Source organism: Onychomys torridus, chromosome 3 (assembly GCF_903995425.1).
Source record: "Onychomys torridus chromosome 3, mOncTor1.1, whole genome shotgun sequence".
In the NCBI taxonomy this organism is placed as follows: Eukaryota; Metazoa; Chordata; class Mammalia; order Rodentia; family Cricetidae; genus Onychomys; species Onychomys torridus.
The window spans coordinates 27,191,559-27,263,647 of NC_050445.1; positions in this window are offsets into that span (position 1 = coordinate 27,191,559).

Genomic DNA, 72,089 nt, shown 5'->3' on the forward strand with positions numbered 1-72,089 from the left:
GGGGTCGAATGCCCACGGCTTCAAAGTACTTTTCAGGACGAGGCCTGGGAAGCCTGGTGGGAACCTTCTGCAGTTTGGGTTTAAAACTATAAAATAAGGGCTGGAGAGATGGCTCAGAGGTTAAGAGCACTGACTGCTCTTCCAGAGGTCCTGAGTTCAATTCCCAGCAACCACATGGTGGCTCACAACCATCTGTAATGATGTCTGGTGCCCTCTTCTGGTCAAACATGCTGTATATATAATAAATAAATAAATCTTTAAAACAAAAAACTATAAAATAATTTAATTCTTTAGTTTCTGCTGTCTTGATCCATAATTACTGTTGTCCTAGGAACAGTTGGTTTCTTAAAGTTCTCCTTTGCCTGTTGTCAACTCATCTGAATTCATGTTATGGGTTTCAGTAGATGAGTTAAAGAAAGCCTACAATAATTCCTGTTGATTAAAAAAATACAAGTGAAGAGAATCTGTGTGCCGACTGGCTCAAACTAATGACATTCATAGAAGCCACTGCTCACTCTGAAGTGTGCTCTGGACTGTGACATTAGATAGCTGTGAAAGGATCATGCATATGGCAGCATGGATACTTGAAACCCATCATCAGTATAACCTTTCTATTACTGTTAGGACATAAGTTGCCGTTTCCACTTGCCAGGTAGGAACAGTGCTTGAGATAAAGTCTGACAGTACACTTCTGTCCTTCTGTTGTATTTTGAAGTGTTAATGACTTGCGTTTAGTCAATCCTGTTGTGATATTGAATCATTTTTACAGTGTCTATGAGTTAGAGCTGCTGCTGTAGATGTTAACAGGCACAGAAGTACCACTCAGAGACACAAGAACACTTCAGAGATGGCTGCGTTCTGTGAGGAGTTTTCAGCCCCCAGCACTGCAGATTGAGTTGTATTTGAGCGGTGCAAACTGATGCTAATTTCAATGTATTTATGTTTGCTAACAAAGATGATCCTTGGTCCTTACTCTGCATTCAGGCTTTTTGAGGCTGTGGTAGTTTGGATGTGAAATGGCCTTCATAGGCTCATGTATTTGAACACTTGATCCCTGGTTGGTGGTGCTGTCTGGGAAGGTTATGGAACCTTTAGGAGGTGGAGCCTTGCTGTAGGAAATATGATACTGGGGTAGACTTTGAAAGCTTATAACCTACTTCCGCATTCTAATTTCTCTTCATTGTGTTCTGTGGAAACGTGGTCAGTTTGCTTCCTGATGGCTGGGTAAGCTTCACCTTCCTGCTGCCATACTTTCCTTGCAGTGATGGACTCTTACAAGTCTCTCTGGAAATGTAAGGCAGAATAAACCCTTTCTTTCCTAACTTGCTTTTTGCTAATGTGTTTTTTCACAGCAACAATTATGAATATAGAAGCCACAACTGAGAGTTTTCTATACATCTCTTACATTCTTAGGAAAGACATTGGAGATGAGAGCAATGAGGTACAGAGGTTGATTGTCCTGCCCAAGGTCACACTTCTAGGAAGGGGCAGTATAAGGTTTAGATATATTCAGTCTGACAGTGTAACTTGATGGATTACCACTATGAAGTGTACATCTTGTGTGTGTGTGTGTGTGTGTGTGTGTGTGTGTGTGTGTGTGTGTAAAACAGCTGGATGAGATTATATTACTCTTGAATATTTTTCTTTCTCCCAATCTTTAACACTCTTATCTCTGAGAACATATATTAAACATATTCTCTTGCTGTTCAATCAGACCAGTGCCATTTTTTATTGGGGAATGGTATTCTATTTGGGACTATTAATTTTGAGACTGGATCTTGCTATATTCATTAAGTTGGCTTTGTAGGCTTGGTCAAGCAGCCCTCCACCTCAGCCTCTGGGGTAGCTAGACTTGTAGGCATATACTGCTATACTTCACTTTTGTAATTTTATTTTTGGTGCTTATGTTTGTAGGACCCTGTGTTTTTGTTCATTTTAATATTTCTAAATTTGTCCTTTGTATCTTCAGAGATAGTACCGCCAAATCCTAACATTCAAAATAGGCCCAAAGTGTGTTTGGCGATCTGTACTGTGTTTGATCTACCCAGGTATTTGTTTATGCTTCAAGAATAGTGATATTAACTTGTGGTGTGTGTGTGTGTGTGTGTGTGTGTGTGTGTGTGTGTGTGATAACTCTTACACATGTTCATATCTCCTGTGGTAAGTGCTACAGTCTAGATATCTGGAGATTGATGACACTGACCACCATTAAGTTGTGACTCATGTACTTACTTGGTATCAAATAATAAATAATAACTATCATATCCTTCTCCAGGGTTAGGTAAATGGATAGAACTAGAAAATATTATATTGGGTGAGGCTGCCTGACTCAGAAAGGCAAATGTCACGTGTTCTTTCTCATTGAGATACCTAGCTCCAAATCTCAAATACAAATCTGTAACCTGGAGTAACTTGCAGAAACCAGGAAGATAAAAGGGGATAGAGATGTGTTTTGTAACAGAGAGGAGAATAGCAGAGTCTAAGTGAGCTGAAGGGGGAAATGGAGAAAGAGCAGGGAGTGGGGGTGGCTTGAACTAAGGAAGGCGAAGGGAGTTAAATACTGAAGAAGGTGGGAGGATGCTCAAATAACTATAAAGGTGTCCTAAAAATTCATAAGAAATCATACTATTGACTATCTACCTAAAAATACCCATGATAAATATATGTTGGTGTACACACACACACACACACACACACACACACACCAGTTAAAATGAAAAACTTCTACCTGGGCTGATAGTTCTCTCCTCACGTACCATAAACTGTCTAACAAAAACCCTGACACTAGGCATAAGAAGCCCTTATTTTAGTTGTTAGGATTGTTCATGAGACTTCAAAAGTATAGGTTATTGCTATTACCCTGGTTGGTCCCCAGAGGTGGAAGGTAAGACCCTGTTGCTGAAGACTCCATGTATTTCAGGTACAGCTGCTAGAGGATCCAAGGTGGATCTTACCTGAAAGCCTCCTCCCAGAGGACTAGCTTTCATGGTACTAGAAGCTTCCAAAAAAGGGAACAACAATAGTCCTACTCAGCTATGGTGCCTATGAACCACAACAATGAGCAGCATGGTAAGACAACCGTAAAGTTGCAATAGTGGCATGCATACACTGGTGGTAACCTACAGCTCTCTAATTGGACTTTTAAGACCCACTCAACAAGGGAGGAAAGACTAGTGCTAGAAACTCAAGCAGCTACCCAGGGCTAGTGAAGTCATAGATCTTGAAGGATAATCTACAACTATCACTTTACTAAGCCAGCAAATTCCTAATTACATTCTAAATAGTTATCCTTACACAGACAGATAAGTGAAGTTCTCACCTCCCATATCCAGGATATTTCTCTTTGCAAGTTGGAGGCTATTACAGAAAACCACAACCAATCAAAATGAAGAGTTGTGGAACCCAGTCCCAACTAATACATCTACAACACAATTCTTACACCCAATGCTCAGAATGCAGAAGAAAGGGTGGAAAGATTTTAGGAACTAAAGGATCAGGAAATTTGCTGTGCATTTGTGTTGGCTAGAAATGTCAGAAGCTACACCCACAAAATCTCTGCAACATATCTCCCTGTCATGACCAGAACAAAGATGACACCAACAGACATGCAAATGTGGAAAGTGGAAAATTTTTGAGTCCTTAATCCTAGACAAAGATCTATAGGCAACTTAGGAATGCTGACAGCAGGAAGAGCATACCAGTTGGTTATCTAATACCAAGTGGTCAGCCCAGAAATCGTTTAAATACAATTATAAATACATTGTACAGAATGAGCAGATTTAATCTGTAAGGTAATATGTAACAACAACTAAAGAAAAAGAAACCATAAATTGTTGTGGAATAATCTTTTTGTACACCGTGAAGATGTGTCTCTACTAAGGTGCCTTCTAATTGGTTTAATAAATAACTGAATGGCCAATAGCTTGGCAGGAAGAGGTTAGGCGGGACTTCTGGGCAGAGAAAGAAGGAGAGGAGATGTGTCTAGGCATAGGAGAGATGCCAGAGGAAACAGGAGGTGCCAGATGGAAGAGAGGTAAAAGACACAAGGCAAAATGTAGTTTAATATAAATGGGTTAATTTAAGTTATAAGTGGGACAAGCCTAAGCTGTAGGCTGAGCTTTCATAAGTAATAATAAGTCTCCATGTTGGTGTGTGTGTGTGTGTGTGTGTGTGTGTGTGTGTGTGTGTGAGAGAGAGAGAGAGAGAGAGAGAGAGAGAGAGAGAGAGAGAGAGCGAGCTGTCAGTGCTGCCCCCCTCAAAAAAAAATCGTCTACATTGAATTTGAGTGAGAAAGGAAGGTGGTACATGGGTAGGTTTGGAGGGAGGAAAGGGAGAGGGAAATTGCTATGATTATATTTTCAAAATTTATTTTAAAAAACAAATATATGTCAGCTTTTTACTAGACTTCTCCAGTCTCCAGTCTGTCCCAGGGCCTCAACAGCTTCCTTTCATGAGCTTGCTCTTCTGGCCTTAGGTTTTCTTGTCAACTTCCATGCCTCTTGTGTTGGTCAGTTATATTTTTAGAGAGCAGTATTTTAATTCCAGAATTTTAAGGCTTGGTGGTAAGATGGTTCTGTATAGACCTTACCCCCTGATAGTCACTTTGTATCCATCTTAGTTCCAGATCTGCTATCATAGCACTGAATTCAAGTTCCATAGAATTTGATAACAGCCAGGGTTTCTGGTGTCCAAGAGGATTTTGTACAGTATTCCACACATATCAGGGTGTCTACTGAATAGAAATAGACTAAAGATACAAGTACACACAGCAAATTTTCAAAAGTTGTGTATCGTACAAGTTTTCTTTTTGTCTAAACCTGCATATACCTTTTTTAGCCCAATCTCACCATAGACTCTTTAATGTCTTTTAAAAATAGAATTCTGTCAATTGCTTATGCAAATATAGTCAGTGTTTTGTTTTTAAACAAAATTAAAGTGTTTGAAAACATATAGACCAAAACCCACACCAAATTTCATGAAGTTTCCATTTTTTTTTTTTTTTTTTTCCAGAGACAGGGTTTCTCTGTGTAGCATTGGAGCCTTTCCTGGATCTCGCTCTGTAGACCAGGCTGGCCTCGAACTCACAGAGATCCACCTGCCTCTGCCTCCTGAGTGCTGGGATTAAAGGTTTGCGCCACCACCATCCAGCTGTGAAGTTTCCATTATAAGCTGTGTGATGATTGTCTTTGAATCTTCTGCGACCCAGCAGCACATGGGCAAAGCTGTGGGTCAAGGGCATTTCATGACTGTTGGGAAATTGTGAACTTTAAGTCAGTTTTTTTTTCTTTGTACATAGTTGAGATCATCCTTCATCTTTTTCAGTGGTATATTATTGAACTTGGAGAACACCAGAGTTACCTCTGTAAAGCAATTAGTTAATTCCAGGCCTCCAACAAACAGGAAGTTTAAACTTATTTGGTGAGCTTTACTCAAACTCTGTGCTTCTAATTTTACAATGCATTTTCTCTTGGAAATGAGGTTACAGTGTTGGTTAAAGTTTCAGAGAGGCCCACGAACACCTACCTAAGGCACAGTGTAGCAGAACTGTAATTTCTAGAAAAAAGCTAGTGCTCCTAGCTTCTGAATTTTTGTTAGCAAGTGTGAGAGAGAACACTCTGGAAACACAGGAGGAAACCCAGCTTCTGTCCAACACTCAAGTGGAGCCTTGGATTGAGGATTAGTTTTCCAGAGAAGGATATTTCCCTAGCATGCATGAGACATGGGCAATACCCTGGCACATTGGAAAAGAAGGGAAAAAGACAAAAAGAAGTAGTGGCCTTGTACATATGTAGGTTCTAAATCCTGTTGATTGCCTTTTATATACTCCAACTCAGCTTTCTTCTTTGGGCCTCCTTTTATGTATTACAGCTTTAATTGTGCAAGGCTGTATTATAATACTATTTTTCCCTTTAGTTGGTGATTGTACATGAGCAATTGAAACTTTCAATGGTGAAAGCTAATTATAGTGTGGAACTGAAATCTGAACATTTTTGAAGAAGCTTGGAATATATCGACAGGTTTTTTTTTTTTTTTTTTTTTTTAAATTACTTTAATTTCTCTTATCTCCATTCAGCATCTTAACACAAGCTTTTAGAATATGAACTAAATTCCAGGAGACTGTTCTTCTTTCCCTCAGTGTTAGAATCCTATATCGGAATAGCATGCAAAATGTTCACCAAAATTTGACTGTTAAGCCCATGGCAGAATGATGCAAATAATTCTTGTGGGCTGTGACTATTACTATCCTACACTTACAATTTCAGGTGTAGTCAATCTTTATGCAAACTTGAATTCTAGGCAGCAGATATGATACTTTGCACATGCCAAGATTTTAAAGTTTATTGCACTTTTATTGTTCTGTTTCGAGTTGGCTAGAAAAAATAGGATATTTTAAAGTGTGAGTGCCCACAGAGTGGATGCCCATGAAATCTTCACAGAAATGCACGTTTCCAAGGGGTTGAGTGTCTCCTCAATAGAAGGTTTCATGATTTTTCTATCTGACAGGTTTGCTCTTTCCAAAGAAACAGTGGTGGAGGGTGTCTGCATTGTAATATGGCTATTCTGATAAAGCTGTGGTCAGCCCTTGGAGCACAAGGTGTCTGTGTTGTAAACAGAGCAGTAGCCCCAGCTTTACTGCCCAGGAAGCTGGAGCAGAGTCTGGAGGTTCTTCTAGAGCAGCAGCTCCATGCTGGCTTATTCCAAGTGTAATTCAGCTCTAGATGCCATGGCATTAGTTTCAGACTGACAGTGTCGTCCAAATTGAGAATTGTCGTTTTTATCTAGATCCTCTCTGCATCCCTGTGTCTGTATATGAGGATGATCCTCTTGCAAGTCTTCCATTTTATGCTTTTCCTGATGAATTTTCATGCATCGTCTTCATTACCTCCTCTTGAGGGAAATCACCCTGTTGAGGTTCATGGAAGACTGAATTAGATGATACTGATTTCTACCCAAGGTGCCTGTGACTCTGCTTAGCTCTGCTCAGTGGTGTAGAGGTCAGGAACCATGTGCTGGCTAATGAAAGACACAGCTGTCTTCTGGGTGGGTGGGGGGCTATCTTAGGGGTGCTGGAGAGTTTGGCTGTGGGTAATGAAGAAATCAAATGTGGTTTTCCTGAAGGGCAATAAAGGAAGTATGATAAATATCCTTGAATGGTTGTCAGCTGGGCACGTCAGGCTGCTGGTCTGAATTGGCTGCAGATCACAGAGCTGCTTCTGTGGCTGAGTGGTGACAGCAGACAGCATGTGATCTTAGAGTAGCAGTGCTGAGCACTTCATCTGTATAATTACAGACACAGCAGAGTGTCTGGGCATTCATCACTGAGGAAGCTACTTGAACAGAACGTGAAAAGTGACCAAAATCTTTGCAATGCACCAAAAAGCCTTCACAACCTCTAAAATTATATGCAAAGATGTATTATTAGGGAAAAAGACTTAATAAAAATTGCGTGCAAGTCTGGAGATTTTCAGTGATTTCAGAGTCCAAATTGAAGTCTTATTTTTAAAATGTGAAACTTTATGGAAATATACAGGGGGAAGTAAGTACTTTTCTACTGCTACTGCAGACTAAATAGAAATAAATGGATGTAATTTGGTAGGAAAATACTTTTATTTGAAACTTCCACTAAGTATTTATATACATTTCTGTGGAATCTAGTTTGCATTTTGTTGCATACTTAACCAGGAAACATGGAAGTGAGACTTAAATTACAAGGGAGTAAATTGCTTTAATAGGCTGTCATAACCACAAGGGTAAATATCAGCCTACCATTTATCTTTTATAGTCAGAATTTTCATTACTATAAAGCGTTGCTTTAAAAAGAGACTTGCATTAGTATAATTGGTTGTTTATTAACAAACAAATCCAAAAACACAAACTTGCTTCACTGCAATAGAATCTGGGCAGTTATCCATTTCTTGAATTTGATGTTGTTAATTTAGGAATATTATACCGATACTCTATACCACTCATGTTGTGGGGATTACTTTAAAAGTATTTCCTTTTTATTAAGTTAAAGTACAATAATCTTGTTAGTGAAAAATGAACTTTGAACAGTCTTTTTCTTTAAAATTTTATTAGAAATAATTGAGATTTTTATGCTGCATTCAGTTATGTCACAATTTACATAATGCTGATTGGTAAAGATTGTGGTAAAATGTAAATTGGGCCTTGCAATCAAAAAGGCTGGTACCACTTGGTGATTTTTTTCCCCCTTTTAACTTAGAAATATAGTCTCATCTAAGAAAGGTTGGGAAATGAATATTAGTTCAAAGAGGAGACTAGCAGTTTTCAAAGTTGCACACTGTAATATAATGATTTTGTGTAAGTTTTTGTCTCAAATGTGAGATTCCTACAGAGGCCAGGAGCCTGTGAAGAGGGAGGGAGGTTATCTGTGGAAATGAAGAAGCCTGACTTAGTCAGTTCTCCCATCTTTCCGTGAAGATAAAACGAAGGTAGCGAATGACGCTATATATCACTGCAAGAAGCTTGGATGCTGGCAGCAGGAAACTTGCTGCTTGTAAAAGCAGCACAAGCTGTGATGTGGAAGCAGCTGTCTAGCTTATCAGCCAGAACAAACAGTTCACGTTTTAAGGTATGTCCTTTTTTCCAGGTACCCGTTATTGACCTGTACAGTCCACAGAGGTCTGCTAAAAACTAGAGAAAGTTTGCCAGTTAAAGTGAGGAAGCCAGATTAACCTCAGCATTTCCCAGTGTTCTGTGCTTTGTTCTGGATTTGCAGGTGGAGTGTTAAGAACTCACAAATCTTCAAGGTATAAACCCAGAACAGTGGTTAGCTTCCTCAGTCCACATGTTGAAGGAGCCTTGTGGTTAGCTCTGGGGAATTAGATCCCGTACCAACATTCAGTGATGATCTCTAGTGACTTGTCCAAGTGTACAATTTTCTAGGCTATTTCTCTTGGGGATTGATTTATTTATCAAGACTTAAAAAAATTACCTTATTTTATAAACCTATGTGGTAAAAGTGTTACCTCTAAAGGACTCTCAGTGTAGCTTTAAACATGAGTAGAGCCCTTCCCCCTCTCCAGTGACATGAGTGCTGATAGAACTCTCTGGTGTGCCCCTTAAAATTCAGTTTTAATTAATTGAATTTGGATTATTTAATTTAAATTTTATTTTACATTTTTTTTTGTTTTTGTTTTTTTTTTTGGTTTTTTGAGACAGGGTTTCTCTATAGCTTTGGACCCTGTCCCAGACTAGCTCTGTAGACCAGGCTGGTCTCGAACTCACAGAGATCCACCTGCCTCTGCCTCCCGAGTGCTGGGATTACAGGCGTGCGCCACCACCGCCCAGCTGACGTGTATGTTTATTTTGTGTGCATATTAGTCAGTGCACCAATCGCAATGCTGGAGGCACTCAGGCAAAGGTATTGGATCCTCTGCAGCTGGAGTTCCAGATGGTTGTGAGCTGCCAGGGGTGTGCTGGGAATAGTACTCAGTTCCTCTGGAAGAGCAGCCAGTGATTTTGACTGCCGAGTCACCTCTCCAGCCACTATTTTGTTGTTGTTTTGTTTTTAAACAAGCTACTAATGTGTGCCAGGTACCATCCTAAATATTGGGTCATACAGTACTGAGCCAGCACCTTGCCTTCCCAATGCAGGACAGAAGAGTGAGGCAGTTAGCATAGGAATTGCTGTAATGTCCTGGAGAATTTGGAAGGAGTATGGAATAAAAGACTTCTCTGCACCAAGGAACAAGAGGTGCTGTTGTTGAAGTTGTTAGTATGCTCTCGGCAGTAGTTGCAACTGCCACAGAACAATGAGGTGCACTAAAAACAGTTGCAGGAATTTCTTGACTTTTAAGCCCTTGCTGGGATGCTTCTGAAAGATTGGGCTTTTGTTTGAATGCTTGGTTGATTTTTACAGGAAACTTGAGAACAAATATTAAGCCTTGGGCTGCTCTGAGATTAAGAGACTGGAGCAAAAGGGAGGAACCGGGAAAAGAGACAGTGAAGAAGTCACCAGAGAGGCTGAAGGAAGACTATGGGAATGTACAGATGAGGGTCCAGATAAGGAAAATACAGTGAGAGGGAACAGCCATGGTTGACTGCTGTTTGTGGTTATCGGAGATGGTGTCTAAAAGGCAGCCTGAGTGGTTAGCATTGTGGAGTTATTGAGGATTTGATGTGTTTTCCTTAGGTAGGAGTCAAAGACTCAGTGTGATGGGTTTAAACAATTACTATACAGTTTTCAAAGATTTTTATTTCTTCTGAGACATTTTTCTATAATGTATAGCAGAGAAATGAGGTAGTATGAGCAGGAATAATGTGTGTGTGTGTGTGTGTGTGTGTGTGTGTGTGTGTGTGTGTGTGTGTACTACGCATTGATGAAGACCAGAGGACAGCTTCCTAAAGTCGGGCCTTTCTTTCTATCATGTAGGTCCTGGGCATTGATTTCAGGTTGTCAGGCTTTGTAGCAAACGCCTGTACCTGCTGAGCCATCTTGCTGACCCTAAATGATTTTTTTTTTTTATAAAACTGAAGTCAGCAACTCCTAAACAGCAAATTTTAAAATCAAACATTCTAATATAATACAATCAAAAGATGTACTAACTTGATAACTTACTTGCTAAGGATTGACAGAAAAATATTAAATAAAAGTCCTTATTTTTTATTACACTAATTTGTATAAGAGCAGAAAACTTTGTGTAGTAAAATCATTGTGGCTTGTAACATGTGACAGCTTCAAATTTGAGTTGATGTAGTCAGGCCGCATTGGTTGATATTGTGTGCTGGACTACCAGAGGTCGTAGGACGCTATTGGATTCCTTTGGGAGTTGAGGTAGGACCCAAGGAATGAACTTGGGTCCTCTGGAAGAGCAGGAAGCACTCTTAACCACCTTTGGTGTATGGGAGAGCTTATGACACATACTTCATGGATGTCCCTCCTGGCTCTTTGCACATTGGCTGAACAGAAAGGAACTTGAGGCAAGATTGTGAGTCTTGGTATCATAACTGAAAAATACCTTATCGAAAACAAAAGAGGCTTAAAATCTATATATTTATTGTAAACTAGAATTTCTGAAGTAATAATTTATTACTTTTCTGCATACTTAAAATTTATCAACACACAGAAAATAGCACATTGTTGTGTGTTCATTTTCTACAAGAATGTGTTTGATATGCTTATGAACTGGAAGAATTCAGAAGTACCAGAGAATTAAAACTACAGTGTGCAAAAACGAGTGCTTTATTTCGAACAGTAGAGATCAGCTTGTTAAAATGAGATGTTTTTGTAAAGTTATAATTGGGTTTCAGTGAACCATGGGGCTATGACATGGGAGCTAATAGAAATCCTTTATGTAAGTGCTGAAGTCAGAGCATACGGAAGTTGTTCTGGGCTGTTTTAGTTAGCAGACATTTATCTGTTGAATGTAGAGCACTGGCCAGGCACTCTGTCCAGGGTGCTGTAGGAGAGATGGAAAGAGACCACATTTCTGCCCTCAGGGCCTAGAATAGAGAGGCTTCAAAATTTAGTATTTGTTAAAAAAAAAAAGTTAGTCTTCTCCCCATTTAAAAACACATAGGGTCAGTATTCTTGTATTTGGCTCCTGATTGTCTGAAAATATACAACGAACTGTAGGTAGAGTTCTAACAAGAAGAGCCTTCTAATCTACATTGAACTGCATATAGAACCAGTGTGCTAGCCAGGGTTTGATTGACTTCTTACAGAGGTATTAGCATGTATTGAAATTTGCAAGTTACAGAATATTGCATCAATCTGGGAGCTCTATTTTGAGGGAGGATACATGATAAATTCAGAACATGCTGTGTGCAGGCTGCAGTTTTAGGAGCTGTATCTTCTAGCTGATATTTTTGTATGTTTTGTGGGTCACATCAATCTTTAGTTCCTGTTCCTAAAGTAATATTAGTCATCTACTTTAGAACTTCCTTTTAAGGACTATAATTCTATTCTTGACAAGAGCATAAAATTCAAGTGTTAAATTTTATATTTTGTACTTACAGGTAAATTTTATTTCTTCAAGAAAATTGGTGTGTGCTTGAATCAGGTGTTTCTTAGAAACTTCTACACCAGTTTCTTGGTGGCCACACAGTTTTCCTTCCTTGAGTGTTTTTCTTTTCCCACATTTTTCTCAGAATTTGTTCTCTTGATTATAGCCATATGACTCCCCAGTCTATTTTTCTTTAAAGTGAGTTTGGGTATGTCAATAAAATATTTCCTTTCTGTTGATTGTGTGTGTGTGTGTGTGTGAGTGAAAGGGATATACTGGTAGCTAACTTTTACCTCAGGGCTCTGGTGGAACCCTGATGGTAAATGTTTGGTTAGGGTGCTCCACATAGCCATTACTAGAGTTATGCGTTGTGAGGATGTTCTAGGAGCACTTCCCATCAGTTAGTCCATTAACAGTATCTGAATACTTAGTGGGCCCAAACCCCGGAACACATTTTATGGTCGTGGAAATGTCACCACTGTTACTTGGCATGCATTTCTAAGATACTCAATTTAAAAAAGATTTATTTTAAATCATGTGTATATGTGAATGTGTGTAAGTGGAGCTAACTGAGGAACCAGAGGTCTTGGATGTCCTGGAGCTTGAGTTGCAGATGGCTATGAGTCCACCTGACATGGCTGTTGGGAACCAAACCCAGACCTCTGTGATGGTAATTTATTCTCTAAACCATGGAATAATTTTTGTGAGTCTTTATAATACGTTATTTTGAATGAAGGTATCAAGTTATTTCCTGAAAGACTTAACTTCAACAAACTAGTTGTGACACAGGTCGTTATTTTTTTTCTTATGTGTATGTCTATGTACACTGTGTGTACAGTTACTGTGGAGGCGAGAAGAGGGCATCAAACTCCCTGGGACTGGAGTAACAGACAGTTGTGAGCCTTCATGTGAGTGCTGAGAATTGAACTCAAATCCTCTGGAAGAGCAGCCAGTGTTCTTAACTTCTGATCCGTCTCTCCAGTCCCCACTGTTACTGTTAAAACTGTAATAACAGCTGGCTATTATTTTCCAATTCATGTATTTTTTTTTTTGTAGTTTTCTATTATGTACTTCCAGACCTTTTGGGTTCTTATGTTTTAGTTATTTGTCTAGTAAAGAGTATAGAGCTGTGTACTGGATAGTTTCATGTTAACTTGACACAGCTAGCATAAGTAGTTTGGAAAGAGGGCACCTTAGTTGAAAACATGCCCTCAAACGATCGGCCTATCTTCTTGATTTATGATTAATAGGGTCAAGCCCATACTATTCTGGTACCACTAGGCAGGTGGTTCTGGGTGCTGTTAGAAAGCAGACTGAGTAAGTGAGTAAACCGTGCTCCTCCATGGCCTCTGCTCCAATTGCTGCCTCAAGGCTCCTCCTCTCCTGCTTGAGTCCCAGCCCTGACTTCCAGCAGTTGCCTGGAAGTGTAAGTTGAAACAAACTTTTGGTCATGGTGTTTTATCATAGCAGTAGAAATCCTAAGACAAGCTGGGTTTAGTTTTCAGTCCATTCTGACAGTCTTTAGCTGATATGTATATGTCAGCGCCTCCGCATTCACAATACAGAAGAGTTCCATCACCATAGACTCCTGTGCTCTCCTTCATGGCATCACATCCCCTTTTCTTCCCCACTATCTTTTTTGTCCAGTCATCTGGTCAGTAAGTCTGTTGTTTTAAGTTCAAAAGTTTTGTCTAAACAGAACCACATAGTGTATGTCATTTCAGATTGCTTCTATTCATTCATAATCCCCCCCAATTGTACTCCTTACCAGTAGCTCATTTCTTTTGTTGCCCAGGATACATAGTAGGGATGTACCAGTATAACCAGTTACCCCTCAGTGAACACTGGGTTGTTTCTAGTTTGGGATTCTTGGAAATAAAGCTGATGTCAATGTTGTATGCTCTTTTTGTGTAGATCTGTGTTCATTTCCCTGAGTAGATGCCCAGAAGTACAGTTTCTGGGTTGTAGTGTGGCTGCATGGTTAGTTTGTAAAGGACTTGTTATATCTCTCTAGAGTGGCCGTTCTCAGTGGTGAGTACCCAATTTCTTTGCCCCCTTCCATCGTTTGGTATTGCTACCATGTTTTAGACATTCTGAAAGATGTATAGTGATAACAGGTAGTTTTGATTTTCATTTCCTGTTAACCAATGATAGTCATCCTTTTGTGTACTTATTTGTTGTCTTTGTGTTCTGTGGGGTAATGTATATTCTTGTTTTTATCTTTTTCTAATTAGATTACATGCATTTTCACTACAGACATTTGAAAGTTAGTTTTCTTTCTCCTTTGTTAGGTATACAGTTTTCAGATGTTTTCTCCAAGTCTGCAGGTTGTCTTTCCATCTTTTTAAACAAGAGGATTGTCCACAGGGAAGGTTTTAATTTTGTAAGGTCCAGTTACCAAATTGTTGTAGATAATATGCATTGGATGTCAATCTTGAGGATTTTTATAATATTTTTAAATTTTGTAATTTTAATATAGTAACATCACTTTTTCCTTCCTTTTTCTTCCTTCATGTACTTTTCATCTCAAATTCATGACCTCTTTCCTTTAATCCTTTAATTGTTGTTCAACACACACACACACACACACACACACACACACACACCCCTAAAAGTATAAAAACAACCTACTCAGACTTTATAATGTTACTTGTATGTATATGATTTCAGCCTGACCACTTGGCGTCAGACAACTCTTGAGAAACACTGTTTGTCCTGCTCTCAACATTCCATAGTTGCCTGTAGTTTTTGTCTAGGGTTAAGACCTCCTGCGTTTACCCCTTCAGATGTGAGTTAACAAAAGCCTTTCCATTCCTTCCTTTCTAGGCACTTCATTCTTGATAGACTTTGTTGTTGCCTCCTTTCATTTTCTTTCTCTTTTCCAGTTGAGAGATTATACCCTCCACATGTATTTCTTTTATTTTTATCAAATAGTTTCTATATGTATTTTTTTTTTCATTCTTACATAGTTTCTAAGTTGTGTGTTGGACCTAGAAGTATAAAGTTAATCATCATATAACTAGAGCAAAACAAAGCACCAAAACAGTCAACCTATAAAGAGGAAAGATTAATTTTGGCTAGCAAAGGAAGTTTCTGTCCGTGGTCTGTGAGCCTCATTGCCTTTGAGGTGAGGCAGTGCCCATTATAGTGAGGCTTTCAGGGTGGAAGCGCGTGGTAGAGCAAGCTGCTCACAGATCGTGGTCTAGGGAGAAGGGGGAAGGTCAAGGAGAGGGTTCCGGTAGACTCTTCAAAGCTCTCAAGTAACCAGGAGAATTCCACCTGGTCCCCTCTCTTAATGCTTCCTTCACCTCCTGGTAGCATCATATATAGAGGTTTTTTTTTTTTGTTTTTTTTGTTTTTGTTTTTTTTTGTTTTGGTTTTGGTTCTTTTTTTTTTTAAATGTGTGGGCTTTAAGTAGACACTGTTCCAAACTGCAATATTTTCTCTACCTTTTGAGTGAAGTGCTCAAGAAATTATCTACTTGCTTGCAGTGTTGAGATCTGCAGCTAGGATCCACAGGAAAGAGGTTGTACAGCTGGAGTTCCTGGTAGAGTTCAGGGAAAAACTGCACAAACTAAATTTAGTGGTGTTTATTTGAGCCAAAAAGTGATTCATGAATTAAGCAGTCCTGCTAATCAGTAAAGTTCATAGGGCGCAACCCAGGATCTAAAGCGCAGACAGTATTTACAGATGGCAGAAGAAAATAACAGAGAAATAACCTGGTTGGTCTCAAGTTTGGTTGCAACTTATTTGCATAATAAGTTAATTTATAGCTTGCCAAATTTAAATTAATTTAACCATGGGGTATTTGAAATCCTGTCTTGTCAGGAAATCCCAAGTACTGGGGAAAGTACCCACAGGAAGGTACCTGCTCATTGGGAAAGGGTAACAAAGTTTGTTGAAGTGGAGATGGCTACTTTTGTTTCTCTCAGATAACTGGATGCTGTGATATCAATGGAGAATAGTTCATAGGCTTTCTGTGACCTGCACTCTGCTCTGAAGCCTGCTGAAGTCAGTGTGTTGTATAATCTGCTGTGACCACTGTGTTTGAACCTCTGGAGAGGGCTGTATGGTAGGTCCTGGTTGGTGCTAAAGGAAAGAACTAGATACTACATTAAGGCCCAGATGGTAAGTACACTTTAAAGAGGAAGATGAGGTCTTTGCTTCTACAGTGTCCTTGAAGCACCCTCTGGCAGTACATCATGTTAGGGAGCTCACTGGAGAAGTCAGATTAAGTTTTTTTTTTTTTTTCCCATCACCATGGGATATGTAAGGAAGAAGGAATTTAACTAACAGCCAAAGCATTGGAAGTTGACAAGCCATCCCAGTCCTGAGAGACCAGGCGACTGCAGAGTGTACCGCCGATGCTACTAGATACCACAAACTGAACTTAGAATGTGGCTTCACAACTTAGCTCCTGGAATAAGTAACTTGCAAATAAAACAATAAAAAGAAATGAGGTGAAACGTGGATGAAAAGTGTCTGAAGATGCATGTGTGAATGCTCTGATTCTTACTTGAATTAAACAAGCATGAAAAGAATGTTTGTGGCAACAGAGGAAATTTGAGCATAGTGGGTACTAGGTATGGAACAATCAATTAAATTTCTGCATGTGATGATAATATTGTGAAGTGTATATAAAGATATAAATATTGATGTACTTAACTCTTGAAGATCAGTGTTGAAATATTTATAGATTAAATATTACAATTTCTAGAAATTATTTAATTTTTTTTTACATTTATATATAAAACCACCTCATGAGTAAGTTTTTTTTTTTTCCACATCATGAAAGTTATGAAGTAGTTCCCTATCTTAGCTGTGTACAGAGGTTATCAATCATGAATAATGGCCTGTCTTTAAAATAATGTAATTGTGAATCATGTTGTTTGGTTTTGTTTATAAAGAGCTGTTAGGAATTTATGGTGGTGATAACTGGCATTTACTGAGACATTCCATGGATTCACTCACATGCACATATTTTGAGTTGGTAGTTTATGATGTGAACAAGAGTGTCTTGTGCTTTATGGAGTGGTTGATATTGTCTCAGAGCAGGGAAGCAAATGTGCTGTGAGTCTGAGCAGTCTTTTGACATAGATCTATGTTTTCCACTCACAAATCTGAGTATGTATTCCTCTGACATGTTTACTGTATCTGTAAACCATGCTAGTCAGAACCACTGCAGAAGTGTGACTTGTGTGGTGATATTTATCTTATGCTGATGCAGTATTTATAACATAAGCTGGAGGCACAGAGCCTGAGAAATATTCATGTTGAACATCAACCTTTGAGATTGTCAGTTAGTGCTTTTACTAATTGCTTAAAGTATTGAAATGAAAGTCTTTCATGGATAATATTCTAGTGTCCCTAAGCTCTGCATTTCTTGATTCTTGCTAAAATCCATACGCTTGTTCACGTAACATTAAAAATTGAGAAAGTTCAAATGACTTGACGAAGGAAAAACTGGATATTTAAGAAGTATTTATAGTAGTTGTGGGTGGGGTGGCTGAGTAGATGAAGAGTAAGGAGTAGGGTACATTCATCCTCTGATGAGCTATCTAAACACGTGGCTCTGTCAGAAGGTGGTGGAAGAACACTCCAGATGAAAGGGTCTTATCTTCCTCCGTTTGGTGTATTTGTCCTTTTTAAAGAGGTTTCACTAAAAAGTTGTATGGAGCTCACTCTTCTGCTTAAAAGTATGGTGTGTGTGTGTGTGTGTGTGTGTGTGTGTGTGTGTGAGAGAGAGAGAGAGAGAGAGAGAGAGAGAGAGAGAGAGAGAGAGAGAGAGAGAGAGATGCTATGTATTTTTAAGGCATGAGTAAATTTAAACAAGCTAACAGTTGGTCAGCCTCAGGTTCATGGCTGTTGGTGGAGGGGGCGAGACCCTGAATCACAAATGGGTCTGTTTATTACTGCAGTAGCAGTAGTCAGCGGGGAGGCATCTGAGTCCTTTTTCTGGAGATTATCTCTTGAGGAATGATGTGGAGAGGGTCCCATAACACATATGGGGACATGGTAGGAACCCAGAGCTTATGAGTCTCGAATTTTTATAGAGAAAGGAACCCACTTGGAACATATCATTTTAAAGAGTCTTTTGCTCCAGATATGACACTTGTAACTTAAAACAGTCCCCAGAAAGATGATTGTCAGCAAAGGCAACAGATACTCACAAGATATGCAGAGAAGGACTGGGGAGACTCTTGGGAAATTAAACCCAGCAACACCAACACTTGCTTCTGTATTGTTGTGGCTCCTGATGAATTCACACATGAATACCCCACTCTGTCAGTCACACTGATTAATCACATTGACAAGAGACTCTATTCAAATTGATTCAGTTTTGAATAGATTTCAGAAAATTATTTGAAGGTGCTATTCCAGATACTCCAAGCAGCAAGCAGAGGCTAGCTTGAGAGAAGATGCTAGTAATATCTGAAAAGTCAGTGAACCTCAGGAAGATTTAGTAAGACTAATGCTGGCCAGATCTCTGGGATGGAGTGTCAGTGGGCTTTGCCTGCTGAGAGATGTTGTGGTCCTTTGAATGTAATTGTCCCCCATAATCTCATAGGGAGTGGCACTATTAGGAGTTGAGGCTTTGTTGGAGTGGGTATGACCTTGTTGGTGGAAGTGTGTCACTGTGGGGGCAAGCTTTGAGGTTTCCTATGCTTAGGATACTGCCCAGTGTCACAGTCAACATCCTGTTGCTTGCAAGATGTAGGACTCTCAGCTATTATTCCAACACTATGTCTGCTGCATGCCACATGCTGCCTACCATGATGATAATGGATTGAACCTCTGAAACTGTAAGCGAGCCACCACAATTAACTGTGTTCCTTATAAGAGTTGCTATGGTCCTGACATCTCTTCACAGCAATAAAAACCCTAAGACAGATGCCATGTCCATTTTTACTTCTGTGTTGTTCTTTCAGAGACTATCTGGCTACAGCAGCCCTGTGGACATGGGGTTGCAGAGTAGCTAAGCAATCAGTGCATCAGGCCCAGGCACCTATACAAGACTTGTATAAACAGAGGGCTGCAACAGTCAGTGGTTTTGCTTTAGGTGCCAGAGTTAAAGAGTCTAAAACTCCAAGGTTGGAAATTACTTCTTGCTAGCCAGTACTAGAACTGATTGACTTGTAGCATGAGTAGTATTGACTTGTAGTATGTTAGTAGAGCTGTAGAGGCCAGAGGTAAGAGGCTGCCAGTTAGCTAACTGTTAGACTCTTGAATTGCTTTTAAACCCCACTTACCCTTTTGTCCAGAGTTCTTTAATCAATTGGCATTTGATTATGAATAGGTATTAACAAATAATTGAATATTCTTACTTCTAGAGAGACTATTAAAAATCTGTTGCTAGATCCTCAAGGGTACAAAATCATCATTTCTGCTCTGAGGATTGATATTTTGTTAATAAGTTTAAACAGTTTACTCATGGTATCTTGGGCTTTTCCATAGTATTATATTTATATTTATTTATAATTTAATAATATTTTTTTCTGTTTTTTATATGTTCTATTTCATTTTCATTTTAGGATATTTCCTGGATATATTTTCCCTTTGTATGAATTCAGCTATGTGTTAAAGACTCTTGCTATTTACTGGCTTTATGAATTTTTTTTACTTTTAAATTGATCCCTGTAGAGGTTTGAACAAGAATGCCCCTTATAAGCTTTGGTATTTGAATACTTGGGTACCTAATTGGTGGTGCTGTTTGAAGGTTTAAGAGGGACATATGTAAATGGGGTCAGGATTTCACAGCAAAAATTATCCTACCACTTCCAGTTTGTACTCTTAGTTAGCCTTGTGCTTGTGGTTTCAAGATGTGAGCTCTCCGCTCCCCAGTCCTGCCACCATGCTGGCTCTGTGCAACCATGCCTTCCTCTGAACTGTAAGCCAAAATAAACTCTTCTGACTATAAGCCTTGGTCATGGAGTTTCATCACCTCAATACAAAGGTAACTAATCCGAGTCCCTTTCTGCTCTCTTCTCATCATTCCTTTGCTATTATAATGCCCTTACTCTCTCAGAGGACTGGTTTCCACAGTTGTCCCTGGACCCCTGGGTGTCATAGGGAAGTGGTTGTTGTGTAATTCACTATTTTTTTTTTAAAAAAACTCTTATCTGTATATCCTTGTATATCTATAGGCCATGGTTGACTTTTTACATTTAGCAATGGAAGGATTCATTGATGGTCTCAGACTGGTATTGCTTTCATTTATGATTGTGTGGGATTATATATCCTTAGAAATTATTTTCTAAAATATATCTTCACCAATTCTTGCCACATGGTTAGATTTAACACATTTTACAGGATGCATGAGTTTTTATTATTAACAGTGAAGTATTTGAGAAGCTCTCTTGTATCAAGGGCCAGAATGTGATTCAGATACCTAGCATGTCTCCGTAATCTTTTAAAAATAACTTGAAAAATTGAACAAATTGATTTTATAATTAATTTTATTCAGATATATTCTAACTTATTCAAAACAGTTGGTGGTAGTTATATATTGAGAAATGAATGGAGTTATTTCACTCAATAGGTTTATACCTATTGCTGAAAAAAACTGAGGATTCACTTTCTTAAAAGTACTACTTTGCCATGAAGTCAATTCAGAGTGTGTATGTGTGTGTGTGTGTACACTTACAATGCTAGGAAAGTGCTCTGTCATTGAGCTTAGCCCCATCCTAGAAATTACTTCAAAAGACTAATAAAAGTTAAATAGTATTGTAAAAAATAATTTATCAATAAGGCAAAATTCAGGTATTCAAATAATAAGATCTTTAAATGCTAAAATCTTCTAATTGCCCTTCATCTCTGAGGCTTCTAAGAGAAGAAAAAAGTAACTTGCCTGCCATATTTCTTAGTTCTTAGTTAGGACCCTTATAACAAGAGACAGAAAAGAGATGAACATGTAGAAGCTTATTGACTTCCATCTTGTGTACATGGAAGAAAACTCAAAGTAACTTGGGTTTATATTTTATCTTCCACAAGGAACAGGAAGCTTTAACGAAGTGATAACTTTTTTAGTAGAAAAAGGAAGAAAGGGAAACTGATGTTAGTGTGAGCAATTTATTGAAGGTTTTAGGTATATTTCTCAGGTTCAACCTCTAGGCTGATAAAGACCCATGGACATCTTGGACTTTTAATGTATTGTCCTTTCTCATTCAGAGGAAGAATGCTCTTTTATGTTTATAAATTAGTGTCCTTTTTTAGGAAAACATGAGGAATGCCGAGTGTTTAAGGAATCTGTGTCTTCTAGTGCCCAGCTTAAATAGTCCTTATCCCAGAGTGTAGGAGGTTGGAGTGTATAATGTCCCCCTGTCTTTTCTGCATTTTTGAAAGGTCAGGCTGCATCTTGTACTGCTGGCACATCAGTATGCGCTGATGAGCTGTGAGAATCTTATTTTTAAAATTTTCTATACATTTTCTTGACTATATATATTCATGTATATATACATACATATACATGATGTATTTTGATGATACTCTTTCACCTCCTTCCCCTTCTAACTTCTTGTTCTGTCTCAAAAAAATGAAAAATAAAAAAACAATAAATGTAAAGAGACAAAAAAAATACCAAACCAGGGCTGGAGAGATGGCTCAGAGGTTAAGTGCTCTTCCAGAGGTCCTGAATTTAATTCCCAGCAACCACATGGTGGCTCACAACCATCTACAGTGAGATCTGGTGCCCTCTTCTGGCCTGCAGTTATACATGCTGTATACATAATAAATAAATAAAATCTTAAAAAAACAAACAAACAAACAAACCAAATTTAAACAACAAAAAGCATGTGCATGTACACACACACACACACACACACACACACACACATACACACACACAATTCCGACTACTGCTGAGCATGAGCCTGCCCTGGAGTGTGGTTGATGTCACTCTATTAGAGAAAAACTGATTTTCCCTCTCCTAACAGAGATCAATTGTAAGAAGTTTTGCAGCTAGTGATGGCCTTTCTGTCCCCTTCTCTTCTTCCTGCAGGAATTGTGTCTAGATTGGTCTTATATAAGCTGTCAGGAATCTCTGTGACTTCAAATGTGCTCAAGCCTGCCTAGTGTGTATAGAAGGCACTTTTTCTTGGAGTCATTCACAAACTCTGGCTCTTACAGTCTTTCTGCCTCCTCTTATTCCTAGTTCCTTGAGGCTTGAGGGGGTTGGTGAAGATATCTCGTCCTGGTGTCTTCAAGTACTTCTATCATGAAAGGATGGTGGATTTTTTCCTAAGGTCTTTTTCTCATCTAATGTGATTTTTGTCTTTCAATCTGTTTTCTGTTTTTGTGGTGGATTATGTTTATTTATTGACTTGTGTTTGTTGTACCATCTCTGAATCTCTGGTATGAAGCCAATTTAATCAAGATAGATAATATTTTTGAAATGGTCTTTGATTCCATTTGCAAGCATTTTATTGAGAATTATTACATCTTATGAGGGATGTTGGCCTACAATTTTCATTTTGTGTGTGTGTGTGTGTGTCTTTGGGTAGTTTTGGTACCAGGGAAATAGTGGCTTCACAGATCTCACTTTTGGTCTCACTTTTGTTGGGGGATGTTTAGTTGGTTAGCTGCTGTTGTCCCTGCTGATAGATCGTGGACTAGAAGGATAGATAATGCTTGGTTTAGTATTGGGTGCATTCTGGTACAGAGTCCTACGAGGTCCACATCTGAAGTTCTTGTTGGAGTTCTGGGTTTAGACTCAAAGATATTGGTCTACTAAGTGGCATGGGTAGTAGGCTGTCAGGCAATGGAAAAGGGTAGACTCTGAGTTCTCTCAAGCAGGATTTAGGGTCTGGCTCCACGGTGGACATCAGAAGCAGAACTAGGCATACTCTGGCTATAGCCACAGATGACAGTGAGTCCAAAGGGGATGGTGGGCTTGTAGGAGGGACTGTGTTGGATTATGCTTATGGACCAATGTTTATTGGCATGCAGGTGGACAGGCAGCCATAGGTATAAGAGGACAGTAGATCATCTAGAATGGTTGGGGGGACTGGGTCCTGGAGACTCTTTCATTTAGCTTTTCCATGTGTTTATAAATGAAATTTCAATGATGTCCTGAAATAGGACATCAGCAGAGTTATGAAAGGGCAACCTAGAGGCTGTGTAGAAAGACTTTGATGAGAAACAATCAGGCTTTGTATGGTAGCTTGTTAATGTTACCTTAGACAAGTGAATTTTCAAGCCATAGTCTTCTCTGGAAAAATAATAGGATTCCCCTATAACTTGTAGATGGAAGAGTGCCTCTGTGATACTGTAGTGTTTAAGTTTTGTTTTTATTCTTGTGTTTACTGATGATGGGCTAAGCTTCTGCTCTGCTCCTGGCAGTAGGGATTAGACATTAGGGAATAGACAATTTCTCCCATTGAGTTACCTTCCTATGGGGGAACTTCTTACTGGATACATAGAATGTAGAAGTAATTAATGCATGGAAAACAGCTTATGTGATAGTCAGGTACTGTGTAATAAAGCAGTAGTCCTTTCTTGTTTTCTTGAGGCTACCAATGAGGAATTTTTTTTTAAAAATTTTATTTATAAAGTTTATTGAAAACAACCCTTGTTCACTCAAGTTTTTTAAATTTAATTAATTTATATATTTTACATCCTGACTGGTTTCCCCTCCTTACTCTCTTCCCATTCCCTCCCCCCATCTCCTCTCCCTGACCCCCAATCCACTCCTCTTCTGTTTCTGTTCAGAAAGGACAGGCTTCCCATGGGTGTCAACAAAGCATGACATATCAAGTTGCCATGAGACTACACACCTCTCCTTGTATTAATGGTGGGCAAGGCAATCCAATATGAGGAATAGGTTCACAAAGCATTAGGGACAGCCCCTGATCCCATTGTTAGGAGTCCCACAAGTAGACCAAGCTACACAACTATCACATATATGTATAGGACTTAGGTTAGTCCCAGGCAGGCTCCCTGATCATTGGTTCAGACTCTGAGTTCCTATTATCCAGGTTAGTTGTTTCTATGGGATTTCTTGTGATGTCCTTGGCCCCACTGGCTCCTACAATCTTTCTTCCTCTTCAACAGGATTCCCTGAGCTCAGCTCAGCCTAATGTTTGCTGTAGGTCTCTGCTTCTGTTCCCATCAGTTACTGGATGAAGTCTCTCTGATGACAGTTGGGGTAGTCACCAATCTGGTCACAGGAGATGGCCAGTTCAGGCTATGTATCCACTATTGCTAGAAGTCTTATCTATCCTTGTGGATTTGTGGGAGTTTCCCATGCATCAGTTTTCTACCTGACCTCGAAATGCCCCCTTTCCCAGTCATGTCTTTCAGTAATTTCTCCCTCTATCCTCTCTCCAACCTGATCCCTCAAGTTCTCATCCCCACCCATCCCCCAGATCTCCCATGAGATCTTTTCTATTTCCTACTCCCAGGGAGATCCATGTGTCCCCCTTGGGTTCTCTCTGTTATCTGGCCTCTCTGGGTCTGTGAATTGTAATACGGTTATCCTTTACTTTACAGCTAATTTCTACTTATGAGTGAGTTCATGCCATGTTTGTCTTTCTGGGTCTGGGTTACCTCACAAAGGATTTTTTTTTTTTTTTACAAAAGTTCCATCCTTTTGCCTTCAAATTTCCTGATGCCATTGTTTTTTAACAGATGAGTAATACTACATTGTATAAATGTACCATGCTTTCTTTATTCTTCGGTTGAAGGTCATCTAGGTTGTTTCCAGGTTCTGGCTATTATGAATAAAGCTGCTATGAACATAGTTGAGCAAGTGTCCTTGTGGGTATCCTTTGGGTATATTCCCAATAGTGGTATAGCTGGGTCTTGAGGTAGATGGATTCCCAATTTTCCAAACTGCCATATTAATTTCCAAAGTAGCTGTACAAGTTTGCACTCCCATCAGCAGTAGAGGAGTGTTCCCTTTGCTCCACAACCTCTCCAGCATAAGCTGTCATTTGTGTTTTTGATCTTAGCCATTCTGGCAGGTGTAAGATGTAATCTCAGAGAATTCTCAATAGAAGAATCTCAAATGGCAGAAAAACACTTAAAGAAATGTTCAACATCCTTAGCCATCAGGGAAATGCAAATCAAAATGCCTCTGAGGAAGCAGTTATAATTACAACCTCACTGATCCCTGCCTTGTGGCTTCTCTTCATTAGAGTTCATACGATGTAACTGCTTGGAGTAGATGACAGCGTACTGTGTTGGCACTCAGGACTCCAGGGCTAATGGATAAATTTTATATGTCTGAGCAGACCTAACTGTCTTCTTTAGACTTCATTCATAGTTCTATATGCAAAGGATTATAAGCTTGTTTTAGGGATTTATAATTTCAGGAGTTCCTGTGCTGACTCTTGCTGAAGAATATGAGCTGATTAACTACAAGTTAAGAATTGGTTCATTTTTTAATTCTACAGCATTAAATATAAAGAAGACATTCACAGCCTTAAAGCTGTGTAGAACACCAAGACCTTACGCTAAACAGTAAGGCCAATAGTAGACAAAATGGAGATTTAGAAAAAAAAATTATTTGGGTTGTCCAGTTGAACTGAGGGCAAGAGGTGGCTGGTGATCATTACTTAATGTTGATGAAGTATGTTTTTCTGTGTGGTTAACATCCTTCTCACTAAGGTTTTCTACCACCATGTAAGTGTGTGTGTGTGTGTGTGTGTGTGTGTGTGTGTGTGTGTGTGTGTCCGTCCTTTTACATGCTTTATTTCCTCATTTTAATACTCTAACCCTTCAACATACTAAAATGAACCTCCTGGCACCATTTTTCTGTGGAGGCTATGATTTTCCCTCTGTGTGGTCTCATTGCAACTGGTACATTGAGTATGTTGTGTTCAGTCTTTTATTACACTGAACCCATGAATTTCATTGAATCTAAAAGATCAAAGACCATGTTCCTATCACCAGCCTTGTTATGACAGCACAGGTTGATTATGGCTTTTAAATGATAAATAGCAGAGATCATCATTCTTTGCTTATAGCTGATGTTTGAACTAGACACCTTTATCCCACAAGCTTCAAATTATTTACAAACCTTACTACAACTCAGAAATACTCCTGATACTGCTGCAGTAGCCTAGTGCTGTGTATGGCTTGAATACATGCTTGTTATTGCCTCTGTGGTGCTACTAATGTAAGTTTCACCATTAGTTTATTCACCACAAGAAAGAATGAAACATTGGCTAAGCTGTCAGTGCTGAGATGTCAAGGATATTCTGAATGCATCAGAATGTATGCTAGAGATGTTAAAATGTGCAAAAATGTTCATTTTCAGATTGGTGAATACTGTTCCCTCATGTTTTCTCTTAACTCCATGGATCAAAATGAAGGCTTGGGTGGTATTCCTTTTTCCTTTCTCTATGTACTTTTTGGTAGGTGTGCTACTGAGTAGTAATAGCACAAGATGATAGCAGGGTGATGCATAGGCCACAACAATCCTGAGCATATAACCGGTTCCATTGAGAATACGCAAACAAATAAGGCAGAAATCTTTTGAAAATTAGTGAATCATATCATTCATAAAAATTGTAAGTGATTATTTCATCTTACTGGAAAACTACAGTGTCTTTGAAAGGTCCTTCTCTTGGGCTTGGATCATTTCCAGGTGTGTGTGGGCAGAGGCATGGCAATGAAACAGAGTTCAAATGGAAGCCTTCCCGGTACTGGCAACAGTTGTTGTTTTTTATAATTAACCTTCCCTGAAAGTCTTAAGAGTACTTTACTGTTCTTCCTTGAGATTCAGTGTGTGACTTTAAGAATGTCATGGACAGAAATAGAAATCAGTCTGTAGATGACTTAGAACTGGACCATTTGATTCTCTCATTTGATTCTCTGAGGGACGAATGCCTGAATGAACCAGCCATAGCTTATCATTTATCTTTTCTTCCCTGTTTACCTTGTTTTCTGTTCTAAGATTATGTTCCTATTCCTACAAGGTATAGTGTTAGGTCAGCCAGCTTTGCACGGGATCAAAGTCTTAAAGCTGAATTATAAAGCAGTTGAGAACACCATAAGACTATGGTAGTTTTGCTTGTATGCACATTTTCAGTTTTGCAGGTCAGTGTTTTAGCAGCACAGTTAATAACACCTTGAGCAAGTGGCATTTCAGGTTCATGCTAGAAAACAGTTCACCTTGTCCCAGGTTCTAGGCTGCATTTTGAAGATAATAGGAATTGCCAACTATGTTTTCTGTATGTGTAAAGCTTGTAAAATGTTGACTGAAAAGCAATTGTCATTAACATAGATGAGTATCCAATGATGCAAGGGAGTGAGATGTCTTTAGGTTGGAGCCTAACTATGACTGTGCTGGGGGAGAGAACTACACCTGCAGGTTTCCTTCCTTAGTATTGGTAGAGCTTTTTCTATGTGCATTAGTTAACTCTCCATTATGATATTCCACAGTATTGTAACCTCAGAGACGTTAAACATAATCCCCACATATGTCAAAGTCATGCAGCTAGTAAATGACACAGAGAAGATTTAACTGATTGCAGATCCATGTTCTTTTTGTTTTCCTTGGATAACCCTGCCTGTCCTGGAACTTACTTTGTAGACCAGGCTAGCCTCGAAGAGGTCTGCCTGCTTCTGCCTCCCAAGTGTTGGGATTAAAGTTGTACATCACCACCACACCTGGCAAGCACATATGCTTACTAAAGAAGTGTTCAAGACAGAGAAGAAACCAAGAATGAGGACGTGAAAACAATGAAGGTACCTAATGTTTTCATAGAGTGATGAGCAGCTTCTGGAGTGGATCTGAAGTAGCTGGAATCTGAACACCTGACATGGCCCCTGTTAAAGGGGACAACACATTGAGGATCCAGTTTAGCTTTTGGTCTGTATTATTGAGTGTCTGCTGTGTACCAGGCAATGTGCTGGGTGCTAGGGATTGAGAAATGAGCATATACACTTTCATTCAAATGCTAGCTCTAATTAATAATGATACTGGCATTTTTTGTGGTAATTTTCTGTTTTCTTTGTTTGCGTAGAAGATAATTCTTCAGCCAGTCTTTATGTAAACTTTCATATTTTTGAACTATCTATAGTTTTATAAGAGTGTTTAAATGTATACATTCTGGTCCTAGTATATCTGTGAATAGTTATTTGGTTGCTTCTCAGGCAATAGCATTGAGAGGTGAGCATTTGAGGAGATGCTCATGTGCCCCCTCTGCTATGGAACACAGTGGTGTGAATCTCTCACTTCTGTGCACGGTGTGAGAGGACAGCAGCAGGGAATCTGAGAAGCCAGAATCCAGATGCAGGCATTTTGGTCTTTATTCTTCAAGCTGTAGGTGGTGACTGTAACATTAATAAAATATGCTTTGTATTCTTTTTTCTCCTTTTTTTTATTTATTATATTTGTGTTTTAATTTTACACATCAGCCATGGGTTCCCCTGTCCTCCCCCCTCCCGCCCCGCCCCCACCTTCCCCCTATCCCCTCCCCTCCATTCCCATGTCCTCCAGGGCCAAGACTCCCCTGGGGATTCTTTTAAACCTGGTGGATTCAGTACAGGCAGGTCCAGTCCCCTCCTTCCAGGCTGAGCAAAGTGTCCCTGTGTAAGCCCAAGGTTCCAAACAGCCAGCTCATGCACTAAGGACAGGTCCGGGTCCCACTGCCTGGGTGCCTCCCAAACAGTTCAAGCTATTCAATTGTCTCACTTATCCAGAGGGCCTGCTCCAGCTGGGGGCTCCACAGCTTTTGGTTCATAATTCATGTGCTTCCATTCCTTTGGCTATTTGTCCCTGTGCTTTTCCAATCTTGGTCTCAACAATTCACACTCTTACAGTCCCTCCTCTTTCTCGACATACTAAACTATAATAAGTATTTGTGATGTAAGGCATAGCTGACTCTATCCCCAGGAATTAACTTTATGCTCCACATACTGTCATTAAAATAGGCTATCTCATGAAAAGTATATTTGTTTTTTTTTGTTTGTTTGTTTGTTTGTTTTAGACAGGGTCTATCTATGTAGCCCTCGATGTCCTGGAATCCACTCTGTAGACCAAGCTGGCCTCGAACTCAGAGATCCACCAGACTCTATCGCCTAAGTGTTGGAATTAAAGGCATGCACCACCACTGCCCAGGGGGAGAAGAATATTTTATATGTGGCTATTAAAATGTTTATTTTCTTCCTTTAAAAAACAAACAAACAAACAAACAAACACCCAAAATCTGCTTTGGTAGATTTTCCTGCATTTTGCACGGGATTCTTTATACCATTGACTGTGTAATCTGGCACCATTCAGTCTTCCAAATTTATACCTGTGTATTTTCTTGTTTGAAAAAATCGGTAAAAACAAAAACAAAAACAAAAAAACCACTTTAATTTTAATCTAGAAGTGCTTTGACCATATGGTGGTGTAGCTTGCAATCCATACCAATTAAAGGATGGTTGGAAATACTCTGAAGCTAGAAATACCTGTTGTTTCTTTGTTCTATCAAACCTAAGTCTCAATTAGTCACTTAAGTAGTTCCAATTTAGCTTTATTTGATCTTACTTTAATTATAAATGTTGAGATGACTTTTCAGTAAAATAATCTCTAAGTAATATTAAAAAATGAAGGAAATATTCTCCACTTAATAAGTGCTTCTTTTCTGTGATGTTGTATGTGGAACCCACAGAGCTTTGAAGGCTATATATCCGCTAACCTGTCCTCGCCCAAACTAACCAACACAAAATAGAATGTCTAGAAAGAGTATTGACAAAGATTGGCTTCTGGTCCATGAGTCTGGTTTGCCTTCCTTCGTATTACTGTTTGTGGTTGTAGTTCTGTGTGGTTTGTTTGTTTGTTTGTTTGTTTGTTTTGGTTAGAAACAGGTTTGGGATATAAGAGTAGTTAGCTCTGAATTTGTTTTATAAGCATATTCTAAACTCATATAGCTTCTGTCTTTAGGAAATGTCCAGAACTAACTTTTCAAGTGTGAAGAGTATTTTGGGCCCAGCTGTCAACACATCAGAACTGATGTGATGGAATATAATTTCTTAAGACTTTATGGTGAACCCTTTGGGTTATGGCATTTTGTCCACAGTTTGCTGGGAAGTGATTGATTTTCTTGATTGACAGGAAACACAGTTTATTGTGGTCCAGATCATCAGGGCAAGGGACAGTTGATGGATCAGCTTTGAACTCTGTCAGCACTTCATGTATGCCTAGATGAAGAATTACGCATCATTCATTTGGGTTATACAGTGAGAATGTTTACTGGTAGCAACAATATCACTAACCTTTCAAAGGTTAAAAAGAAATCATTCTGTAGGATAGAATTCTACTTTTATAGCAAGAAAAATTCAATACTTGGCCAGCTTATGTCTTCTTTCTCCTATTTCCTACACAATAGAATCTTACTAGTTGTGAAATATAACATACATTCATAGCATCTATGGATTCTTGTGAAAATGTATTCAGTCATTTTGTCTATAATGGCCTAGAGTTTAGAATAGCTAAACACAGAAAGGGTCATTTCTATTGCATCATGGGAAATAATGCTTTCAAATGAAAATTGATTTAAACCTTTTCAGGTATGTTTACACTTTCAACCTGAAAACTTGAGTGATAATAACCAGATATCTGGTCAAATTTGTAGGGCTTGATGAATGTTATATGGAGTCCTTGATTTCCTAAGTAGATATTAAAGATAGTAAACATGTATTTAGAATTTTAAAAAGTCAATCTGTTCTGAACGAAAGTATCTCCTAGCTCTTACTGATATAGCTGCTCTTCTGTGGCTTATCCCTAGTACTGATAGTCTTGAGATGTAGAGAGGAGAGCAGCACTTAGCTGTGTGAAAGCAAGGTGAGTGCTTGCTGCTCTTTCCTGGTGTCCTCTCAGAAACATTTTATTCACTGGTCATTTGACAGGGCTGCTCAGGGCTGCAGGATGTAGACAGAACTATTAGGGGCTTTTAGAAGGGAATAGTTCCATTTGGTAAGGAATTATATGAAGGAAGCATCCAAAGGACAGAATGTGGGCAAATAGAAGGGAGTAATATTTTCATTAAAGAAAGTATCAGGAACTAATTTATTATATAAATGGACATAAAGTCTTATCTTGGAAGAGCTATTCAACAGATATTTATTAAATGCTTAGTGTGTATGTGCCCTTGTTTTAGGTATTGGATTCAGGAGCTTATGTTCTAGAATAGGGAGATATGAAAAACTGAATGCACGTATTATTGATAAATGTATTAGGAAGAACAAGGCAAGTTTAGAGTATAGGCAGGCACAAAGCATATGATGGAAATGTTATGATTTTGTGTAGATAGAACAAGAAACTTATGTGGCAATGCACATACAAGACTGTAGGGGTTAGCATGAACAATCAAATATGATAAGCCCCTTATCTACTCTGCCCTGACACCAAGATGTCTTGGGCAAGATGAGAAGGGATTATTAGTGATTGGATTTTATAATACAAGGGCACTGTTGGTGTTGGCAATGATTGTTTCAGATGTTGGAAAATAAATGCCTTTTAAAAATTACTTTTGCATGGGCTTGGGAGATGGCTCAATGATTAAGAGCACTGGCTACTCTTCCAGAGGACCCAGATTCATTTCCCAGCACCCACATGACAGCTCACAACTGTCTGTAACTCCAGTTCAGTGGATTTGTCACTTTCATACAGGCATACATGCAGGCAAAAACACTAGTGTACATGAAAGAAAAAGAAATAAATAAAAAAAAAATCACTTTCGTTGAAGACAGAGAAATGGGGTGGAAGCTGGAGGTTATAAAGGGTAGAGTGACCTCATTTGTTTATCCAAAACAAGGCACCTTATGAATAGAAAGGTAATTATATTTATTATGGTAATGTAAGTGGAATAAGCCATCAGTTTGCACTTGGGCAAGGCCAGGAAATATTTTTTCACAAGTGTGTTTATCCTACTCTTTGTTTACTTTTCTTATTTTTCTTATATTTGACTTATCAATTCTTCACAGCCTATTGGTAGTTCAATTGCTTTAATAGACTTTTGTTAGAATATTTGTTCAGAGCTTTTTAATAGTTATGCTTCATCCATATGTAATTTATTACCTCAGAAAACAATTTGATTTGACAGTGTTGATTTCCCTGTGTGCACTTACAAAAAAAAAATCTGTGTTTAAAAGTAGATGTTCATGAATGCAGATATGAGACTAAGTGTTCCAAAGTTTTTGTTATTTAGTTGCAATACTTTCTAGGGATGAGAAAGTCATAATAATGTTTTTTTTGTTCTTTGACAAAGTAAGTTATATGTGTAATGACTGGCATGTGTTTTGGCTAATAACTATTTTTCTTTGCTCCAGTAATTTTAAAATACAACACATACAAACTTGGCAATTTAGCAATTCATTTGAGTAATACTTCTGTTCTATTATAGATGGTATTTTAATATATGTACATTCTTTTAATCTCCTATCATTTCATGTTTTAAAAGGGAATCTGAAGGGTTAGGGAGATGGCTCCATGAGGAAATTAGTTACCATGCAAGCATGAGGACCTGAATTCAAGAATTCTTGTAACAGCTAGATACAGTAGTACACATCTGCAATCCCAGCACTCCCAGGAGATAGGAGAGTGAGGCTGCATGGCCCCTAGAAGCTTAAAGTCTAGAGACACTCTGATTTCAAAGATGGTGGAAACTGGCGACTAAGACCTGAGGTTGTGTTCTGCCCTCCAAATGCACACCATGACAAATATACACTCACCTGCACACATAATTGTGAATACACATACATATGTGAACACACACACAATACACACAAAAAGGTAATCTGTATTTATAACATTTTATAAATTACCATGTGGTGCTTTTTTCAGTCAAGTATATTTCATTTATTAGCTGTTTTATTTTCATTTTTAACTTTTTATAGGAAATGAACTTTTGTCATCATAGTAGTTTAATTTTAAGCCATCCTTCATGATAGTGTAATTCACCTTTAAAAAGATGCAATAACCCTGGGGATGTAGCTCAGTATATCATTACCAACTGTAGTGAATTCCTAGGCTCTACCCCTAGTACTACAGCAGAATCACCTCCTCGCTTCTCCTCCCCTCTTCTCCCTTCCCCTCTCCTCTCCTCTGTTTATGTTTCTGTCTTCATCTGTCAGTATAATTTGAGTGCCTGGTGTAAGCCTTACATGTTTAATGCTAATACCTAAGTGGTTGATTTACCTTGATGTTTTCCTGGCACCCATCCCCAAGATTACAGTTAAAATCTGAATTCCTATAGATCTTCCTTTTTATTTTATATGTATGCATGTTTTGCTTGCTGAGGTCATTAGTGTCCCTGGAATTGGAGTTAAGGACAGTTTTAACTGTCATGTAGGTACTAGGAAGTAAACCCTGGTTCTCTGCAAGAGTAATAAGTGTTCTTCACTGTTGAGTCATCTCTCCAGCCCCAGTGAGGACATTTTTTACTTTTGCTCCACAATTTTTGTCTTTGTTTTTCAGATAAGTCCTCACTATGTACCTCTGCCTGTCTTAGATCTTACTGTGTTGACCAGACTGCCTTCAAACTCAGAGAGATTCTCCTGCACCTGCATCCTGAGTGCTGGGATTAAAGATATGTGCCACCACATTGGGTTTTAATTTTTAAAAATTATATATACAATATTGAGAAAACAGAAGTTAAAAATAAAACAATGAAATAAGTATTATAAAATATTAGTGGACCAGGAGGTAGCTCAGTGTGTAAGGACACTTGTGGTCAAGCCCAGTAGCCCAAGTTCAATCCTAGGGACCTCTATGCTAGAAGGAGAGAACTGGTGCCCTCAAGTTATCCTCTGACCACCACAGGATACCATGCCCTTCCCTCCCAGACTAAATAAATGAATAACTATGCAAGTAAACAAATACACTTTAAAAAAACTTTAACATGAAATAATGTCATTGTCAAGACTTTTTACCAATGGTTCTCAACCTTGGTCATCCATAAGACTCGCTTGCCTGCCTACCTGCCCGTCCTCCCAGACTCTCTCCTGTCCTCTCCTCCTGCCACTTAGTTCCTGTTGGAGCTGGTGAAATTCTACATGAAGCTTCTGACCTTGATATGTATGGTGATGCTTTCATAGAACATGTATTGTTTCAGGATGTGCTGAGGAGTATTTTTAAGTTTTTCATAGTTAGAGATTATTATATGCGAAACTAGTTGGTTTGTTAATGTGCTCTCCAGGGCGTAGGTAAAGCATAGTGTGCCTAGTAAGCTGCAGAGGTGAGCAAGGGCACCCATCAGCACCCTATGTGGTGGCCCTTCTACTTTTCTGTAAACTACTGGCTGTGTGTATTCAGTCACTTTGACACAAACCTAGATACACTGGGGAAGAGAGGCCATCTCAATAGAGAAAATCTCTACATAAGATTGGCCTGTAGTCAAACCTATAGGATATTGTCTTGATAAATGGGTAAGTGCCAACTCTAGGTTGGTGATCCTGGGTGTTATAAGAAAGCAAGCTGAGCAAGTTATGAGGAACAAGCCAATAAGTAGTGTTCTCTAGGCATTTGCATCTGTTCCTGTCTCCAGGTTTCTGCCTTGAGTTCCTATGCTGGCTTTCCTGGATATGGACTGTAAACGATACAGTGAAATAAGCCTTTTCGCTCCCCATTTGTTTTTGGTCATGATGTTTTGTCAGAGTTACATAAACCCTAAAACATCAGCTTAGGGAGAAAACATAGGACTTTCTGTTGTAAACACAGGGAGGCCTTTGTCTTGGTCTACATACTAAATATTGTCAATGTATCAGTGTTAAATGTATCCATGTTCTCTTGCAGTGAAGAGAATCTATGACCATAGCATAAAGGAGAGCTTTTAATTGGAGCTTGCTCACAGTGTCAGAGGTTTATTCCATTGTCGTCATGGCAACATGCAGGCAAACATGATGCTGGAGAATTAGCTGAGATTTCCACATCTGGATCTGCAGGCAGCAGAAAGAGAGTGAATCTGGGCTTTGCTCGAGCATTTGAAACCTCAAAGTAGACATGCAGTGAAATACTTCCTCCAATAAGATCACATCTAATCCTTTCAAACAGTGCCACTCCCTGGTGACCAATCATTCAAATCTATGAGCCTAGGTGCGGGGTGGGGAGGCATTCTTATGCAGACCACCATAAATATTGTTAAATAATAATTTCTCCTTCTGAAAATAATAGAAAAGCCTTTAACTTTTAAATTGCACTACTGCATTTTGAGATTATTGATTTAAATATGTGAATAGTGTACTTTTTTGTCGGTGATATAAATAATTTTTAACGTCAGAGAAGCTGGTTTTCTGGATATATGCAGTCTTATTTCTCATGTTTAACATTTTTAAAAGTCTTGATAAAACTACAGTTTTTATCAAGCGATGGAATAGTGTTCCCTTTTCCTTCTTGTTTAGTGTTTTTTTTTTTTTTTTCTTAGCTTTACTTTTGAAGTTCAAATACACTTGGATTTTCTTTCATGAGTATAAACAGTCAGGTCACATTTAATAATCACAAACAATACTGCATGGGATAATTTTCAAGTCTGTATTTTGTCCTTGCACAAGGGTTTAAAAATTAATGGCCAGGCATGTTGGTATGTACATGTTTCTAATCTCAGCATCCAGGAGGCAGAGGCAGTTGGATCTTTGAGTTTGAGACCAGTCTGGTCTCCAGAGCAAGTTACAGAACAGCAAGGACTACCTGAAGAGATCCTTATCTCAAAATTTTTAAATAAATAAATAATAAAAATAAATGGATTTTATTTTTTTAAGGTTTTGGAAAAATTAAAAGGCTAGGGTTCTCAAGTAGCCAGCCCATGTATAATTTCTTCCATATTAACATACGTTTGTTCACATTAATGAGCCAATGCTGATGCAATAGATTTACATTATTATTTGTTCTGCATTTTACTAAGTTTCTCAAGTATTTACTTACTGTTGCTTTTCTGCCCCAGGAACCTGTTGTCCTTTTTAAATTGTTGCTGCCTTTTCTGTAACTCCTGCTACCAGCAGCGTCGCAGGCAGCCTGAGAGAATTCTGTTCCCTCAGGCTCCAACTCTTTCAAAGCTATCAAGGGAACTTAACTAAATCTCTGTCTGTCCCTGTAAAGAATTCAAGATTCAGTGGCTGAGGTGCAATTCTGTTCCTCAGAGAGGCTAAATAGCAAGTAGCTCACCTCCTCTCCTTGCTCGCTTCCTCCTAAAAGCCCTCATGCTTCTCTTCACCCATCCTTAAAAACCCTTCTCCCCCTGGCTCCTCTCTCCCACTTCCTGTCAGCTAGATGCTGACGCAGCCTCCTGACTGCAGGTGAATTTTATTTAATCAAACGCATCTTTGCATAATTAAGCAAATGTTCCAGAACATAAACAAAAGTAATGCACCTTAAAATAATATTCTACAACAGGAACCCATCTAGGATACCACAGTACATGTAGTTATCATAATTTCTTAGATTCATCTTATCATAGTATCCAAGACTTTCCTTGTCTTTGGTACCACTGACGGTTTTGACTACTACTGGAAAAGGGCATTGTAAGCTACTCTTCTGTTGAAATACATCTGATGTTTCCCTCCTGAGTCAGATTGGGTTTCTGTGGGCTTCAGGACTGAATGTTGTTTTAGTATATGCTGGCATACCACTGATCTAGAGGAAAAACATTTCCAAGTGTCTCTTGTTTATTGCATACTATTAAACTGCCTGTGGTGCTCCTGAGAAGGCCAAGACAGAGCTCAACCATGGAGTGACTTCTTTGCTCTGCATGGAAAGCTCTCATTAGGAACCAGAGCAAGACTGTCTCCGCAGGGCTTCCCTGGCCATTCCGCTGGATGCCTAGGCCCCTGATTTGATGCTGCTGCTCCTGTGTGCTCTCTTAAAGAGGCCCTAATCCTTTCTGACAGATGTCGTAAGCTGATCTTTCTCTATTTGCTGTTTCTGTCTATCACTTGTTATTTTTTCTTTTACTTTCGCCTGCTAAGTACATAATAAACTCATTCATTTCAAACTGAAAGTATGACTTTTGCGATCCAGTCTCCATATAGAATGATGAAGTTGTTCAGAGTTTCTAAGATGCTCCAGTGGAAAGGCCTTCTTTCCTCAGCAATTTCACTTGATAGCTGTTGCCACAGGGAGCAAACAGGTATATACCCCTCATTTAGGGTTCTGCCAGTTGTTTTTTGTTCCCCCTACATGTGGTCTTAAAAAACATTAAATTGCCCCTAATTGGATGTAGGCTAGAGGCACATCAGGATGTATGCTTGACCCTGATGGGAAATGCAATAAATTACATGTTTTCCTTCTTAAGCTGCTGCAAATTGTGATTCTGGACCATTTCCCTGGGACCTGGGTATGGACCTGGCTACAGCCCATCCACTAGGCTAGTATTTAATTAACACTTGCTTTAAGTTTGTCTTTTAAAAAATGTTTAATTTTGTACTATGAAAAAAAAACTTAATATTCTATTTTATGGCTCATGTTGTTTCAGGTTTGGCCATTGGGCCATAGCATGCTATTCCAGTTGTTTGCTGTGTTGCTGCTAGCAGCTCTTCTTTCCAGTACACTTGGTAGTCTAGGCCCATCATTGCTGCTTTTTCCTTGCTTACAGAGTTACCCATTCCCAACAAAGACTTTTAAGGACTGGCCTTAAGGCCTTCTTCCTGGGTTCGAGAAAGGCACTACAACAAGTGAGGAAAAACTAGTATCTGTTCACTCCATACTTCGTTGTATGTCCCTTATATTTTTCTGGTTGTTTTTTCCTAATTTTCTTGGCCTAATTGTCTATAATTTCTTAGCTCAAATTCTCTGTTCTCATCTTCCTGCTTCTTTTCATCTAACCCAATAATTTCTTTCACAGGAGGCTTGAAGCAATAGAAAATGTTAGAATAGTTGCCTCTTACTGGTCAAAAGCACATCCCTAGGGTATTTACCATAGCAACGTAAAGTTCCAAGGTTATAGGAGTAAGACTGACCAGACCCGGGGGTGAGAGGGCACAGTGCCCAGTGACAAACTTTGAGACATAGGTCTATTGTCAGCAGACTTGGCAAGCGAAGAATTGGCAGGCTTTTTGTAGGGTTCTTTGTGTAGTAACCTTGGTAAGGCATCTGCGACTTGTACAAAACTGTAAAGTTTTATACTTATGATCTATTTACAAAGGCCTTTAGTCTGGTTTGAACTTGCTCTAAGGCAAAAAGTGAGCTAAATGTGTGCAGTCAGTCTTAGACTGAGGAGAAATTGTTATTTTCTTGTATTAGTCTGAGCAAAAGGAGCAAAGTAGGCTTTAAGTGTCTACAGCCCATGTGGGACAACAGATCTAGCTATGAAGTATTTGCTAGCATATTTTATATATATATATAATGGTACAGCTTAGGAAAATTCATCTTTCTGACCATCCATAGATATATGTGTGCCCATAAGACTGAGATGCAATCATGAAATTACAAGTGCACATTTCATGAAAATGCATGGTAATGGGGAGATGTCATAGCTGTTATTGTACAAGAAATTACAGATGAAAGCAACAGTATTCAGAGTCAATGGCCTGCAAGCCTTGCTCAAAAGGGTACCCCATCTGAGAATCATTCCTCTGGTGGGTTGAAATCTGAATTATCAATTTCTATAAGCTGTATTTGCATCCTGGCCCTCAATAGCTCATGACAATGGCTCCTGGCACATTCCTCCATAGCCAGCGCCCCATCTGTGTAGCAGAACACAGCTCTCCGTTCTTAACATTGAACTTATGTTCACTAGTCCTTAGTGTTCAACAACTCTCTTTAGCCCATGGCTGATAATTAGACCTCATCTTGATTTTCATGTCATAAACTTGCATCTATGCAATTTATGGCCTATCAGTTTCTGTATATCAGTGGCTAGGACTTTGTCATCATCTTTTGAAGAAGAGTGGTGAATTTATATTTTTCTTTGTTCTTTAAAATGGAATATATTACATGTTTTTATGGATAAATGAAAATTTTCTGTTGCCATTATACCTGAAACCCTGAAACTTTGTGTACAAATTAAGGTATTGACTGAAAAATTGTAGTCTTTGTAAGATAATGAGGAAATTTATATGTGTATATATATACACACACACACATACATATATATTTAAAAAAAAAAAACCTTTTTGTCTACTCCAAGAACAACATTAATGTAACAACTTAAAAAAGTCTTAGAGTAAGAGTGTTAATTTTTTCTCTGTTTTTAATGATTCTTTGAACTTTATGAATGATGAGAGGATTGTCCATGGTTCAGTACTGAGTAACACATTGCTACCTCATGTAAGGATGTATATCCACGTGGACATGCTCCCGTATACACTATTCAGGCCTGTTTGGTTTTGAATGCTTCTTTTTCTTCATCTGCTATGGATCAGTGATTATGAGGGTTTTGAGTGTAAAATAAATGCCATACTAACTTCATTTAGTCAGGATTCTAGAGGGGACCAGATTAGAAAGTGACAGACTGTCAGATTTCATGAGAAAACTGGACTAAATCTGAAGAGACTACCTACATTACTTCTGTATACAGCCTTGCATAAATGTTACATGTAGAAATAACTAAAATTCCTTGTTACTAATGATATCTGTAGCAGATGATAGATAAAGCATTTGACACTCCTGGATTCTTTTTAAAAAGGAAATACATTCACAGACACTATTATCATGAGAACATTGATCCAGAACAGAGGATCTTAGCCTGTGGGTCATGACCCCTGGGGGGGGGGGCAAACAACCCTTTCACAGGGGTCATCTAAGACTGTCTGCATACCAAATATTTATATTACAATTCATACAGTAACAAAATTACAGTTATGAAGTAGCAACAAAAATAATTTTGTAGTTGGTCATCACTACAACATGAAGAACTGTGTATTGAAGGGTCACAACATTAAAAAGGTTGAGAACCACTGATCTAGAAGACCAATAACAAGAATGATGTCTGTCCTTCCCACCAGATTGGTTTTTGAACCACAAAAATCCGAAGTTAACAGTTAACAAGACCAGTGTTGATCAGTTCCTGTTGGGGAATATTATTTTAAGGCCTGTTACTTTTGTTTGTGTTTCATTTGCTTAATTCTCTGAAGCTGTGTTGCTGTGCTGGTCTAAAACACATGATGGTCTAATAAAGAGCTGAATGGCCAATGGCGAGGCAGGAGAGTGAAATAGGTGGGGCTGGCAGGCAGAGCAAATAGATAGACAATGAGGAGAAATCTGGGAAGAGGGGGAAGAAAGAACAAAGAAGGAGGAGCATATCAGGGGCCGCCACCCAGCTACACAGCAAGCCAAGAGCAAGAATAAGATTTACGGAAGTAAAAGAATGGGAAAATCCCAGAGGCAAAAGATAGATGGGATAATTTAAGTTAAAGAGAGATAAGACTAGGCATTCTTAATTAAGAATAAGTCTCAGTGTGTGATTTATTGGGGAAGTGGGTGGCAGGGCCCCCAAAAGAGTGAAACAGACAGCGGCAAGTTTCTTTTTCAAAGTATAGACCTTGTCAGAGACAACACCTAGAGGTTTTCTCACAAGCTCATCTGAGGTGGTTTGACAACCTGTACTAAAATGAGGGAGGAAGGAGAAAGGAAGAAGCAGATTTATTTTCAGTAGGCACTCATAAAGTTGTGACTGGTCTGTTTCTGGTACTCACTGCTGAACTAGCTCTAGGCCCTCTTGCTTCCATCCACTGCAGCATTCTAGAATCAAAGCCAGGACTTAGAAAGGGCTTGAAAGTTTATTTTGTTTGTCACAGAAAAGAAGTCAAGGACACAATGGAATGTGGAGAAGGGGCATTCATGCTGTCATCCTATTCTTGTGAATCACAGTGAGATGGCTGCTGGACTTTCAGTCAGTGGACCCCTCAGCCCTTGCTCCGCAGCGGCAGAAATCAAGGTCCCCACCAATATATGGCTATATCCCAGAAGGATATTAATGAGGTTCTATATACATGTTTTTGGCCAGAATCAGACAAATCCACAGAGGATAGAACACACACACACACATACCTGCCTCCGGATGTTTAAGGTTTTTTTTTGTTTTTTTGTTTTTTTTTTTAACCTGTGTATGTGCATGTGTTTCCGTGTGTGGATATGTATATGTGAATGCAGAATGCAGGTACCTGTGGAGACCAGAAGAGGGTATTAGATCCCTTGGAGCTAGAGTTACAGGTGGTTGTGTGCCACTCTTGTGGATGCTGGGAACTGAACTCAGGTCCTCTGCAAAGGCAGCAAGTGCTCCTAACCACTAAGCCCCCTCAGGATTTTTTTTCTAACTGAAGTGATTATAGTGAACTCATTCTTGGTTTTTATCAAAGCTATTTTCCTAAGCTACCCTAGTTAGCACCTGGGTTCTCTTAGCAATTGTCATCATCCTCTTTGCCTATACCTACTGGTCTTCTGTTCCCCAGAATTGCTTGGGAAGTCACGAACTCACAAACAGGTCTTTGGTCATACTGCTGCTGATTTCTTGCTTTCTCTGGTACAGATTGTTGTCAGTTCCTGTAGTCTGTTGCATTGAAAGCACTTGCTTTTAATTTTGCCACATTCTACTCAATTGTTTGTTGACCTTTTCTGCTCTGAAATAATGAGCTTGCCCTCATTCTTTGTTATTTCCTCAAGTCCAGTCATTTATCTGTAGCTGCTTCTATTTGTACACTTCTCAGTTATACAAAGTGCTTTTTCAACTCACTCTTGCATTCAAACATTCTGTAGTAACTCAAGTTCTATTCCAATGACATGTTAAATGTTACTTTTAAAATTCATAATGTTATTGTTAATGTCTTATATTATTAGGATACTACTTCTTTTTCTATTGTTTCTTGAATTTTTTGATATTTTATATATATAATTTATAATATATAATATAATTGTATCATTTCCTCTTTCCCATTCCTCTTTCCCATTCCTCTTTCCCATTCCTCTCTCCAAGCTCTCCCTTGCTTTCTTTAAAATTCATGGCCTCTGTTATCTGACATTTCTCATATACTTATATTAGTAAATACACAGTCTTAATATTATCAACATCTTATTGAACATAGAACCTGTAAACTTTCTCTTCTTTGTACTCCCCAGTGCATGAAGTATAATTAGTAATAAAGTTGGTTGTTCCTGATGACATACTCTTTTCATTACCTTATCTTTTCTCTTTCTAATAGTGAGAAGGGTTACCAAGTGGTTTTTCTTATCACCAAGCAATTATTTGATCTCTGTAATCAAGGAGTGCTTGAACAAAGCTGATGGATGCTCAACGGTTTGATTGCATTCTTTTTTTGTACTATACAAAGTTCATCATGGGAAGTTAGTGGCAACTCAGTTTCCAGTCCCATCCCAGCTTCAAGAACCTGTTTCTTCTTGAACTTGGCTTGTTTTCCTTCTAAAGAAGCAGAGACACTAACATTCTCCATGTCTTTGGATAGTATTGTGTGAATACTGTAAACATAGGTGGTAGGGTTTGTGAGAATACGCACATGGTTTTACATTAGGAAGTTCAAAGGAAGGTGGGATGTCATGAAAATAGTAGCAGGAATGAGTGGGAATGAGAGTGATAGCACACCCCGGCACCCCTGAGTGACACCAGTTCTTAAAAATGGTAGGAGAGATGAAAGCAGCAGCCAGCAGAGCCTATCATATCGGTAAGTGGGGGATCTTTCTTAAGGTTGAGAATCCATATTAAAAGTATTTTATCTCCTGAAAAAAAAAAAGTTTACTAGTCTTTTTCTGTGAACTGCTTTCATGATACATTCCTCAGAGAGATGATGTACATTTAGAATGTCTAGAGGAAGACATTCTAAACAAAGTAAGTCCTGGTGACACATGAGCTCCCTAAAAAGGAAGGTATGCAATGAGTAACTGTCATTGCGGTCCCACTTTATGTTCATGGAGCTTTTGATATGGACCCAGATGATGGGTGGGGGTTCAGTTCATCTGAGTGTGTGCTTTACCCTTTTTCTTTTCTTTTAGGAAATTTGAAATACTGCCTTGTGGTTCTTAATCAGCCTTTGGGCACATGCTTTCATCATCTTTGGAAAAAAGGTAATCTTAATGAGCATTTAATCTCTTTGAGACTGAATAACCTGGTTGACACCCAATTCCATTCTCATCCCCTCCCCCCAGAAACAAACAGGCAAACAAGCAAATGAGAATAGAAAAACACAGCAAATTCAACCCATAAAAACAGAAAACCAGGAAGTGTGATATATGAAAAATGACAAATAGGACAAAAACATGCCCAAACAAAGCAATATGAGCCAAAAAGTCCACAGAAATACCACTGGATTCGTTTTGTGTTGGCCATGTACTGCTGGGCACAGGACCTACGTTTAAGTGTGATTAATTGGCAAAAGTGAGACTCCATTGGCAAAAGATTGTTTTTCCTTTGTAAGCATATGCCAGTTGAAGATAGCTTCTTGGTTAGGGATGGAAACTTGTGTATCCTTACCCATCTCAGTGCTGGGAACCCATCTGGCTTAAACCATACAGGCCCTGTGCATGCTTTCTTTTCTTTTTCATTTTAAAAGATTAAAATATAGTTACATCCTTGCTCCCCTTCCTTTTCCTACCTTCAACCTATCCCAAGCCAACTTCCTTCAAATTCATGGCTTCTTTTTCTTTATTGCATATTGAATTCCAGCCCACTGTAGTGGACATTGTTTTGCTCTCTGGCCATTGCCACAGCCTTTATCATGGCAATGACCCCTTATATTAGATCCTAGTAGCTTGGCCTGGCTTCCTTCTGAGACTCTCAAAGCGTATCCACTAAGTTTCTTCTGTCCAGGTACGTTTTTCTTTCAGACTTTCTCTGCCGAAGGGCTCTTAGAGGAGCTAGTGAAGGGTTAGTCTGGCTCATATCTCAAAGGAACTTCCCTGGGAACTGCCTCACACCTGTTCTCGTTGGGATCTTCAGCCTCTGAAAGAGGTAGCACTGCTTCTCCTTTAGCTCAGATGTACACAGCTAGATACTTGGGAAGTTTCAGTCTCTGAGTTCTTTGTATCAGAACTTGGTACTGCACGTTGTATGCAATGGACAATCAGAGAGTTCTTTGTTACATAGACCTTTTTGCTCCTGCATACCTGCATCGTGTCACCTGGCATCTCATCTGTCTTTTCTTCAGACTGTGTCATTCCTTGATTTTGTGTATCTTTGTGTTTCTGGCTATCTGTGCGATGGAAGTGATTGCTTAGTACAGTGATGGCATGGTGTCCAGAATCATTATTGTTTTCATTCAGCTACCTATTCCAAATAGTAGTTTATACTTAATTTAACTGCTACCAAATCATGATTCTGTACCATAACTCTGCAACATTATATTAATTTATAAAACTCAAACCATGTAAATTCATAGTCCAAGTGCTAGTATCTTAAGAAAAATTTTACTTAGCATTATTTAGTAGATTCAAAGCTGATATTTTTTTAGGGAACAAAGATATTTTTTGGGAAACCAATTTGTTTGTTTAGCAATAAAAAGGAGGATGTTCAGAAAGAAAGAACTCCACAGAGTTGTCCTCTGATCTCCACATGTGTACTGTGGTATGTATCCTCCACATTTAATCGACAAATAAACAATTAATGGCCACTAAGGGAGTAAAAATCAGTTTTCTCGAGGGACAAGTTCCCTGATATATATATATATATATTCCCAAATGGTCAGCCTTAACATATATACATATAAGTAATAAGTACAGAAGAATCAGGTATAGCTGGAGTTTTCTCCAGTCCCGCTCAGGCCCGTAGCCATTCAGACCCAAGTAAACACAGAGAGGCTTATATTAATTGAAATTGTTTGGCCTAATGGCTCAGGCTTCTTGCTAGCTAAATCTTACACTTAAATTAACCCATTATTCTTATTTAATGTTTAGCCACATGGCTTGGTATTTTTCCCAGTTCTGCCTTTACGTCTTGTTTCTCATGCTAGCGGTGGCTGGCAGTGTCTCCTGACTCAGCCTTCCATTTCCCAGCATTCTCCATGTCTGTTTATGCTACCTATACTTCCTGCCTGGCTACTGGCCAATTGGCATTTTATTTATCAATTTTATTATCAATCATTTTATTTATCAACAGATTCACAGCATACAGAACATCCCACAGCAATCAGGATATACATATAGTATACTTGTGTATATAAAAAATTCTCAAAAATTAAAGTAATACAACATTTTAAAGGAAAATGTATTCAAAAGGTGCATTGTATTTCAGAGGTTACTTTTAAGAGAGTTAAAAGTCAACCCACATATAGAAAGAATTACATGCTAACTTTGTGTCTGAATGGGACAGTATCTCGGTTGCTTTTCTGTTGCTGTGACCTAGGCAATTTATAGAAGAAAGAGGTTATGGAGGACCTACAGCTTCAGAAGGTGAGTCCATGACCATGATGGCAGGGAGCATGGGAACAGACAGGTAGACATGGCGCTGGAGCAGTAGGAGCTGACGTCTGGAGATAGTAACCACAGACACACACACACACACACACACACACACACACACACACACACACATACACAGAGAGAGAGAGAGAGACAGAGAGACAGACAGAGACAGAGAGACAGACAGAGAGAGAGAGACAGAGAGACAGACAGACAAACAGACAGACAGACAAAGCTAACTGGGAATGATGTGGGCTTTTGAAACCTCAGAGTCCACACCCAATTTGTACAGCTCCTCCAACAGGGCATAATTTTTCCGAGTAATCTTAGTATCCTAGTAATCCTACTAATCCTTCCAAGCAGTTCTACCAACTGGGGACCCAGTGTTCAAATTATGAGCAAAGAAGGCCATTTCATTCAAACATCCACATATGGACACATGCCTAGAGCATATGAAGAACTCTTACAGTTGAATAATGTAAACAAGAAGTGACCCAGTTAAAAGAACAAAAACTAGACAAAGGATATGAATATAGATATTTTCCATGGAAAATTTGCAAATTCCCAACATGCACATGCCCATGGAGAGATGCTCACCATTATGGAAATCTGAATGGCAATGAGATACCATGTCACACATACTAAATTCTGTTGAGAAAAAGAGTTGGGATTGTTAAAAAATGACAGCTCAGATACACTGCTGATAGGAATGTCAGTGGTAAAGTAACTTTTGAAAACCACTTGAAAGTTCCTCAGAGTTATCACTTGACCTATTTCTACTGCAAGATTCAAGCTGAAGAGAAATAAGAGTAAAATATTATTCAATTACAATAAAAGAATGAGGTACTGATATGTTACAAAATTGATGAATCTTGAACAAACATAGTGGTCTAAGTGAGGGGATTCAGGCACAAAAGACATCTTACAGCTCAGTTACAATTAAATGCCCCAAACTATCAAATCTGCAGAGATAGATAGAAATTAAATGCCCCAAATTGTCAAATCTGCAGAGATAGATAGATTTGTGAGTGCTCAATACTGAAGAATGGTGAGTTAGAGAGTTATTTGAAGTTACTTACTCTCATGTTAATAAAAATGTTTGCAAGTCAATGTTATAGTAGTTGCACAACTTTGTGAATTTGCTAAAAAGATGGATCATATGCCTAAGTGTGTTGTTTTGTGTGTATGAATTATATATATTTCAGTAGGGTATTCAAAAAACAGTAATAAGCAGTAAAGCATGGTGTAATCTCTTCATGTCTTTCATAACAATGAGATGCTCATTTCCTTGTGAGGTTTAACATCAAGATATGAAGATTCTGTCTTCATTTTTGGAAATATTACAAAACAGGTTTCTCAGATTTACCATGTGGTCATAGCACAGAATTTTGTACTCAGCTGGTGTGGAGTGGTGATCACAAATCCATATTTCTAACAAATTTGCTTGCTTATTTTTTATTTATTCATTTAATTATTAAACAAGACTATTCTGATATACCTTAAGAGCCCAGTGCTTTAGATTCTAGGTGGACATAATTTTACTTTATAATTATTATTTTAAACACAACTCTTACTAGCTGATAAGATAATGCCTTGATAGGCTTAGATTATAGCTCAACTTAAATTCCATAACCACCATATGTTATCTGTCTCTTCCATCAGAGAAAATAACATTTATAATTTATATAATTTTAAATATTCCCTTTCTTTTTCTGAATACTTCTTTTATCCCATCTGCATATAAAAGTTGGTGTTTTGGTGGCAGATTTTATTTACTCTCTAGTGGTCAAATCTTGGGTCTCTATAACATTTACAGTAAGCAGTTACTTCTTTGTGAATATGTCTTGGAACACTAGAAAGTCTAGTGCTGCATGAAATAAAATACTTGGTACAGTATGATAAAATACTTGGTTCATAGCATGATAGATTTAGGAAGCTAGGTAGAAATGCCTGTCATACTGTTTTTTGTGTACTTCCTGGTTGTTAATATTTATTGTTTTAATTCTCAGATCAAAGAATGACTTTAGTTTAATTAGAACATTCTTGTTTGATATATATATATTTTACTAAGGGTAAGCTTTCTGTGGAAGAGTGTGAGAGGCATTCATTATGAGCATTAAAATCTTAATTAAAGAAACTGAATTCTAAAGGAATTTATCTTCTTGATTTAAACAAGAAAGCAAAATGTTTCAAGAAAAGGAAATATCCTTAGGAGCCTGCCACTACAAAGTCTTTAAGCCTCTTGTCTGATGTTATGCTGTGAATTAGTGATCATTCAAAATGCTTATTAAATTACTAAGTAAATGAGCTGTGAATCTTGCAGATCTGGGATTACACAGGCCGAAAGACAAAATCCTTTCCTTGAATGGGTTTACAGTCTATGGAGTGAGTCCATAAGGATTTATACAGCACTTGGGGCTTTATCAATGAATTGGCCGGTGCTATTGAAAGGGAGTTAGAGAGGCAGGAAAGGAAGGCTCCACCTTTATGCATTTATAATCTGTAATGCAAATGGTACCCAGCACAAGACACAAGCCCCTGTATGCCAGCAGTATTGTGTAATGGTATCTACAGACTGCTAGAATACTAAGAGGGACTTTGGGGATGGAGACCGATGTGGATACACACGTCAGTTGTCCAGTTGAAATCGTCAGTAGGCAGAAATGCCATCTCTGATATTGAATTGGAAGGAAATCAAAAGTGATGTTTCAAGAATAAAAAAGAAATAAAGAAAAAAACAAATCCACTAGTGTGAGATGCAGAGTTCTTTATTTTATTATGCAGTGTGGAAGGGAACAGCTGCTATACACCAAAGTTAGGAATCATGACCGATGCTGGCCACAATAGTGCCCTCTCTTGCCTATTGTATTATAAAGGACATTTTACCTTAGTTTTTGGCTGGCATCACAAGCTTGGGGACTTGTTTGGAAGACCAGAAAAACCTATACCCCCAAACCAGTCAGATTATATAAAGAAGATTTTATAATAGTAAAGTATTTCTCTGGGATTAAGAAGCCTATTTTATGAAGAGACGTAGAAATACAATAAAATATCGTCAGTCAGAGAATAATAGAAACAGCCCACAACCTCAGTCTTATCTTCCACATCTGAGCAATAGAACAACTTCGAGTTATAACAACCTGAGTAAATCTATTTGAAGCATCTGTTCTTAGCCAACACTTGCATTGCCTCTTTCTATGAGTAATAGAGGTAACGTGTGGCAGAGTGTGCTTAGCACCTTTACTATTATCTGCTGAAAACACTTTGTTTGGCTTTCACTTGTCTTATGCTGTGTGCTGTTTCATTCATCTGTACTAAACTGCAGTCAGGTTTCTGTGAGCACTTTATTATGCTAATGCAATTGGTTTTAGCTGGCTCTTGCAATGTTTAGTGCATAAAAATGTGACTCTTGGACTTAGCCATTTTTTTGTATTTCTTTATTTGTGTGTATGTACATATTATGCACATACTCACATACACATGGCAGTAAATGTGGAGATCAGAGGACAACCTGGGTGACTTGGTTCCCCCCTTTTACCATGTGTGTTTCTGGGATCAACTTAAACTGTCAAGCATGGTGGTAAGTACGCTTACTGCCAATCCATCTTGCCAGCACAGTGTAGTCAGATCAAAATATTTCTTTTATTTCTTACATATATACAGTATGTACATTGTTTTGTCCCTCTCTCTTCTTCCAGCTCCTCCCATCCCACCCTCCATTCATGGCATACACACACACACACACACACACACACACACATACATACATATATATGTGTATATATATATATATATATATATATTAAGAATACACATTTCTTAAAATGAATTTGTTAACAGCATATGAGTTGATGGATATATTAGATAGATAGATGCTTTATTTATAATAATTTAATAAGGAAAGTGTCTTAGTCATTATTCTATTGCTGTAAAGAGACTCCATGACCAAGGAAAGTCTTAGAAGAGAAAGCATTTAATTGAGGGCTGGCTTACAGTTTCAGAGGTGCAGTCCATTTTCATAATGGTGGTAGCTGAGAGCTACATCCTAATCTATAGGCAGAGAGAGAAGGAAGGAGAGAAAGCAAGAGAGGGAGGGAGGAAGAGAGAGGGTGGTGGAGGGAGGAGACAGACAGACAGAGAGACTGAGACTAGACCTAGAATGGGGTTTTGAAACCTAAAGTCTAACCCATGACATACTTCCTTCCGGAAGGCTGCAACCTCCTAATCCTCTAATCCTTATCAAATAGTGACATTCTTGATACATTCAAATGTCTGAGTGTGTGTGTGTGTGTGTGTGTGTGTGTGTGTGTGTGTGTATCACAAGTCCTTATGGATCATATATTAATATTAAACCATTTTATTGTGTATGGGAATATTTTCAAATATAGAAAATCCTTAAATATAGAAAAATAACAAAAAATAGTAAGAATTTTTAAAAATGATCAGATCTACAGAAATGTAGGGGTAGAGAAAGGCCTTCTCATTTAGGATTAGAAACCTAGCCACCCCCCTCCTTTTTGAAAATAGATTCTTTTCTCATACAATACATCCTGATTACAATTTCCCTCCCTTTACTCCTCCTAGTTCCTCCCTACCTCTCCTCTCCTCTGGATTCTTTCCTTTCTGTCTGTCATTAGAAAAGAACAGCCTTCTAAAAGATAACAACTAGACATAATAAAATAAAATATAATAAGATAAAACAAAAGCTATCACATCAAAGTTGGACAAGGCAAACAGAAGAAAAAGAGCCCAAGAGCAGGCATAAGACTCAGAGATCCACTCCACACTCAGGAGTCCCATTGAAACACTAAACTGAGGAGTTGGGGATTTAGCTCAGTGGTAAAGCAAGGCCCTGGGTTCGATCCTCAGCTCGGGGGGGGGGGGGGGGGAAAGAAACTAAACTGAGAGGCTAATATATATGCAGAGAACCTAGTAGAGACCTGGGTAAGTAAGCTCAGTGCTTGCTGCTTCCATTTCTGTGGGTTCAGATGAACTTTGCTCAGTTGATTGAGAGGGTCTTGTCTTGCCCCTCCCCAAAAGTGAAACCAAGAAAAATATGGACTACAACTTCAAGTGGATGATAGATTTAAGTAAAAACTAGAAATACAGCAGTTTTGTGGGCATTATAGAAAACTAACATAATGACTTAGTATAGATCAAGACTTTCAAAGTATAATTAGAAATTAGGAAATTGTCCTAGTTCAAATTTAAATATAAATATGCTCATGAATGGCAACATTTGACATTCAAAAGATTCCAGGTAATTATAAGACTAAATAGAAAATGATACCTAATAAATATAATTTATAGAATAATAGAAATATGATATAGAAGATGTTTTTAAAAATCAGACATTTAAATAAATAGACATATTTGATTAAATAAAACTCAGTAAAGGTCCAATTAGATAGCAGTTGATTACTGCCAAGGTATAAATCTCAATACTGGACTGTAGGGATCTCTTGCCATGTTGGTCATTGTTGTAGTTCATAGGCATCACAGCTGGATAGGACTATTGATTGCTTTCTCAGTAGTAGCTTGTATATCACCTTCTTGTACTATGAAAGGTAGTCCCAAGGAGGAGGATTTCTGGTCAGTTATAGCTCAAATATTCTAAGTTTTATGTCTGAATTGTGTGGCACCTTCAGTAATAGGAACTTAACTTTAATATCCAGGAGGCAACAGGGTGCCAGCAATAGCTTATATTGTTTTGGAGTCTCTTGGGCTCTCCCAACCTACATCTTGAAGAGAGGACTTTACTGGCACTGGGGCTTTGTTAGATAGTCTGTGGCTATTGTGTATGGGGTGGGATTATCATCCAATGTGGTGTAACTCCACATTGATAGTTGAATATTCATACAAATGTACAGTTACATGTAATTTTAGGTAAATATAAAGTAATGATTCACTGTGACTTTTTTTCAGCAGTCTTAGTATTGTTCATCTCTCTTCTCTGTCTCTTCTTCTGTGTTCTCCCCCTGCTCCAACTAAAGCCTCTCTTGTTCTTCTCCTTCCCCCCTTCCTGTCACCAACACTCTCCTATTCTCCTCGCTGGGTCACTCCCAACACCCCACTTCCCGTGGTCCCTGTTTACTTCCCTGTTTTCTGTGGTTACTCTGTTAGCCAACCACATGTAGCATCATGGATCTTAGATGAGAATTTACTACTCTCACTTTGCTAAGACACTGTAATTCCTGACTGCATTCTTAATACTTATCCCTATACCCAGAGATAATTGTAGATTGCACTCCTCACCAAAAAAGCTTCTTTTTGAAGCAGGAGGAGACTATTACAGAAAGCCAGAATTTAGAGAACAACTGGCTTGTGGGGTACCCAGCCTCAGTTTATTAAGTGCAGTACAATTCTTACACCCAAGACTTAAGGAACATTGCATAAGAAGGGGTAGAAACTTTCTAAGAGCCAGAGGACTAGGAAGTCTGCTATGAGATTGTGCCTTCTCGCTGTGGCATAGAAATTGTGCCCACAAAATCTCTACATGGAAAAATCTATTAGGCATCATTGCCTAAATGAGATCTGACCAATTCTATCAACAGTTGATAATCTCAAAGTAGGTAGTGGTCTGTAGGATGAGCCCTCTGACTGGTTGTTATCTAATATCATGTGGTCATTGTAGAAACATATACAGGCAGCCAACACTGAACAGACTCAGGGGTTTGAACTTACCTGTTGGTTCCTTTACATGTGGGTGTGATAATGGTTAAAGAAAAGGAAGCTGTGAAATTGGAGGAAAAAGGGGGACATGGGAGGGATAGGAAGAAAGGAAGGAGGAAACAATGTAATTATATTTTAATTAAAATTTTGAAAAATCCCTGGGCGGTGGTGGCACATGCCTTTAATCCCAGCACTTGGGAGGCAGAGGCAGGCAGATCTTTGTGAGTTTGAGACCAGCCTGGTCTACAGAGTGAGTTCCAGGAAAAGCTCCAAAGCTACACAGAGAAACCCTATCTCTAAAAATCAAGAAAAAAAAAATTGAAAAATCAGTAGTGGTCTTGAGAGATGATTCAGAGAATAAGGGTGCTTGCTGCCAAGGCTGACAACCTTAGTTCTATCCCTAAAAAATCACATGGCTGAAGAGAAACAGTTCCTACAGTTATCCTCTGAGCTCCACATAAGTGCCATGTCATGAGTACACCCCTCCCCCAACCCTAAATAAATGTAGAAAACTAAAAAAGTAAAATTTCTGTAACACAGGATATCATGCTAGTATGGAAATTAAGTATATGTAGATAATAGGTGTAAGAGGCTTTTTAAAAAATTCTTATATAAAATCTTTTATCATTAAATAAGAAAAAGCAGAATTTATCAAAATGAGGAGGCACTTAGGGAAATGCCTCATTAAGTATGGTACCTGTTGTGTGAGCATTAGGACTTCGGGGCCTCAGCATTCATGCAAAAGCTATGTATAGCAGCCACATCAGTAATCCCAGTGGTAGGAAGATAGAGACAGGTAGATCTCTGGAGCTTGCTGGCCAGTGTTGCTGAATCAATGTGCTCTGAATTCAATCAGAAACACTGACTCCAAAATAATGTGGAGAGAGGTCAATAAAGATACCAGACATAGACCTCTGGCTTCTGCATTCAGGGACACATGTTTGTACATATTTACATATACCTCATGTACACATACCTGTGCTTGTGCACACCATACACACAAAAGATGCAAATGGGTATTTTAGAGGATAAATAATTGAAATGAACTCGAAACATAGGGAAAAATGAAAAATTCACCTTAATTGTGCAGTTGCAAGTTAACACCACATGAGATGCTCTGTTCCTGTGATTGTGCTGACAGACATGGGAGACAGGCTCATCTGCTAGCTGTTGGCAGAGGCAAATGATTGTTCTTCTTTCCTGGGCTTCTTTTAACATGAAAACCCATTCTGTAGTTCCAGCTGCTGTGATTCTCTGACTTAATTCAGATATGAGTCAACATGGGAAAATATGTACATGTATCTGCATGTGTGTATAGACATGTGTTCATACATGGACATTCACTGTAGCTTCTTAATAGAGATAGAATATTGGAAAACAAAGAAATGCCTATGTGTTATTGAGTAATACCATATATAATAGTAAAAACTATGTCATAGAAGAGTATGCCATTTTGACAGAGAATGAAAAATATACCATGTATACAGGGTTGTCAGTGTGGTGTTGTTTATGGCAAGAAATCAAGATACAAAAACATTCTGTTTAGTTTATTCACCTTTTCTAAAACAAAGGCACTAAAGCATAAGTCTCTATGAGTATGTTAGTGTTGTGTGCATGTGAAAATTTATGTCTGTATGTAATCAGGGGCAGCATACATCTTAGTATAAAAGGTTGAGTGGAAAAAATGAACTGTGAGCAGAGAGGAGAGAGCGCAAGCAAAAAAGAGAGTGAAATGTATATTTAAAAGTATTCATAATGTGAACAGATTTATAAATGTTTTGAAACTACTGGAAACAAGCAGGCATTGCTATTCTATATCTTCCAAAAATGACTTCTAGCTAAACTAATCAGAAAAGACATAGGTCACTTCATTCTGTTCAATGACACATACACCAGGAAGAATTATTGCAATTCTAAGAATATGTACAAAACTCAGATGCATAAAGCAAGCACTACTAGGCATTAATCTACAGACAATCCAACACAGTAATAGTGTGTGAGTTTAGCACCCGACTTTCACCACAGTTCAGGTGATATAGAAAAAAATAAACAGAAAAACAAACAAACAAACAAACAAAACCAGTAGTATTAAGTGACATCATGAACCAAAATGCACCTAATACTGGTGACAGAATATTTCACTCAGGCAATGAAGGAATATACATTCTTTCAGCAGCATGGAAATTCCTCTAGATATGTCACATGTAGGGACAAAAAGCAACTCTCAACAAATTTAGGAAAATTAAAATAAGCAAATGTATCTTAATCTAACCACAATAGAATGAAGCTTAAAATCAGTAGCAAAACAAACTCCAACAGATTCCTTTTTTGTTTAAACTCATAATTTCTCTGGGTCAAGAATCAAGAGAATTTCACCACAGGTAGTCTTGTGTGGTGGCCTCTGGCAAATATGCATTCAAGATATTGGTACACCTTCTATCTGTAAGGGTTTACTCAGGGCTGAACTGTGACCACCCATGTTCTGCCAGGAGACTCTCTTTGCCCCATAGAGATGCTCACATGTCTTTACAACACTTTAATTGCCTTTCCCTGGAGTTTGTGACCCAAGAGACTTGCGAGAAAGGTGCTTCAATGCCTTTGATGCCGTTTCAGAAGTTACATATATTATAATATTTGTTAGAAGTGAGTTACTAAGTGGAGTCCACCTTTAAGGAGGAAGAAGTTTGCTTCTGTCTTTTGAAGCTTCAGAAGTAGGCATCAAGGAATTGGCAGGCATATTTGAAACTTCAACCTAGAAAATGTGAGTAAAAATGGTTAAGGCTATGTGTTAGAGTATCATACCCAGTGTCTTCTGAAAAACCTTACAGATGAGTGTAATTTTCATGTTTTTCTGTGTAAGTCTGTCTTCTGTTCCGTTAGTACCTTTGATGTTGGAGAGCTTCTAGAAGGATAGTCTGTTGACTCCTAGATCTGCAAGCTGCCGTCATTGTAAATACCAAGCTCGGTGCTAGTGTTTTCTTTGTCGTCCTATTATGTGCCTATGGCAGGTATTCAGTGAAGGCCGAGAGTGCTTTCTTCCCTTAGTTTTTAAAAGGATTATTGACTGAAATGTTGAGCGACTGTCTTGGTCTAGGTCTGTCACTAGGATTAGTAAATTTTAGATTAGTAAATGCCACAAGTATTCTTGTTGTCACTCTGGTGTAAAAAGCTATTATTCTTGCTGGCCCAGAATATCCTTTGGGTACAGTTCCTTAGTGTTTTGGTAATGAGTACTCCACTTTGTGAGGAAGAACTGGTTCTTCACCACCCCCCCCTTCCTTTTTTTTTTCTTTATCCCTTTAAGCTCTGGTAGAAAATACCAATCATTGTAATTTAGCTCTGGCTGCTGAGATGGTAAATTCTTTAAGATACACATGAATGTCATTCCCTGGCTACTATGATTGGCTACAAGATGAGTACATGACCTGGACAATCATTGTATTTTGTTTTTCTTTGGTTGTCTGTCTGTCTGTCTATCTATCTATCTATCTATCTATCTATCTATCTATCTATCATTTCAGTCATCTATTTATCTATCAGACTTTCAGAGTAGCCTGAGTAGCCTGAAAGTCATTATGTAGTCCACACCAGTCTTGAACTTGAATCAGTCAGTCCTCTTGCTGCAGCCTCTTATGTTCTGAGTTTCAAGGCAAGCTGGCTCAATCAGTATTCCTTGGATTACATTTTTAAGTGGAAGGTATCCAAGTCAACTTCTTGGGCTGAGCGGTGGTGGCACACACCTCTAATCCCAGCATTTGGGAAGCAGAGGCAGAGGCAGAGGCAGGCAGATCTCTGTGAGTTCGAGGCCAGCCTGGTCTACAGATTTAGATCCAGGACAGCGTCCAAAGCTACACAGAGAAACCTTGTTTTGAAAACAATAAAAACAAAAACAAACCAACCAAGTCAACTTCTTTCTACCAGTATCTCTACATTGGAAAGTTGACAGAAACTTCTTCCTTACAACTATTGTTCATGCTTGCAGTCTTAAGGCCAGAGGCTGCAGCAGAAAGCTAGGAAATTATTAAAGGAAATTAGTAAATAAACCTGCCTACTTTGCGTAAGGTATTTCAAGTTGGAATTCTTTTGTAGCCCATTAAAATTTAAAATAGAGCCAATTGGTAATTGCACACGCCTTTAATCCCAGCACTCAGGAGGCAGAGCCAGGTGGATCTCTGTGAGTTCATGACTAGCCTGGTCTACAGAGTGAGTTCCAGGACAGGCACCAAAGCTATACAGAGAAACCCTGTCTCGAAATTTCAGCTTCTTGGTATACTGTCTTCACTGTGAAATCTTTACATAGAAATCACATCAATCATGAAAACTGATAGGAGTTTTGTTTTGTGGCTTTATTTGTAACCAACCCTGCTTCTTTATGAAAAAATATTTCCTAATTATAAAAACAGGTAATATATGCAAGAGTTGAATGAAAGCTAGGTATGAAGAATGCCTTGCAGAAGAATAAAATATAAAAAGAAAAGGAGCTCATCAGGACACACCTGAGAGGAAACCACTCAAGTTAGAGAACAGAATGTAGACATAAAGACTACATTTTAAAAGGAAAAATAGAAAATACATAAATATTCAGACATGAATGTCATACTGCTTGTAAATGCTGTACAGATGATTTCACTGCTTATAAGTAATAAAGGAAGAGGCCAACTCTGGGCATCTTCCTCCACCTTTTTTTTTTGTTTGTTTGTTTGTTTTGCCGTTTTAAATTTTCTTGTATTCTATTTCTTTGATATCCTGACGGCAGTTTCCCCTTCCTCCTCTCCTTCCCCTTCCTCCTCTCCTTCCCCTTCCTCCTCTCCTTCCCCTTCCTCCTCCCCTTCCTCCTCTCCTTCCAGTTCCTCCCTCCCACCTGCACTGTGCCCCTCACCCCCACCACCCACTGCTTCTCCATTTCTCTTCAGAAAAAGGCAGGCCTCCCATGGATCCAACCCTGTTTTTTACATTCACTTTTCATTTTAAATGAAGATTCTTCTCTCTGTGGTTTCCAAGAACATTTCTCTTTTAGTTAGGGAAAGAAATAATCTCTTGGAAAGTGAGTTTTGAGATATAGCTTCTAAAAATTGCTATCATTGTAAAATTATTAAGAATTCAAAATTAGTCTTCAGAAAAATGTGTAAGACTTTGGAAGTGCCTAGGAGTTCATATAGTTTACCTCCTGAGAGGAAATAGCGTTTTGGAATAGGAAAAACTGAAGTCTCAGCAGTAACAGAAAGATGAAGCTATGAACAATTCATTTTGTACATGGGACATTTGTTACAGTAAGCCTCATGCTACTAACGAGATTTGTTCAGGAGAATAACAATTTAGATGTAAATTTTATAGGTAATATTTATTTGCAGTTTACCAGGATTTCAATAACTATACATTACTGGAAAGGTGCCTTTATTTTACTTGCTTTTATTTCTTTTTGAGCATTTTGATATTATACATTTACTTTTAAGGTTTTATGTCTGCACTTTGTTTCATTTGAAATGGATTTAAGTGATGCTGTGTTTTAAATACTGTTTTTCATGTGTTCATTGTTAACATGTAGAATTGTGATTAATTTTTCTATGTAGGTGAAGAAACCCTGATTTGAAAAGTGATTCTCATTCTATACTGAATAATAAACCATACAAGAGTTCTTATTTAGGCAAAATCTTCAATTCTCTTACAGCTCTTTAAAGATTTTACATAATATTCAAGCACACAGGAACCTTTTAAAGTATAATTTCATTCTGGAGAAATTTTTTAAAAAATGTATTAGTCTACTGAAAATGATTTACTAAGGAAATGAGTTGATATAGGATGCATAATGATTTTTTATATATTTATATTATAATATAGACAGAACAAATCATTTAAGCTTAATTCTTCTCTACTACTTATTTAGATTAAATATTTTTGGATTATTCACTTGTTTTAAAGTCCTCTTGTTCTGTTTTGCCTCTAATGGTACTCAAGGGATCTACTTCTCATAAGACATATTTAACGTAACAATTTGAACATTTAGTTAATGACATTAGCATGAATTATACACATGACTTATTCAGTTATCTATTTAATATATATATATTAGCTATGGTAAATAGAAGACACACAGATTCCTATCTGATGTCTTCCAGTGGATTTATATGTGTTTTCCCAGACCCTAAGGCTCACTACTAACTTTGTTACTCTCTGATAAGACCCGAGTTTATTGGCTAGTGTTGACTTTGCTGCTATCCACAATATTCACGACCACTGCTCATGGGTCTCAGAGTTATGGCATCGTAAATAAGGACACATAGAGGAAAGAAGATAGAACACATGGTTTATTTTCATGCATTTTTAGCTATCAACTAAATCACTGCTGTCAGAGGAAAGTGGAATTTAATCGTCATCCCTAACAAGTTTAAAGGAAAATCTGTGCAGTTTTACTTCTTCCATGTTATATTTTGTGGTTACATCACATTTGGTTCATATTAATGATGATTCAATAATGATGTTTTATCATTGAAGCTTGCAGCTTGGGCATGGGAGAGTTGTTTATTTAATCCTTCCAAGCTACTAACAGTTTGACAAGGATGAGAGACACTGACTGATGCTGTGCAGAGGCTGCGTTTGATGCTTTCAGTGAAGGGATGGAAGTAAATTGCAAACATCTCCAGTCTAATTCAGACCCTGGCAGGTGATGTTTGTTCCTTGCAGTGTGTTTATTGGCTGTCTGTCCAGTTTCATTTCACATGCATGTATTGAAGATGAGGAATGCAAACAGATAGGGTTATATAAAGTATGTATTTTATTCAGAATCTCTTTTATTAAGAGTACCTCTTAAAAAAGTATTAATTTTGTTTTACTTGGAAAATCCTCATCTTTCAAGACTCACCAAATGTGAGAAATAGCAGAATTCTTTGAACAGATACAGTAGAAGGTTGTACCCCTCCCGATAAGGCAAGCTGTGCCACTCAGGCTGCCGGCCTTCCCTCTGTTCAGGAGCATCCCTCTCTCACCTGTCATGTGGACAGTGAAGAGCATCCCTCCTTGCTGACTCCCCTACTGCTCCTTAGCTTTGTTTCTCTTGCACATGGAAAGTCAATCAATGTTGACGTTTAGTTATAAAGAGGTCCAGTGGTGTCTTCTAACATGTTTAGATGGAATAAATCTGTAATTGACTCAGTCTGACTAATTCATAAGGTGATACTACTGTGGGCAAGATGACTGTTTAGAGATGTTTAGGAAAATGTTTAGGAAAGCATTGAGAAATTTGTACATCCACATTTGTGTAGAAGCAGCAATCTTTGATGAGGATCATGGCTGTGACAGTACAATGTCACTATTGGCTGGCGATTTATAATGTCTGCCATGTACCATTGGACTCTGAGATCGTTCTGTAGACTGGCTCATTTAACTCCTAGACTGAGAAGTAGGTGTTCTCATGAGTCTCATTGTAGTTGGAGATCTTCTCTCCAGGTGCCACCAAGCCCCGCAGTCCCACAACCCACTTATAAAATAATCATTCAGATGCTTATATTATTTATAAATTGTATGGCCGTGGCAGGCTTCTTGTTATCTAGTTCTTTTATCTTAAATTAACCCATTTCTGTTAGTCTATAAGTTGCCACATGGCTCGTGGCTTACCAGTACCTTACATTTTGTCATGGCTTATCCTTCCACTTCCCACAGCTCTCCTCCTCCTTGTCCCGCCTACCGTATCCTTCCTACCTGGCTACTGGCCAATCAGCACTTTATTTTACCCAATCAGAGCAACACATTTGACATACAGACCATCCCACAGCATCTCATGGGACAGATGAGGAAACTGAGGGTAGGAGAAGTTGAATGACTGGCTCAGTGTCACACAGCAACACAGAGGGCACATGGCAGATCTGAGATTCAGCCCTAATTTATAAGAATCTTCTCCAAATAAAACTGTTAGGCCTTTAGCAAATAATTTCCTCTAGATTTTTTTTAGACTAATTAAATGAATGTTTATTATAAATATGCCAGAGTTTTACATGAAAAACAGCTTTGAGGCTATCCTTATATGTTCTATTGGAAAATATACATGGTGTTTACTGTGATTTACAAAGCTGCAAAAAGAGTTGTAAATTGTAGCATCTAAGGAGTTATAGCTGCACTGTATCCCAGTACTCATCTAAACTTTGCAGGCAAGCTTTCAGAATTTCACTACAAAATATGAAGCGAGGTGTAACTGTTTTAGAATGCCACTTTCAGATTGAATGAATCCTTTTAGTTCCATTTTGGTAGCAGCATGTCCCTTTAGATTTTATTCCTTGAAGATTTCATATATGTGTGTGTGTGTGTGTGTGTGTGTGTGTGTGTGTGTGTGTGTATGTGTGTATGTATGTATACACACACACTGTATCTTTATTTGAAAAATAATTATAGTGTATAAGGAAATCTAGGGATTTAGTTCTTATTCTTCACTGGTTTTAGGCACTTAACAAAGCTGAGTAGACAAAAGGTAAGACTGTCAATTCTTTGGTCAACTTTTCTGATTCACAGTTATTTTTCAGGCGGTGAAATACTGTCAGGCATAAGTCTTTGGATTCTGTCATGTTTAAAATTCAGTGCTTGAGATCCAGTGTGTTTAGCATTAAAATGTGCATCTAAAAATCAGTTATACAAAGCAAATCCTTCAGATTACCTTAGTATCTCACTTAAACATTTACTTAAAAGAGAATCCTGAATCCAAACTTTAAGGTGAATGCCAGACTTTCATGAACACAATTGTATGTAACATTTTTGATTAGGGTTCAACTAATAAAAGGTAAAATATTTCAACTAATAGCTAGAGATTTATTAGTAGCTGCTGATACTAGCCGTTTTCCCCGAGGCATTGACATATATAAGATTTGTAGTGTTTGGTGAGGTTGCAACACAGTGTATACTGTTCATATGTCTTACTGATACTAATCATGACTTAAAATCTTAGCATGTGAGTAATTGTTGCTGTTTATTAATTCTTCATAACTTCAACTAAAGTTTACAGCTTTATAGAAAGGCAATGTTGAACAAAGCAGGGATTTTTATCAGTTTTTATACTTTTTTTGCATTTATATGCAAAAATAGCTATGTTAATTTTTTTCCTTTTTAATAAAAATTACTTACAAATGTCATTCTCATTATACAGCATTATTCTTTAAAAAGTATGTCCATGTAAGTCATTAGGTTCCTTTAAATGGACAAATGTGTTGAGGGACTTTCTGTTCTTACCTGTATATATGCCCCATCCATCTTTAGCTGCTAACTGGAGTTATTATTGCCTCACATGCACTCTTTCCCACTGGATTGTTTGTAGGCAAATACAACATATCATATAGTTTTTCCCATAAAAAAGACATTGTTTTTAAAATGTATTTCTGGTCCTTTCATATGCTTTTATTAGCAAGGCATACCTCAGTATCTTCCCTTGAAAGATGCTGGAGGGTCTCATCTGGCATGCCTGGGTTAAGCCAGATGTGCTACCAGATGGGATTTTATGTGTTTTAGATATCGTGATCAAATGTGTCACCAGTCTTTGATTCTGCCTTTACTGATAGGAACACTGCCTCATCTTTGAAGCTTTCTCTTTCCCCTTGCCTCTTTCTTGGTAGGCCTTCAGAATAACCGATTGTTTTTCATTCTTTTTTTTTTCTCTGCAATTCTTTATTTAAAAATACTGCTATACACATTGAGAAGTCCTTCACACCCCGCTGTGCGTCACTGCTGCTGCCTCACTTCACCGGCTCTCAGTCTCTAACCTAGTCTCTGCCATTGTGGTTTCCTTTCTGCCACATTTCATCTGTTATACTGTGTCACAGCTTTGATCAACTTGACCAACCTAGACACATCTGGAAAGAGGGACTCTCAACTGAGGAATTTCCTCCATTGGATTGACCTGTGGACATGTCTGTAGGGATTTTAACTTAATTGCTGATTGATTTGGGAAGGCCCAGCCCAATGTGGCCAGTGCCATCCCTGTGCAGGTGGGTTTACTCTTATACAAGAATTATAGCTGAATGTGAACAGGTTGAGTCAGCAAGCAGTGTTCCTTGGTGGTCTTTGCTTCAGTTACCAACTCCAGGCTCCTGTCTTGGCCTCCTTTGATGGTAGACTGAAACCTGTAACCAAGGAAACACTCCTCCCACCCCAGTGTTGCTTTTGCTCGTGGTCTTTATTACACCAACAGAAAGCAAACTCAAATAGACTACTTATAGAATTTGACATCTCCTTTCGCAGTATATGAAATTTCAGGCTCCAGGGGCCAAAGCTAAGGTAATTATGTGAATGACTTCCTAGGCTGTTAAGGAAGTCACTATTTCATCCCAGGGATAGAAACAGGACTTTGGTCCAATTCTTCTGACCAGTAATTGGAATCTTGCATTTCCTGTCCTTGGCTTTACACTTTGCTGACCCTTCAGAGGGTCTAGGCCAAATGTCCTTCAAGTCTGCTGATAACCTATAAAGCATCCTAAGAGTTGATGCTATATATTGGGTCCTAAGTTGTCCTTTTCTTCAATTATCTAATGAATTCCTTGTGGATTTTTTATATATGTATCTAAAATGGATAAATAGCTTCTTGTGTGCAATGACATTTCAAAACAATGCTGAATAATTATGTGTTTTAATATACCCAGTGATTACCATTGCCTTTTCTTAATAACTTATAATATATGGTTATACGCATAATATTGGACCAGCTATCTAAGCTTTATCATAAAGTAACTTCCTTTGTCTTTTCCTTGCAGTTTATTTGAGTCTACTTATCATAAGAGTTGTTAAACTTTTTACTTTATAAATGTGAACCGAAAGGGCAAGGTCCTAAATATCTTCACACATGGCCATTGATATTATTCTTATCTTCGTCCATTGCTCTTCATCATCATCTTCATCCTGCTTTTTCTGCAGATGAATGTGTGTTGGTCTCCAGAAGTAGGACAAAGGGAAATTCTGAGGTTTATTAGACCCATTCTTTAAACTAGTTCTATAACTATAACTAGTTTAGAACTAGAACTAGAACTAGGTTCTTTAAACTAGTAGAGCTGTTAATAAAAAAAAGCTTCCAATTTTCTTCCACAGGATAATGTGTCATTAGTGCAAGAGGAAAGAGATGATAAGAGAATTAATTAGCTCTGAGTAAAGCCAGATAAGAGAAAATGTAAAGAGAGAATACAGAAAGAGATGCAAAAATGATTCTCCACAGAAGTTCTGGGTAGGAAGCAGAGCCCTGAGGGAATAGGAACTAAGTTATGACAAGGAGGAGATGGTATGTGGAAAACTTTATAAAGTAGAAGAAAATTTCAGGGCTGATGCTCCAGTTCCAAGGCTAAATGATGTAACTAGTTTTTCTAGGAATGTTTTAAAAACATGTTATGACTTGTTCAGAAATGTTAACATTAGAGGAGAAAATGAATTAAAAACCTTAAATGATTATTACTAGAAGTAACTCTTGGAAGTTTGTGTGTGTGTGTGTGTGTGTGTGTGTGTGTGTGTATGTGTGTGCACACACACACACACACACACACACACACCACACACACACACACGTATATATGCCATGACTTTCCTGAGGTTGTGATGTTTGGAGAGTGGTAGCAGTCAGCCAGATGTGGCCATGTAAACTTAGATTAGCTAACATAATCATTCTTGAGAATCAGTCTTCATCCCTCCTAATTATCGTGCTGGTGCTTCGTGGCATCATTTGATGAAGGTTCCCAGTTTAGACAGCATAAGCTATTGATTTATATCTTCACAAAATGTTGATCAAATCTGCCATATAAAATTTATTAGAAGAAGAAATTATAAGTTTTATAAATAATATTATGTAGGAAAAATGCTTTGTGAATAAAATAAAATTAGAGTATTTTAAGTGTACAACTTGTTGCAACTGTGAAATCAGAGCTGTTTGTGAAGAGATATATCCCAGATGCAGTAAATTCATTGGTAGAATGTGTGAATTAGTTCTTTCTTCCTGTTTCAGAAATTGTTGGGATTTTGTTATTGATTTTTTTTCCTGGACAATGTTCTTAGATTTCTAAGAGTTTGCCAACTGAATATGCATACATATCCTCAGGCCTCCGTTGTTTTGACTTCTGAACAATTTCAGGCATAAGAAAAACAAAACTCTATAAAGTCTGTTTACAATCTTCATAGGTAGTAAAATGTTTTCTATAATTACATAATCTGAGATTTTACATGTATGTGTACAGTGTCCCCATTGCCCAATGATGAAATTCTTCCATGGCCTGATGTGCCAAGGTCTTTATTCAAAACACTGCATCATCTCCAGTCAGACATTAAGACAGGTTCACTTCAGCAGAGCTCAGTATTTACCTGCCAGAAGAATGTTCACACCTTTTCCAGTAGCCTGAATCTTGACATTGTTTTAAAATTGGATGGAGAAAAATATTATGCACCTAATAATGAAACAGGTTTTTACATCTGCACGTTACCAGACATTACCATATCACAGAGGTGCCATTATAAAGCTGCAGCAAACCATGTGTGTGTGTGTGTGTGTGTGTGTGTGTGTGTGTGTGTGTGTGCATGTGCATATATCTATAGGATCTTTGAAAAAAAAGAGTCTCAATGGAATATTCTCACAGAATCGAAGTTGGAAACACATGGCCTACAATATGGTCACTTGGGTATTTTTTAAATTATTTGTAAAGCAAATATTGATTCTTAAGAATTAATGCCTGCAGTCCTATGACTTTTGTTTATTGTTTTATTTTTGCAAAGTCTTGTTCTGTTTGTTTTACCTTTCCTCTTAATTAATGTGGTTCAGTACATAAAAGGCATCCTAGAAGAAAAAACACATGGTATCAGTGTTAAATTAATAGTTTTTTTCTTTCTTTTTTTTTTTTTTAAATCTTTTTCAGTAGTACTATTTGTTATGCTTTTTTCTGTTAGTGTCTTTGGTGTGGTCAATCTGTACTTGAGTTCAGCCATTTTAGTTAGGGAACAAAGCACCCTGGGTGTAGCATGTAATGATGGGAGTGGTCCCAGGTCTACAATATTTTAAAATAGCAAACTCTTATTTTTAATCCTTTACTTTTAGACTTTCATACTAAGTCTAATTTAGTGATCTTTAAAAAGTCATTCTTACTTGGTAGAGTTTGTGGGCTAAAAATGTCCATACCATGGGGACTGTGGGATTTATATGTGCTTTATTTTGTTTTTAAAGTTGGAGGTAAGATTTGTATATGGGGTAATGTATATGATGAGGTAGGTATACTATAAGTTTATGAGTTATATAAGTACATCAGCAGTCACTCTGGCCAAGATGTGGGTGTTGCCATCACTCGCTTATACTTAGTAACATTCCACCCTGTGGCTCCATCTCCTTAGGGCAGATTGTCCCTTCTTGAGCCATGTGGACAAGGACTTTTGGTGATATGGCTACTATGTTCATTGAAAAATTTAATAATTTTTTATTGGAAATAATACTTATGTGAGGTGATGAATATGGTAATTCAATTCATTATAGGAAACTTTCATAATATATATATGCATATAAAGTATCATGCAGCCAGCCTTAAATATGTACAGCTTTTATTTGCTAACTCTAGCCCAGTAATATTTATAATGCTGGGGAAGGCAAGGTCAAGTTTTGTTTCTTAGGATATAAGCAACATTGTTTCATTTTTTAAAAATTTGAGTATCATCAAAATAGAAATTTCTTAAAATATTTTTTATCAATTAAAATAATTTCCAAGCCTTCTTTTAGAATGTTGTATTTAATTTTATTTATACCTATGATAACCTTGAATGAGTTCCTGTAAGTGCGTAAAATCAAGAGCTCTTGCTTTCTCCACTTATGAACCTTGTCTAGTGGGAATTGATGACAGTCCCTGGCTGTTGCAGGTTCATAGTGTCCAGTTGACATGTGAAAGTGATATTTCCTTCACCCCAGAGCTTTTGTTCATGACCCGTGTCCAAGCACCTCTACCTTTGTTCTGCCATGTACTCGAGTGTTTCATCCTATTGCCTTTTCAGGGTTTTCTCTGATTTCTGCGTTCTGGTGGTCCTTGAATGTAGGAGGCTCTGGGAGCCAAACACCACACTGTTTCTGTAGTTTCCTTGATTCTCTTTATACATGTATGTGTCATATGGAGAAACAGCCCACCTTTATCATTTTGGGCACATTCATGGATGCTCTTGATAGACCTGGATAATGATTTAGGGTCACTATGATGACATTGTTTATAATTCAGGAGTTCCATTTTGTGCTTTTCAGGATTGTATCTTTTAAATGATCCCTTTCATGTCCCCATGACACTAACAAAAATTGTCATTTTTCTTCCAAATAATTAATTCAGTCAAGTAAAATCTTTTGAATTTATGTTTCTTTCCCATTAGACCTAAAGTTGTAAAAAAAAATTTTTCAACACTTAGGGGTTTTCATTATTTCTATTTTAGGATCAATTTATTTTTTTATTTTATTGCTTTTTTTATGGAACAATATCTGGCTCATGTATCCTGTCTGGAATTTTTGTGATTTTTTTTTTTTATGGTTTACATATAAATATAGTGAGCTGAGGACTGAACTAGGGCCTTGAGCTTGCTAGGCAAGTGCTTTCTCACTGAGCTAAATCCCCAACCCCATATTTTTTTTTATGCTTTTGATGCACACATAGAACCACTGTTTACAGATTACAGTATTTGATCTGCTTCACTTAATCCTATTTCATTCATGTTTTTCTTTCTTTTCCATATTCTTGGATATATGAAATGGGAAAAGGTTCTTCTCTTAGTTAATGTGACTCCTTATTTTTACAGTTACAGTCTATGTTGTGGCCCATATTCAGTCTTGTTGGAATTGCTTGGTTTAGATACATTTACCACATATGATACTTAGAAAAAGGAAACCAAGTCTGGAAAAGAGACAGCAGGGCAGCTTGATGACACAGCTTGAGTGGAGTCTTGGTGGAGGGCAGGGTTGATGAGGCACTGACAGCAGAAGCATTGTTGGTGGATGTTTTTTTCTCTTTTGGGGGGGGGGCGCGCTGACAACCAGCTCCCAAATAAATCACATGGAGGCTTATTCTTACTTATAAATGCCCAGCCTTAGCTTGGCTTCTTTCTTGCCAGATTTTCTTAACTTTAAATTAACCCATCTGTCTTTTGCCTCTGGGCTTTTATCTTTCTCTATTTTTGTATGCATTCCTTGCTTACTCCGTTGATGGTTGTATAGTTGCGTGGCTAGCTCCTGGTGTCCTCCTCCTTTTCTGGCTCCTTTCTCCTAGATTTCTCCTTTTATATATTCTCTCTGCCTGCCAGCCCAGCCTATCCTTTCTCCTATCTTGCTATTGGCCATTCAGTTCTTTATTAGACCATCAGGTGTTTTAGACAGGCAAAGTATCACAGCTTCACAGAATTAAACAAATGCAACATAAACAAAAGTAATACACCTTAAATGATATCCCCAACAGAGGGTGGTGCTGGGTGAATGAGGAGAGCATGTGAAATGAGTGTGTGGACTATAGAATGCTGTGGCTATGCGCACGGGGGAGGAGGAGAAAATCCATAAATACAAGAGGAAGGAAGGTCTGGGAGGATAGTGGTTTTGTTCTATTGAGTTTTGTTTTATTTTGGTGTTTGGGGGTGTTTTTTAAGAAACTGTGGGTATGAAATTTCATAGGCTTTAAAATTGCTTTTCTTTTAAACTGAAGAGCAGTTTGATTGCATTTTTAGTTCCTAAGATCTTAAGAGATTTTTGTGCCTGTGCATGTGCATTGGGCTATAACTTGGACCCTCATGCACAGTAGATACACATTCTGTCACTAAACTATGTTCTCAGCTACCCAAAAGGGCTTTCTCCCTCTATTTTTCTGTTTGTCTCTCTCTCTGGCTGGCTGACTGGCCATCCCTGCATTTGTCCATCCATCCATCCATCCATCCATCCATCCATCCATCCATCCATCTATGTAGATCTCTCTCTCTCTGTGTCTCTCTCTCTGTGTCTGTCTCTGTCTCCCTCTCTCTCTCTCTCTCTCTCTCTCTCTCTCTCTCTCTCTCTCTCTCTCTCTCTCTCTCTCTCTCTCTCTCTCTGTGTGTGTGTGTGTGTGTGTGTATGTGAGAGAGAGAGAGAGACCTTGACAGTAGGAAGTGGATGCCAAATCTCTTTTAGGTGGAACTACCGGTCATTGTGATGTGAGTTTTAGAAATCAAATTCTGGTCTTCTGCAAAACTAGCAAGTGATCTTAACCACTGAGCCATCTCTAGCCACCTCCTTAGGGATGCTTAAAGAGTTACTGTGTACTTTGTTTATTAGGAGGTAGCAATATCCATATATCTGTATGAGGTATCTGATGATACTTCAAGACATGTTTTCAGCTTGTATTGATCAACTCAAGGCAGTATGTACTTCTAATTCTTCAAACTAGTTTTATGTGTTTGCATTTTAAAGTTTTTTTCTGTTGTTTTGTATTATATCTCACTTGTGCCAAAAGTTGCCCCACGAGGCTATAGGAAACCCAAACTAATTTCCCCTCTCTTTGTTTTGGTACTCGATTTCTGCCTTATTCCCTTCTCTACCATTCCTGTCTCTAATGACCACTAGCCCAAGTCGTGTTTTTAACTAGATCAATCACTTAGTTTATTTGTCTAACTTACTTCATGGATCATAGTGGCCTTTGGTTTCATCCATGTTCCTTAAGTATAATGCTTCTGTATAGAGGTCTAAGGATACATTGATATTTTTTTTCCACCAGAGGATGCTTTAGATTGTTTATCTCTCAGGGCCTTCCCATTCTTCAGTGGTGTGTTCTGTTGTATTCTGCTGTCTTTGTCTGTATGTTTAACTCTTTTGCTAGTACTGGAAAGCTTGCTTTTAATTAATTCTGTAGTTCTTTTGCATAGAAATTGTACATATATGATTAAACTTTTGAGGCACCTAGGATATGTCATGGTGTTTGACCACTGTAAGTGAGGCTCTGAATTTATCTCTAGCAGCGCACCAATTTTGTCTCATTTTTAAAATCATTTGTAATTAGTTCTTAGTTTTCATTTGCTTTTGTTTGCTTCTTCATTTTGTCTCCTTGCCCTTTAATGGATTTTTAGTGATAAGTATTTTTTTGTTTTGATTTAATTTTTCACACTTTGAGCTTGTGACTCATTCTCTAAGCTTTTCGTATTTCTTTCAAGAGCTCTTGTATTTGAATGGTTTTAGGTTTTCTTGACATTTCCAATCATGATTGTCATTGACTTGGAGGCAATATTTTTCTGGTTTCTTCCCCCTTATTATTTTTTTTTTAGTTTATTTTCTCCTATCAACCCCACTCGCATGTGCTTCGTCCCTCCTTTCTTTCTCTTTCTATGAACCTGTCTACTCTAAGTCCTTGTATTCTCCTTTCCATTGGCCTCTCAGTTCTAATGAGTTAATGTCCCTGGGCAGCTGGGCTGGGGTAATAGAGATGGCAGCGCTTCTCCTGAGTTCCAGGACTGGGAGGGAATGGTTAGGGATGGCTTTATTGTGCTGTGACCAAGGCACTGGCAACCACAGGGTGGTTTGCAGTTTAGCCTCTTCCATTGCCCCTCAGCCCAGGGTCTCCTACATTGACCTTGGATCTGAATCTAGACTAGACTGCTACACATCTCCAGCGAGGCTACCTAGAAAACAGGACCCTAGGAAAGACACAGGGATCACCCGATGACAGAGGAATGGATGAGATCTACATGAACAACCTGGATGACAGTGGGAGTAATGAAGGGCAAGATTTGAGGGAAAGAAAGCTTAGGGGAGCAGGAGATCCCAGCTGGATCAAGAACAGAAAGGGAGAACAAGGAATAACAGACCATGATAAATGAAGACCACATGAGAACAGGAATTAGGCAGAATGCTGGAGAGGTCCCCAAAAATCCACAATGATACATCCTCTGTAGACTGCTGGCAATGGTCGAGAGAAAGCATGATCTGACCTAGTCTGGTGATCAGATGGCTAAACACCCTAACTGTCGTGCTGGAACTCTAATCCAATAACTGATGGAAGTGGATGCAGAGATCCTCAGCCAGGCCCCAGGTGGAGCTCCATGTGTCCAACTGTCAGGATCTGAATCTATAGCCAAGACCTCTGGTGCCTTCTTACACCCCCAGACTGAGTTTCATCACCTTTGGCAACTCTTTCATAAATAATGTGATTTGTAAGAAATTTTGCCCAGGTTTTATCTGAGGCCAAATTTCTATTGTCTTTTTTTTTTAATTGGTATTGTTGTTGTTGTTTGTTTGTTTTATTTTTTATTAATTTGTTTGGGATAGGAAGAAGTCAGAGATGTCTTTCTGGGTCTTAAAAGAAGATTTTTCTGTCTTCATATTCTTCAGTCTGTGTGACCCAGATATCAGAAGATTCCTGCAGAGTAGACTTAGGATCTGACTTCTTGGCTCTCTCCATCTTTTCCTTTAACTTCCTGCTGATTATTCTTCCTGCTGTGGTTTTACTGAGAATTGAATCTCACAGTCTAGACTCTGGTTCCCTGATGGGTTGATGATGAAAACACAGGGCATTGCTGTGCTGTAAGGAGTTTTGTTTGTTTGGAGGACACACCTTGTTAGTGCATGTATTAAAAATACTATAGGATCAATATTTCCATCTCTGTTCATTTCTGTAGGCTATATTGTACTTCTTTGTGCATTTATGAGTTTATGTGTTTCATGAATTATTGAAATAAGCTGGAATGCATCTTTTAAAAGAGTGCATTTCCCTTTCTGCTACTTCTTCTGGACGTTATTATTGAACCACTCTTAGTGTTAGCAGCTTATTGTAGTTTCAAGTTCTAAGGATCAAAATGCAATTAAAAAGATGTATATAATTTTATTAGCTGGGAAGAAGGTAGCTGATTGTGTTTTATCATCAGAAAAGCAGCTTTCAATTCCCTACAGCCTGGGGAATGGAGTAGTTACACAGAAGGAGTGACTGGTGTAGTTTCACAGAAGGAGAAAAGAAGCAAAGACTATGTGTGAGTGAAAATGACTAACAGCCTGGGCTGCTGTGCAGCCCTTATAATTGTTTAAAATTTACAAACACAACAATAGAACACATATTTTGGAATGAAATATTTATTTGTTTCCATCACCATTGCAAGCTGCTCTCATTCATCACCTTTGCAAACAGCAGCAGCGATGTTCCTTTGGTGCAAGCCAAATATAACTTCCAGCTGCTGAAGTTAATTTTGCTTTTTAAGTCTTATTAAAATCTATCATCCAACAGCAAATCATCTCGCTCTTTTTATTCTTCTGTTGACTGTTTGTTTCTTAATTTTATTTATATTCATGAAAAGTAGCTTTCAGAGATGCTTGGTGCTTGAGACAGGAGGAGAATGAGAACTCAAAATCATTCTTGTATGTGCATCATTTAAAGGATCATTTGCCAGCTCTTGATTGAAATTTTAATCTTGTATCCTTTTAATTCTACAACTCAAAAAGTATGAAGCAAAACTTCAAAAAAGGAACCAGTCATACATAGTTGCTCACAGTGTTAAATCCTAGTACTCAGGAAACTGAGGCAGGGGAATCACCGTGCATTGAAGGCAAACCTGGCCTACATAGTTTCAGGCCATCCTAGCTTATACAGAGACAATATGTGTAAACAATATAAGAGCTCATGGCTCTAAAGCAGAGAAAATATAGCTGTATTGTTTATATACAGGGTTGAGTCGAGTAGCCCATGTGCTGACATACCTGTTTCACCTCTTGGAATTATAGTGGCTCATATCTCCATTGAGTATTCCTAAGATGCTTATCATTTAATTTTGGCAATTCTGACAGTAGATTTGATGACTATGTGAAGTAAACAAATGGATAAAACATTATTTTCCTTATATTCTGTACGTTATTTTAATTGTCTAAAGATATGCACATATTGTCGTATACCTGCAGTTACCAGAATTGACGTGAGAACTTTTTCCTACTTTTAGATGATCGTGCTCATTTGTGCTGTCTCTGACTCTTTGGTTCTGATTGGGATTGTATCACTCCCTGCCCTCTCCCACCTAGCTAACTCACATTTGTCAGGTATAGTAAAGCCCTACTGTTACAGCTGAGACTGGCCATGGTTTCTGTTGGGATAAGTCACTTCTGCCTGCACACATACAAACTGGATTTCTTTATTCATTCATCTTGTATATGTATTTAATTCTGTATATTTAAGACATTCAACATGCCTTTAGATAGTAAGAGTGTGCTGAAGTGAACCAAGCTAGCACAGCCA